This window comes from Impatiens glandulifera, chromosome 7, assembly GCF_907164915.1.
Source record: "Impatiens glandulifera chromosome 7, dImpGla2.1, whole genome shotgun sequence".
In the NCBI taxonomy this organism is placed as follows: Eukaryota; Viridiplantae; Streptophyta; class Magnoliopsida; order Ericales; family Balsaminaceae; genus Impatiens; species Impatiens glandulifera.
Window position 1 is genome coordinate 38,667,449 of NC_061868.1, and position 72,089 is coordinate 38,739,537.

Sequence of the window (72,089 nt, forward strand, 5' to 3'; positions counted from 1 at the left end):
CAAATCACAAAGTCCCAGAAAGGACAAACCTTTTACCCAGAAAAAATCGCCACTCAACACGTCTTTCTCACACAACCTTCATCTTTTATTCTCTTCTTTAATGCAGTTTTGTTTCTTTTTCTAAAAACCCATTTCCCCTGTTGTTGGGTTCAGTTCAGTTTAAGTAATTATATTTGATTTTCAGGTCTAGAGGAAAAGAGGGATGAGAAAGTTGGGGTTTTGGGTTTGCTTTTGGTTTCTCTTAAATGGGTCGTCATGCTTGGGAAAGTTTAATGTAGAGAAGAACAGTTTAAGGATAACCGCACCAAACTCTTTGAAAGATACGTATGAATGCGCAATTGGGAATTTTGGAATCCCTCAATATGGAGGAAGTATGATGGGTACTGTAGTTTACCCCTCGTCTAACCAGAATTCATGCAAGAACTTCGACGATTTTAGTATCTCATTCAAATCACAGCCTGGTAGCCAGCCAATCTTCATACTCGTCGATCGAGGAGGTTATTCACTTTCTTATTCTTCTTCTTTTGCTTCTAAATCATGACTCTAATAATAAACCATCTCTGATCGAGTATGTTTATATGCCATTACAGACTGTTTTTTCACTTTGAAGGCATGGAATGCACAAAACGCTGGAGCAGCAGCTATTCTTGTTGCAGACGATATATCAGAACCGTTAATCACTATGGATATCCCCGAAGAAGAAGGTGATTCTAGAAGCGATTATTTTCAGAACATAACGATTCCGTCTGCTCTTATCAACCAATCATTGGGTAATAGCATCAAGAAAGTGTTGTCTTCGAACAATGAGAGGGTTATCATAAGTCTTGATTGGAAGGAGGCTCTTCCCCATCCAGACGATCGAGTTGAGTATGAATTCTGGACTAACAGTAACGATGAATGTGGACCCAAATGTCTGAATCAGATTAACTTTGTCAAGAATTTCAAAGGAACTGCTCAGATTCTTGAACAGAAGGGATATACTCAGTTTACGCCTCGTTACATAACTTGGATTTGCCCTGAGGAGTTTCTTTTGACCAATCAATGCAAGTCTCAGTGTATCAACCATGGAAGGTATTGCGCACCTGATCCAGAACAGGATTTTACAAAAGGGTATGAGGGGAAGGATGTTGTTCTTCAGAATCTAAGACAAGCTTGTTTCTTTAAGATTTCTAATGAAACTGGGAAACCTTGGCTTTGGTGGGACTATGTTACTGATTTTTCTATTCGATGTTCCATGAAAGAACAGAAGTATACTACCGATTGCGCGAATGAAGTCATCAAATCGCTTTGTAAGTATATTCTTGTAGAGATTTCAAATAATAGGTGTGATGAATAATTACGTGGAATTGAAATTGGAAATGTCAGCTATGGATGTGAAGGAAATAGAGAAATGCATAGGGAATCCTGATGCAGATGAAGAAAACCAGGTTCTTAAGGCTGAACAAGAGGCACAGATTGGAAAAGGGTCTCGTGGGGATGTTACGATATTGCCAACACTTGTTATAAACAACGGACAGTATAGAGGTTGTTGTTGTTCCATGATTCTATCCAGATTGTTTGAGTTTTCCTTAATTACGCGTTCATTTCATATCCTTTCGCTTTTTATAGGTAAACTTGACAAGAGTGCAGTTCTGAAAGCTATCTGCGCTAGCTTTCAGGAAAGAACAGAGCCTGCTCTTTGTTTAAGCGAAGGTTTATCTTCTTCTTCTCAACTCTTTTATTTTGTCTGTAAGCTGATCAGAACATTTCTTTCCTTTGCAGATATTGAAACAAATGAATGCTTGCAAAACAATGGCGGTTGCTGGCAGGATAAGGCAGCTAACATCACTGCATGCCGGGTATGTATGTAGAGATATTCCTTATCGTGTTCTTCATCAATAATTAATTTCTTATTTATAAAACTTTGTAGGATACATTTCGAGGAAGAGTGTGTGAATGCCCTATTGTGCAGGGTGTAATGTTTGTGGGTGATGGATATACTCATTGTGAAGGTAATCTGAAGAATCAAGTGTTTATTTTAGTTAAGTTCATTGGATAGTTATCTAAAATCACTTCATAAGCTAAAAAATTGAAATGAATGACTTAAATTTGTAATATAGTAATAACTTACAAACAAAACAAATCCTAACATTTATATTTCAGATACTTAATTCTCAGTATTATGATTGTGAAAGTAATTAACTTGTTTATTAAAGTCATGGCATTCTAAAACAATCCCAATATAATCATTGTCGATTACAGTCTGGTCTGGTTATCTCTACGACTAGACGATTCTGCTGTTGATGTTTATTGACTCTTTTTTTGCAGCTTCGGGAGCATTACAGTGTGCGGTTAATAATGGGGGTTGTTGGAGGGAAACTCAGGAAGACAAGACGTATTCTGCTTGTCTTGTGAGTAGTCACAATAAAAACACCCTTACAATAGTTTTTACTATCATACAGTAATAATGTGAGTTTTTTTTGTGGATTTTTCAGGACAACAATTCAAAAGGATGCACATGTCCATTAGGATTCAAGGGTGATGGAGTCCACACATGCCAAGGTAAAAAAAACCAAAAAGATTAAACTTTTTTACCTCAATCTTTTCATAACTTCCATTAAAGATTTACTCTTTTCTGCTGCAGACATTGACGAATGCAAGGAGAAGACAGCTTGTACATGTTCAGGGTGTAAATGCAAGAACACTTGGGGTAGTTATGAATGCAGCTGTAGTGGCAATAATCTATTTTACCTGCGAGAACTCGATACATGCATAGGTAATAAAGATAGACCTGTTTGCTTTTTTTTTTGCTTTTTTTTCATCTTTGACACTTCAACTTTTGTTGCAGGCAAGGATGTTAAGACGGAGAGCTGGAGTACGATTTGGGTTGTTATTCTTGGATTGGCTGCTATTGGAATTGGTGGATATGCAATTTACAAATACAGGATTCGGGTAATCGAAAATTTTAGTTTTTGTTTGTCCAAAATTTCTCCATTTTTCTGTTCTTGAATTCTATATTTTCATTTGCAGAGCTTCATGGATTCAGAGATTCGCGTAATTATGGCACAGTACATGCCATTGGATAGTCAAGTTGAGGAACATCTTCTTTCTAGAGGAGGTGTTTGAGAAACACAGATTCGGGTCAGTCACGATTTCATCGAAATTTCATTTTTCTTCCACTTGTTTAAACTTGATAGTGTATTATATTAATGTAATTGGTCTGTTGCTTACATATTTAGATCAAAATATGGGTTGTAAGGACAGAATAGTCTTCTGTGATAACGTTGGAATCATGTTAGCATTTTACATTAAAAAAGATTGAGTTTTTGATCATCACGATGAAATAATACAAATGTCCACATTACCAAATAGTCTTTTAGTTTTATAATTCAAAATTTTGTTTTTTACCCCGATTTAATTCCAGGGTGGCTAGTATGACTCCCTTTTAATCGCGTTTTTAGCGTGAATCTAATACCAAATGAGATTTTGATTTTATTAATCTCATCTAAACCATCTACCAAACTCAAACAATCATTGGAACACATGTTATTAATTTTGACATAAGACATAGAGAAAGTCAGCTTGTTTCATAAATTGATGGAACAAAACAAAAACTATTAATAGTATGTAAATTGTAAAGTAAGAGATGACAAAGAACTACAAACAAAGATATGTAAATAAAACAAAAGGAAGAAGGTAAGAAGAAATATATTATTATTTTGAGGTTAAAAAAATAGTAGTTTTGTCACCATCCAAGTCTATTTAAATTTTGGCTTTTCTCAACTTGTCCTATCTTTTTCTTTTGACTATTGTATTTATTGGATACAACAAAATATTGTTAACGTTTATAAGAATATTTAAATTGATTTAAAAGAAATATCTAACAGTAAGATTGAATGCAACTACTTTAATATATATCATTATGAAACCTTAAAAGAAAAACAAACAAATTTGGCTGAAAATGTGTTTTTACCCATGTGAAAAACCTTGTTAACCTCCTAATTTTAAAAAAGAAAGAAAGAAAAAAAGCTTTAAGCAACAAAGATTTTTATTATTTAAAATAAAATAAAGTTATTGAATGAAAAAATAAATGATTTGAGTTTTAATTTTGTTAAATTAATTTAATGTTTTTTTTATATATTTTATAAAATAAAGTAATAATCAAAACAAGTTCGATTTAAAAGTGTAAGCGAGTTTTAGATAGTTTATACATTAAAATACATAATCAAACATTTAAAAACGGTATGAGAAATTATTATTAAATAATACAACTATATATCAAATGTTTTATAAAATTTATATCAACTATCTATAATAATTTAAAAAAGTTACAAATATTATACATATTTTTTCAATTTAAACCGTGATCGATCAGTTTTAGTCATTCGATCACCACTAAATTGAAGATCCAGACTGTTAAGATCAGTTCGATCATCTTCGCTTACACAGTTAATTTCGCTAATTATTTAAATGATTTTACTAAGGAAAATAAATAAAATGTAACTAATGAGTTTTTAGTAAAAAAAAAAAAAATCAACAAACTCAACATAAAATAAATTTGTATATATTTTTTTATTAACCAAAATAATAAATTATTTAAATTATTTATGAGATAGAACTCTTTAACCCACAATCAAACAATCATCTCCTTTATTTAATAAATTTCACTTTTCCACTGTTTTTGTTTGTAATTACTCTCTCCGCCCTTTGGTAATTTCCTGATGTACTTTTTAACTTTTTTATTTTATTTTAATATTTTTTTGTTACTGTTAATACGAAACCCCACTGGGACATGGGATATGGACCGCTTTAAACAGTAAAATTTTGTCGTTTTACTGTCTGTCTGTGAGCGTTGAAATTTGCCACTGTCCACTGCCCTATAGAATCTTTAAAATAAAACTAATTATTTAATAACTCTGACTTTTTCTTTCTTTTTTTTAAAAATTTTTCTTTAATAGTTCATTTTTAAAACATTGTAATAATATCTTATATTTAATTTTAAATATTAATATGATTGTTCATTTAACATTTCAATTATATAGTAAATTTAAATGTGTGACTGATAAATTATATATTTTGAGATTACAAATATAAATATTTGTAATTAGTTGAGATGAGACAAGGTGATTTGACATATTAAAAAATGTCAATACTTTAGTTAGGTTTGACCCGTTGATTTAACGTATTCTGTAAGGTACGAAACATGAGCATTAATGTCCTCACCACTTCCTTTGGTTTTCTCATTTTTTAACACTAGTTTAATATAATTGTTTAACTTTGGTAAGGTAACTTCTTTCATATCTCAATAAAAGTAAAATTTTATTCAACTTAATAAATTGTTTATAATAATTTTAATAAATAAATTATTATGGATAAATAAAATCAAACTTATATTCAGCATACATAAAACTGATATACTCAACATTAATAATTCAAATGAGTGAATTATTATACAATGTAATTGAATATTTAATAAATAAATTATAAATAAGTTGAATCAAACTAGCAAAAAAAATAAATAAATTTGAGATCTCAACCATTTTAACATCTTTTTATGAATTTTTTAGAAGATAACTTATAGGGAACAAGTTTATCAAAACATTATCAATCAAGTTGTCAATGATACAACGGACTTAAAAATCTAAAAATTGTAAAAAGTTATACTATAATCAATCTTAACTTCAACAGTCATCTAAGTCGTTGCAATTCAGGGAACTAGTGAACCATGATCTAAAAGACGACAACATCTCTTTTGACATTATAAGAGTCCTCGATATCAACTCAACAACTCTAGAGCCTCGTAAAACAACACCTACAAAATCTATATAGCTAGATTTAAATACAAACCACAAAATGTTCTAAATAAAAAAGAATACTAACCTTCTATTTCCAAATAGTTAAGTGAATCATACTTATGTGTCTCTTTTAGTTTGAGCTTCTTTGATGTTTGAGGATTTTTATTAAAAAAAATTGTTGATAGGAAAAATATGTATTTTAAGTTTGAATTGGTTAAATTAATATAATGTTTTTTTATTTAAAATTTAATTTTTATAAAATTAAAATAAATATATTTTAACATTTTAATTAATAAATATGCATTTAATAATTTAAAAGAAATAAAATGTAATGATTGAATTTGATTAATAATTTTAGAAAAGACACGCATCAAACTATACATAAGATATACAAGAACTTGTTAGAAAATTTTGTTTAATAAAAATAAGAATGTAAATTGCTTAAGATAAATTTTTAAAAAATGCATAAATCTAATAAAACATAGGAGGAGAATACTTAAATCAGCTTAAATGACAATGATTTGTTCGAATTTGAATTCGGGTAAATCCACCCTCTATATTTTAGTTGAAATTTACATATAATATGTTTTTTTAAAAGGTTATGTATATGAAAAACGATAAAAATGTTTAAGCACGCAACAACAAAATATAAATTTTAAAAAAACATTACTTAATAGGCTATCAACTCAATAGGCTATCAACTCATAAGTTATTAAGAATAACGATTAACTCATCGACCGACTTTACCGACTTTTCGGAACGAATTTAAAAAAAAATATCATAATAATAACATTATGAAAATACACATCGGACTAATATGATAATTAAAAGTTTGACAATTTCTCTTCAACTAAATAGTACATTAAAAAATAATTAGGATAATAACTGATCAAATAAGTAGGCTGACCATATTAGTTATATCAATTAAAACTTTCTATCAACTACTCAAAGAGTCAGACATTACTCAATGAATCTCAATAATACTTCACAAAAGAATCTAGATATTAAATACCATCGACAATGCAAAAATAAGTGAATTAACTATTCAACATCTTCGTGACACATACGACTAACCATAATATAACATTTTTTCATGCATATATCATCAATAAAAATTTCACCATGAATAACCCTCCAAACAAAAACGAGATATTTGATGTAATTTTTGACTCCCAAAGTTTTTCTAACAAACATTATATGAAATCATCTTAAAGGACAAATTCTAGCAATGTCCCACATGAAAACAATCAATGTATTGTCAACGCATAACGTCATGTTCAGACGGGAACACTTTCTCTCGTCCTGCCAAAAGTAAAAAACTCTATTATGAGATTAATCATCTTCAATGTTTAATCTCTTTCTATATCTAATTCGCTAGCGAAACCACTAGACCAATGATCAACCATGTCATTAACTATGTCATTTCTACATATAGTAATGAAAACAAGCTCATGATACGTCGTGGCTAGACTTTTGACACTACACCAAATGTCGTTCCAAAAACTAATTGAAAAATCATTCCCTACAATGAATCTAGACTACTCACGAAATCTTTTTCATATAGAATAAATTATCTTCCAAATACTATACCCCACTAGATAATTAGACATTTTGGTGAATCAACTAGACCAATAATGACCATACTTACATCTAATCATCGATACTCAAAGATTATTCGCCTCTGTTGCAAATCTATTAGACTATTTTGATAGAAGAGTTTTATTAAAGGAAACAAGATATTGAATATTCAGACCTCCTTAATCACATTTAACCTTATCTTAATTACTAAATGACAAAACAATGAGTTAGAATATTCTCATAGGAATTTACACATTATCTTTTTCCATTTTTACCGTCACACTCTTGGAAAGAATGGATAAAGACATCATATATGTGGATATAAATGACAATACACTCTTAATATGAATAACCCCTTTTGAGATTATTTTGTTTCTAATCTAGACAATTTACATTGTATTTTGAAGTTTAGTGATAATTTGATCATAAGAGACATTGGAACGTAATTTAGCACTAAATGTCATACCACGATATGTTGACGAAAGACCACCAATTCTGAATCCCAACATATATGCGAACATAATCCTTATTCTATTTGAAATAGAATTTTAGAAAAAGGTGTATGACTTATTAAAATTAACTCGAAGATCGAAACATGTACCGAATAACCATAAAATATCTCGAAGGTATTTTAATTTTTTGTATGTAGCCAAAACCATTTAGAGCGTATCATCATCAAAAAATAATGTGATCGATATGGTAAAAGAATATCTTATTGACTGTCACACAACTCAATCTACATATGAGTCCCGAGTTTTCTATGAAAACTATAATTTTTTAGAGGGATTCCATAACAATGACGAACAAGAAAATATAGTGAATCTCTTATCCCTCAAGAGCTCTCGAAAAATCTTTAAGAGCTCCCATTAACAATGATATAAAATTTATCCGTCGAGAGACAAAATCTAGTTTAACCAATCCATTTTGCACTCATTCTCATTTTGTCCATTACATTAAACAAAAACTCTAAATTGACGTGATCATAAATTTTTTCGATGTCTAACTTGGCAAAAGAGCACACATTTGTCACCTTTGAATTAGTGGAGTCAATGTATTAATTAACTATTAATACACCATCATAGATTTAACGACCTTTGATGAACGTTATCTGATTATTAGATATAATCGTCTCTAACACTCTCTGTAACCTTCTATCTAAACATTTTACGATAATTTTATAGAAAGACGAAACGAGGTTGATAAACCTAAATATCAAAATAGAGTTTCAACCTTTGTCATATGATGAGAAACAATAATAATGATTAATTTCTTTCATTATTCTATCTTAAAAAAAATGTCAAGCCTACCTAAAAAAAACTAATATATATCTTTAGTGCTAATAAATAATATATTTTTCTTTACATCCAAACAAAAATGAATTTATGATATTCCAATTAATAAATTTAATTATTTGATTATTAATTGAACCATATATATATTGATGTGATATAATTAGATGTTTTTTAAGGAAAAAACCTAAAATATCCTTAATCACCATTTTTTTTCTTTACATTTCTTTGTGATTTTCTATATAAAAAAATCCATTTTATTTTGTTATGCATCACTCCTATTTATTATTTTACCGTAAAATTAACAATTATATAAATTAATTATGATAAATAATTTCATTTAGTATAATTAAAAACGATAAAAGTGTTCATAATAGAAGAGAAAAAATAAATAAAATATTTTATTTTGGTAATATGTAACTAGGGCGGCAAATGAGCTGAGTCGAGCTCGAACTTGTTTGAGCTCAAGCTCGACTTGATTTAGTGTTTATTAGCTCGATTCAAACTCGAAAAAACTCGATTTAGTATATATTTATATTATCAGGCTCGAAAAAGTTCGACAAATCATTGAACAAGCATTATATGAGCTCGAGCTCGGCTCGAATGTTAAACGAGTCGGCTCAAGCTCTGCTCGATTTATTTGCAGCCCTATATATAACTATATAAATATATATATATATATATATATTATTTGATTTAATTAAAAATCAAATATCTTTTATTGCAAAATTAAAATAGCCAACACTCTATCACCAATATTGAAAACTAGACTGATAGTCTCATAAAAGTGTGGCATATAACCTATTCAATAATATAATTTGATTAGGATGAAATTGGAATTCAGGACCATAATCACATTATAATCACATTAGTTAAATAGAAAAAATAGGAATATTATAACCTTAATTTATTTAAATTAATTAAGCTCATGTTTAAACACTAAATTAACAATTTTAAAATTATAAGTGAATTCTTATGACTAATTTTTTATTTTATAAAATAGACCATATATCCTGAAAAAAAAATTAAGCATTGAGATGTAATTTAACACTATCCTTTCTCCATTTCTAACTATGGCAAGATTCAATAGTCAAGAGGGACTTACAAAACAAATTTATCAAACTGGGTAAAATAAAATATATAAAATAATTCCCCTTCTAATCTAGAGGTAATAGAAGTTGAATGTCTTTCGTCTTTTTAAAGTCCTAAGTTTGAACCGATCATGCGATAAATTCTACATATGGTTAAATGATTAAGTGTGTTTACGTATTATGTGTTTAACCCGACGTGAATTAGTCTCACTTTAAAAGGAGAAACAACCAACCTCATAGGACATGTGTACTCTATTTAATTCTTAATTTATACATTTTTGCAAATTAACCCAAGTATACAAAAGATATAATAAAAGTGTTTTTGATATTTTAGTTAATTATCAAAGTCATTTAATAAAAAGCAACCATGAACAATAAAAAAACTTTTTTTTTCTCAAAACTAAAATAAATAAATAAAATATTTGACCAAAAATATTTTAAATATATTTTATTAAACTTTAATTTAAAACTTTTAATTCTTTATCTTTTTGCCCAATAAAGTTCCATTAAATAATATTAAAAAACATATAAATTAGAAAAAGTTTAATCAAATCTACTTAAAATATAATATTTTTTAAAAAAGCATATGTATTTCATAAGAATGAACTTATAATAATAATATTTGGAATTTGATATATAATTTATAAATAAACTTAAAAAATGATACATTTTACTCTTACCAACAAGAAAATAATATAAAAATAGATTGAGCTGTAAACTATAAAGAGGAATTGGATTCTCGTTTGACCAAAAGCAAAATTGAAAATTTAATAAAAAAATCATTAAAGAGTATGAGGAGAGAGAGTGGCGGAATAAAGACGGCACACCTTTACGCGACCTCTCTTCTTTCTCCCGTTAACATAAAAATAAAACATGTCTCACCACTCCTCCACGCTTATCATCATTAATACCTCTGTAAACAAAAATCAAGAAGTAGAGAGAGAGAGAAAGAGTCACTCTTTTTTATATAGATGTGTTTCTTCTCTATCTATACAAGATTCAAAAATCCCACCTTTTCTCTCTAACCTAAGTTCATAAAGATTGCATCTTTCAACTCGTTAATGGCTTCCAAACCTTAATCAACAAGAAGAAGAAGATGCTGTTGAACATTTTCACTTACATTTTTCTCTTCTCTTCCACCTTCTTCTTTTCCTACCTTATAGCTTCTACTGACCCACCTTTCAACGACGACGTATTGGGTTTGATCGCTTTCAAAGCTGGACTTATAGACCCAGAATCAAAGCTATCGTCTTGGAATGAAGACGATGATGACCCTTTCAACTGGGTTGGTGTAAAATGCGACCCGGATACACGACGGGTTACTGAGTTGAATCTCGATGGGTTTACTTTGTCTGGTCATATTGGTAGAAGCCTACTCAGGGTTCAATTTCTTCAGGTTTTATCTCTTTCTGGAAACAACTTTAATGGAACTATAAACCCTATTTTATCTCAATTTGAAAACTTGTTGGTTCTTGATTTGAGTCATAATAGTTTATCTGGGTCAATCCCAGATGAGCTTTTTCGGCAATGTCGTTCGTTGAAAACTGTATCCCTCGGTGGAAACAATCTCACTGGTCCAATCCCAGATTCTTTGAATATGTGTTTGACGTTAGAACAGATTGATTTCAGTTCTAATCAGCTATCTGGGTCATTGGAATCAGGAATTTGGTCTATCAGTAAACTCCAATCTCTTGATTTATCAAATAACTTCTTTGTTGGAGAGATTCCAGTAGGAATTGGGAGTTTGAATGCTCTGAAAGCTGTCAATCTGAGTATGAACAATCTAAATGGAGAGCTACCAGCTGACATTGGTGATTGTCTGTCGTTGAAATCTATCGATTACAGTTGGAATTTTCTATCTGGTGACATTCCTGATTCCATAAAGAAACTGGGTTTCTGCCAAGTTCTATGTTTAAGTGGGAATTCATTCACTGGTGAAGTCCCGGAATGGATTGGGGAAATGACAAGTCTTGAAATTCTAGATCTTTCTGCAAATAACTTAACCGGACGAATTCCGAGTTCAATTGGCGAACTTCGGTTCTTGAAAGAAGTTAATTTGTCCATGAACATGCTTTCCGGTGGTCTGCCGGAGTCGATTAGAAGCTGTAATAACCTACTGTTGTTAGACGTTGGTCAGAATTTATTAACTGGAAACTTCCCTCCATGGATTTTTGGATCATCATTACAGACTGTTTCTCTTTCTGGAAACAAGCTTAGTGGAGAGATCAATTTTCCTTCATCTTTGTCTTCACCTGATCTTCAAATGTTGGATGTGTCTTCCAATTCACTGTCGGGTGAAGTTTCATATGGAGTTGGGAGATTCAGTAACTTGAAATTCTTGAATCTTTCAGGCAACTATTTCGTCGGTTCCATTCCGAGTTCTATCGGTGAATTGAACTTCACAGAGGTTATTGATTTCAGCTCTAATGAACTTCATGGAAGCATTCCTTCTGAAATTGGTAGTGCATATTCGCTTCAGAAGCTAAACCTTGGGAAGAACTTCCTTAGTGGGGATATCCCAATTCAGATTGGAAACTGTTTTCGACTAATTGCTCTGTAATTCTTCTTCCTTCTTCTTCATCTTCTACCTCTGGTTTACTAATATTATAATAATCTGTTCTTAACAAATTTCTTTTATGGGTTTTGCAGGATTTTGTCTGAAAATAATCTTACTGGTTCAATTCCTTTAGAGATCACAAACCTAACGGAGCTCGAACTTGTAGATTTATCTTTCAATGAACTTTCTGGAAGTTTACCCAAAGAACTAACAAACCTTTCTCACCTTCTTCAATTCAACATCTCCCATAACCGTTTTCAGGGCGAACTTCCGGTCGGAGGTTTCTTCAACACCATCCCACTTTCCTCCGTTTCCAACAATCCATCAATGTGCGGTTCAATCCTCAATAACTCGTGCCCTGCAGTCCACCCTAAACCCTTAGTCCTAAACCCAAATTCCTCGTCAGGCCCCAACAGTGGTCCTCTCTCAAGCAACTTCTCTCGCCGGAAAATTGGTCTCAGCATCTCTGCTTTCATCGCCATTGCTGCCGCCATATTTATCATCATGGGGGTTGTTATCATCACCGTACTTAATATTCATGCTCGTTCTTCGATAGCCCGTGCAGCCGCTGCTGCCTTTAAAGCTCCCCCATCCTCGAACGAGGACGATTGCAGTCGTTCGCCGGGGAACGACTCGAGTTGTGGAAAACTGGTTATGTTCTCCGGCGAGGCAGGGTTTGATTCAGGAGCTCAATCGCTGTTGAACAAGGATAGCGAGCTTGGGAGAGGTGGGTTTGGTTCTGTTTACAAGACCGTGTTAAACGATGGCCGATCAGTGGCGATCAAGAAGCTTAACATATCGAGTTTGATAAAATCGCAAGAGGAATTCGAAAGGGAGATTAAGATTCTGAGTGAGGTAAGACACAAGAATTTGGTGGCAGTGGAAGGTTATTATTGGACACCGTCGTTACAACTTGTGATGAACGAGTACGTTTCAAATGGAACTCTGTACAAGCATCTCCATGAATGTGGCAACGAGGAGGAAGGCCTCAATTGGCGGCAGAGATTGAAGGCGATATTGGGGATCGCAAAAGGGTTGTGTTTCTTGCACGAACAGAATTTGATACATTACAACATTAAATCAACAAACGTATTGATAGACGAAACAGGGGAGGCGAAAGTTGGGGATTACGGATTGGCAAGGCTACTACCAATGTTGGATCGTTATATATTGAGTTGTAAGATACAGAGTGCACTCGGGTATATGGCGCCCGAGTTTGCTTGTCGAACTGTGAAGATAACAGAGAAATGCGACGTTTATGGATTTGGAATTTTGGTTTTGGAAGTGGTTACGGGTAAGAGGCCGGTTGAATACATGGAGGATGATGTTGTTGTGCTTTGCGATTTGGTTCGAGGGGCGGTTGAGGAAGGGAGGGCAGAGGATTGCGTTGATTCGAAAATGAAGGGAGGATTTCAGGCTGAGGAAGTTATTCCGGTTATAAAACTAGGATTGATTTGTGCTTCTCAAGTGCCTTCGAATAGGCCGGATATGGAAGAAGTTGTTAAGATCTTGGAGCTCATTTGTTAGTTAAAACCGTTGTGGTCGTTGTTACCGGAGAAGATGAATCCACCACCGATGTTTTCGCATTAGATTGAAGAAACAAGAGAGAAATGAAATACCCTTTTTTTTGTTTTTGTTTTTGTTTTTGGTGTAATTTATGTTTTTGGTTACATTTTACATGATCAATGGATTCATCTTCACCGGCTATACTCTGCTATGGACATGGGTTTGTGTTGTTTAATGTTTATTGACAATATGGTTTAAATCAAAATAGGTCGAATTCATTCATTTATTAAGCACATAAAGTATTAAGAAGAGTTCACATGGAGGGGTCCGGTCCGACCGGTTCGGTCCTGTCCTTATTTGGAAGACTTAAAGCCTATCAACAACTACTATTCAAGTTTTAAATATGGATGGCGTGCACATCAATATCATCCTTCTTTCTTCTACCCCATTCCATTCTTGCTTTTAATGCTTTCCTCTTTTTTCAGACTAATTTCCAAAGAAATTAATTAAAAGTATATAATTTTAATTTCATATATATATACTATTTATTTCGATTATCTCTTTATAGAAATTTTACTTTATTTTGAATTTTTTAAAATTAAAATTATAATATTACTCAAATATATGACATTTATTTCAACTCAAAACGTTTTAAATAAAAATTAAATTTTGAACTTTAATCCATAAAAAATCACTCTTACTTAGCTATGTCGTTGTAATATTTATAATAGATTTTCATAATTTAAGAGGTTAAAGTTTGTTTACTTCTTAATTTGTAATGATATTTTTGGTTATTACTCCTATAATTTTATAGAAAATATATATATATTCTTGATTAAATGGTTAAACATAGAGACACATTTAAAAAAATAAAAAAAATTGTTCTTACAGTGACGAAGTGAATTCAATTTAGAGCTTATTATAGAACACGACCAATATTCAGTGAGTTATGTCGGAATTCATCGTTAGTTATTGGGAAGTGTGGATAGAGATCGTGAGTTCGGTTGGTATGAGTCGTTGGACCCTTATTCCATTTATTTTCCAGGTGGACCATTTAGTTTGAATTTTGAAATGAACCATAGAACGTTCAGTGATCGTTATCGAACGATACATTTAATTCACAATTCTATTATTATGACAACCGAAAAAGTATTGGTAAACCAGTTGAGGGGGAACTTATTGATCTTTTGAAAATCTTCGTGCTCGTTCAAATTTATTCTTTTTGTTTGATCATTGGTAACTATTTTGTATTGTATTTGTTTTAAATGTTTTTATTTCAATTTTATAATATTTTTGTCGTTAAACTTAAACGACTCTCAATTATATTATTTTGCATGTACCATTTCTAAAAAATAAAAATAAAAATTGAGTTGTCTTGACTCAACCCATTAGATTAATAATAACTCTTCTCTATTAAAAAATAAATAAATAACTCTCAATCTTAAATACTGAATTTTAAATAAATATTCATAAACTATAAAAATGAATTTATACTATTATATTTAGATGTAATTTGATTGGACAAGCCTGGTAACTATTATATCTTAACAATTCGTTTTTTAAAAATATTTTTAACTATTCATTACTTAACTGAATATAAAAAATACTTAACACACACATATATATATATATATATATATATATATATTATATTATGTATAATAACATAATTTAATTAATTTAAAAAAATTAATGCAAATATATTTATACATCATAATCCCAGTTAAGTTAATATGAATAGATTTGTGAATTAAACTCATTTCATTTTTAGTTTAAATAATTTGAGATTAATTTAAATAATTCTAAATAATGCGCCAACAATTTAATCAATGTTATTATGGTTTCACTAATTTGTCTCTTTATTATGATTTATAATTCCTAAATTTTATTTGTTGGTAGTTAGGAGCAAAATAGTGTTATAAAATTAATGTGGGTGAACCTTTTGTCAAATGAAAATGATTGTTTTTGTAACTTGAATAGGAAGGATAATAATTTATTTAATATACATCATCCGCATTAGAAATAATAATAATTAAAGTTGTAATTTGTGAGGGGAGAAGTCAAGTTGATATTAAGTGCATATAAGACTATGCATGACACAAAGCACAATAAACAAATTATATATATATTTTAATTCACTCTTTACCAAAAATAAATAATATGAAATGATAGGTTTAATGCTAATGTTGTTGCTTCAAACGTAGTCCCCACTCCACGCAACATGACACTATGATTACTAATTAATTTGTATTAGTTTAAGTTAGATGTAATTTGATTTAATTAATAATTTTTCAATTCATTATTTGTTTTTAAAGTAATGTTAGCTTATTATTTGTTTTATAAGTAAGGTTAGCTTAGGTGTATTTGCCGTTAAATCTTTTATTGTTTCTCATTAAGAGTTCGTTATATGATTTGTTTTTTTTTTAAAAAAAATTATCATTCTAACTATCAAATTATTCATTTTATTATTTCAAATAATAAAATATATTTAATCCATCTTTATTAAATTTAAATTTTAAATACAATTTTATTTTTAATAATTACACCAATTAAAAATCAAATAACATATTATTTTTTATCGAACAAGGTTTAACTTCCTGGATAAAATCCTCCAAAACCAAAGAAAAATCAAGAACAAATAAGCTCTAATTATTCATACATAGCACTAGTCATGTTAAAAAATAGAGTTTTCGATGATTCATATATATATTTTTTAATTTAAGAAACTAACTCTAGCCCCAAAGTCATGTCTTCCATTTGGATTAAGCGAGTTTTATAACAAACAAACAATTGTAATTAAACGAAACTAAACAAAAATGATAGATTAGTTTGAGTCAAATTCACAAGTTCATAGGGTATTTCATTTACAATTTTTTTTTAAAGAAACAAACACCAAACTAATAATAGGCGTGGCGAAGGATGCAAACACCATTCTTTAATCTCATATAACCAACTTTTTCGTAACCGAAACCCAATAAGATTATTTAAATAATTAATGTTTCTAACAATTGAAAACATATAAATGTATATGATATTGAAAAGCATGGTATATATAAATTTTATTGTGCTTTAAAAGCAGCATCAAATGTTAGTGGAAGTGGCACCCTTACTTTTTGAGACAAAATAATGAGTTACAAAAACACATAAAAAAAAAAGAGTGTAATATGATATGAATATGTTCTCTCAAAAAGCCTTATTATGTGGGGACAATTCAATCCTTTTCATTGCATCTTGAATAAGTAGGCTTTTTTTCTCCCCTCATGTGTGACAACATTATTAACTCACTTAACTTACAAGGGGATATATATTATTATTATATTTCTTCCACTACAAAGTTACATGCCATAATTACTTTAAAGAAATGTATACATAACTTTTGTACAGTTATACATGATTATTTTTGGTGTCACATGATAATGTTACAAAAAATTTGTGAATAAAATAAAAACAAAACAAAACATGATATATGTTTTGTATTTTTTATTTTCAACTTTGGGCTAATTTCTTGAATTTGTTTTTTACTACTTTCTATATATTCATATAGTAATTAGTGATTGGTTTGCACTTTGATGGTAAGATATTATTAATTTATATAGGATTAAACAATCAACTACATATTTCTTTTATATGGATAAATTAAAATTCAGATAAAAAATTGTCAAATTTATTTAAAAAAAAGAAAGAAATATAATTTAGATTTTCCAAAGTTTCTTTTATCTTTTGATTTAAAAATGTTATTTAGTAAATCTCTAACTCATTTAGTTTATAAATTAAAATATTTTTATTAAATTTAAATTTTAAATATAAAATAATATTTTTAAGAAATCATCTTAAATAAATCTTAAACAATCAATCTTCTTTTATCAAACTATTCTTTATTTATTATATATTTTATTTTCATTTCATACTTTTCTTTTATTTTTTTAAACCTTTTTAATTTATTTAAAATTAATCTTCATATGATAAATTCAAATTTATCCATAAAACATTATCTTAATTAATTTCTATTTTAACTTATTTTTATTAATTTCGATCAAAGTTTTATATAAAATAAATATATAACTAGTATTTTTATTATTTACGAATAAGTATTTCATCTTTCAAAATATAAAGATTATTATTATTATTATTTAAATATATTATATATTAATAAATAATTTATTACATAAAAAATGAGGAATAAATTTATTTAATTTTAAATATATAATATGAAAAGTTAATATATTTCAAATAAAAAAATTGATCGTTATTTTTAAGTTAAATTTTTTAAATAAATTTATATAATATATTTAAATAACAATGTGTATATTTTAGTGGTAATTAATAATAATAAAGTTAATTTGTAGTAATATTTTTTTTAGGTTACAAATTTTAATCAAAAACTTATTTTTTTTTTATAAAATATATACAAATAATAATATATATTTCAAATTTATATAATAAGAAAATATTTAATTTTTTTATGTTATAAATTTTAATTTTAATAAAAATATTAATTAATGATATATACTTAAAAATAATAATAAACCACTTACATAATCAATAATTCAATTATAACATTTTTGAGAAGGTCATCGATCGACTTACCAACTTACTCTCTATTTGGTGCAACTTATAAAAAAAATATATGCTATTTTTTGTCAAGATAAAAGTATAAAAGTTATATATTATTTTGAAATATAATTTTAATATGAGAAGTCTAATTATTTGTACAATTAATATATATCTTAATTTTATTTGTTCAATTTATTTTATTTTGATACTGTTACCTATTTTGTTAAACACTTAATTAATATATATATATATATTATATTTATATACATTTCATTAAAAACAATTAATAAAAATAAAAATCAGTAGTTATATATTGACTTACAACTATTTTTTGGTTCAAAATTGATGAAAAAAAGTTGAATACTGAAATTATTTTAAAATAATATTTTTAGGTTAATTTAATTTTAAACAGAAATTTTGTGCTCAAAGTTAACCCAAAATCAAATCAAAGAATTATTTTAAATAAATTAAGAAATTTGTAAAAAATAAGTAAAGGGTGAAATGAAAATAAAAAATTAAAAAAGAAATAAAAATGTAAATAAGATATTAAATATAAAGGTAGTCAAGGATTTCATAAAGCTTATAAAATCTTGTTTTGTAGGTGAGTTGTAAATTTGGCCAAATATAGAAATTTGTAAATATAATATTTAAGTGATTCATTAACCCACATTTTAAGGATATATTTTAAAAAAATCACAAAAGTAAAAATAAGACAATATAAATTAAAGTAAGACATGAATCATACTAATTTTTAAGTCACATATATACATATACTCAAAAATATATAATATAAAGACATAATAAGAACTCAAAATGAATAGCAAAGCCAACTTCATGTAATCTATTTAAGAATATCATTTCTGCTTTCTAGAAGCCCTCTTGAAAAACACTTATAGATAAAGGAGTAAATAAATTCTTAAGCTTTAGCAAAGACATAAAATAGCACAAATATTCTAAGTTTTGTGAGTTAGACAAAAGTCACAAAACAACTTTCATATTTGTATTTTTTTTATTAACCAAGCTAGTGAGCCTATTTGAAATATTTTATTGGATTTGGATTATGTTTAAAAAGAAAACATTTGACATATTTATAAATATATGTCTCAAAATATTATCTATTAGATTTAACCCAAATTAGATACTTCACAAAAAAAAGTATTTAAGAAAATTTTTCTACTATTTTTCATCACTCAAACTCAAATTTGGGACCCAAAAAATGTTTCAAGATCCAAATCATTTAAATTCCAAACTAGCTAGCTCTATGTGGTCAGTGGGTTATAACCATATGCATGCAATATTTTCTTTCATTTTTTCAAGCTTTTGTGTGCAATAAGCCCCCCCAAAAAAAGGTTTGATCAGCTTAATTGGAAGTCCAAGGAATCAAGAAAGAAATAATTTAATAGACATTGCCTTGTCATTTACTTATTCTCTTTGCCCGGCCCCATTATTGATCTCTTTTCTTAACTAGTTAATGTAGTTTGGGCATGCATACTTGCATTATGAAGGAAATGAAAGAAAATGAATTGATAGAATTGGAGATATTGAGCAAGTTTGGAGATGAGAAGAGCAATCTTGTAGACAGGTACGAGAGGCTCTCGTTTGAGATTCAGTTGAATCAGGCCATGTTAGCCCGTTGCCTCTCGGATTCTTATAATATTGTTAATAATAATCCCGGGCTGGCTCGCACTAAGTCAGTCGTGGTGCGGCCATCAAGGGAAGAACTAGCACCAAAAGAAGGATCGGCTTTTAAGAATGTTTTGAAGAAGATGTTGAAACCAATGGCTTTGTTGGGTCGTAGGACTAGAAGGCATAATAAGAATAGGCAGGATGATGATCATGATCTTGATGGAATATCAACTACTACTGATCATGACTTGAAGATCAAAAAGCATCCCTGGACCCGTTGGAATAAGTCATTTAGTAGATCCACACGCCTTAAGCTTTGATGGTGATCAAACCCTAACATTCTCTATGCAATAAGTTTTTAAAGGGTATATAGAGATAAGAGATGCAGTATATATTATTATAATTGTAATGTGTTTTTTATTGTCTTTGATGAGTGGGTTCATATTGAAGCTTGGTTTTGAGTTGACATTATTGAGTAATAACATTTGACGCATACTTTTGTTGTTCTATTGTATCATGGATGGGACAATTTTGATTGTTTTTAAAAAGTATAACCATTTCATTAATTTATTGGACAAATTATTATTTGAAGAACTTGAGTCGCTTTTATCAAATGAGTCTTGAACTTTGAATTGTGTCATTTATGGTTCCAACTATCACAATTTTAACAATTTTGAAGATTTTTCACAACTTTAACCTAATATTTTTCCTTTTTAATTAGTTTATCACATTTGAAAATTTAGAAAAAAAAAAAGCAATTCTTTATTTTCTCTTTCAATTTTTACAATTACTTCTACATATTACATATTTTTTAAAACCTTCAAACAATATTAGGCAGTTTTAAATGTGTATATTTAGAAAAAATACTCAATTTTAAATACAAATACGTCCAAATTGATAGACCGTACACAAAATTGTCGTTATGAATGTTTTTGGAAAATAAATCTATTTATATTCAAATTTTTCTTATATTACACATTTTTATAGTCATCTAAACCAATTTCGACAAATTAAAATAAATAAATAAAAAACTCAATTTTAAAAAATAATTTCTAAACGTATTCAAATATTATTTCATTCAAAAATGTGATAAATTAATTAGGGAAACAAAAATAATACAGACATTTTTTTCATTTGAAAAAAAACTCAAATGGTTAAAATTTTGATAGTTTGACCCTATATAAAACAATTCAAAGTTCGAGCCTTATTTAATAAAAACAGTTCAAATTCCGTAGCTAAAACGTGGCAAACTTTAACTACCTATAAAGCTTATGGGCTATGGTAGCCCAAAGAATTTCAATATCAACTAAAAACCTTATTAAACTTACTTTTAGGCCCAACAGAATATTTGATTTTTTATATATTTATAAACTTAAAAAAAACTATTATTTATACATATATATTTAAGTCGATAATACTAGCTAACAAATGATATACTAGCTAACAAATGATTTCAGTTTTGATCTATTTGGAAAAGAAACATCCAGCTTACATTTGATTTGTTTATAAAAGGTAGGAAAACATTTTTTCCTAAATGTGATCTTCATAATTAGGATATTTTTTTTTTCACTCAAATCTGTCCGTACATATGTCTTTGCTGCAAAATCATGGAATGTAGTCTTTTTGTAATAATTGTTGTCTGAAAAATTTTCAGTTTGACCCAATTGTATTTATGGAGACAATAAATGGGTTGGGTTATTCCTTTTTTTGAGTTTGGGACTTTTTAAATCATTTATTCATGGTTAGAATATTGCAAACTATATGTCTAACTAAGTAGTTTGTGTTTTCTTTCTTAGAATAATTTGTCTTTTATAGTCATGAATTTATCATTTTAATTCTGAGCTTCCTAGTTAAGATGGATTTAGTACTTGATTTATTTACGCAAAAAAATCACAATTATATATCAAAATCACAATCAAAACTTCAATGATCGAACCGTGAAGAAATTTATTAGAAAAGTGAATAAAAAAAACTTTAGAGAAAAACAAACTTGAATAAAAAACAAAACTTAAGAAAATAATGATATGATTACCACTTATATAAAGTTAAACAAAACTTAGATATTTAAATAAGAGACTTAAGGAGTCTTATTTATTAGAGATAATTCCAAGAACTTGGATAATTCAAAAGACTATTGAATAACAAAAAAGACACGTTTATTATTATTATTATTATTACTTTAATTTCTCACACTCTCACTTAAATTGATGTCCGATGAACTAGTCTCAACTTAGATCGTAGATCTTCGAAATAACCTTTAGGAAGTGATTTTTGTGAAAATATCATCAACATTGTCTTCACTCCTTACTGCAACCATCTATTTTTTCACGAATAAAGTGATGCTCCAACTCAATGTGTTTTGTCATCGCATGAAACACATGATTTGAAGTCAATTTAATAACACTCAAGTTATATCCATGGATAGGAACTGACTGATCAAACTTGACATGAAGATCCTCCAAGAGTCTACGAAGCCATATGCACTCTTGTGTTGCGTGAACTGATGCTTTGTATTCCGCCTTTGTCTTAGACAAGGATACTGATCCTTATTTTTGCTACTCCAAGATATGCTAGTGTTTCCACAAAGAAAAACAAACCAAGATGTGGACCTTCGATCGTCTCGATCTCTAGAAAAGTCAGCATCCGCAAATCCTTACAAGACAAATTTTGCATATTTCTCGTAGAGTAGACCTATATCTAGTGAGGTATTAATATACTTTAAAATTTTCTTCGCTTCCTCGAGGTGTGGTTTTCTTGGCTCTTGCATGTATCGACTCACCACTCCAACTACATAAGCAATGTCAGACTTTGTTATAGTCAGATAAATCAGACTTCCCAAAAGAGCACGATACGAACGAGAATCTGGTAACATGTTCCATCGTCTCTACTGAGTCTGGGATTTACGTCGAGAGGAGTATAACTCTTTTTTCCATCTGTCATACCAAATTTATCTACCAACTTCTTTGCGTAGTTGATCTACGATACAAACAAACATTTCTCGAAATTTTCGATTCGTAAACCAAGGAAAGTTCCAAGTTCACCAAACTTCTTCATCTCAAAACGAAGTGAGAGCTCATCTTATAGCTAAGAAACCTCATCATAGTTAATGCCCGTCAAGATTATGTCATACACATATAAAAGTACCACCATCATCTGTCATTGATGCTTCTTTATAAATAGACTCGAGTCGGATTTTGAAGCTTTGTACCCACAAAACTGAAGATATTCTGTAATTTTTCCATATCAAGCACGCATGACTTGCTTTAATCCATATAATGTCTTCTTAAGTCTACATACTAACTGGTGACCATCCTTCTTCTTGAATCCATGTGGTTGTTCCATATATATTGGGCGATTAAGTTCTCCATAGAGAAATGCATTCTTGACATCCAATTTCCACAACTTCCATCGAGAACTTGCTGCTAAGGCCAACACAATGCGAATTGATGTCATCTTCACAACTGGATTGAATGTCTCCTCGTAATCTTCTCCATATTTCTACGGAATCTTCGAGCGACCAATCTAGGTTTATATTGATTTATGCTTCCATCAGCCTTTTGATTGATTCAATACACCCACTTATATGTGACTGCTTGAGTACTAGGAGGCTTTGGAACGACGTTCCATGTCTCATTCTTCTTGAGAGCGTGAATTTCCTCCTCCATTGCTGCCACCCATTCCTTGACTTTCTTTGCTTCATTATAAGAAGCGGGTTCCTCGTCGTCTATTGCGTTTGCCAAGAAACAAGAGAATGTTGTTACTAAATTATCATCCCTAAATCGATAGGGCCTTAGAATGTTCCTTTTTGATTGATATTCCCCATTCGGTTGTTGACTAATTCTTTCTGATGTGGATTTCCTAGTAAACTTTTTCTTTTAGCTCTTTCATCGACTGAAATATCTTGAGTTAAGTTAGGGCTCCCCTGTCATTATTATCACTACTAGAGGAGCTTCCCGTATGCGTGAGTATGGGAAGGTTAGTCTGAACAACTTCCTCAACATCCTTGATGTAGTACGAAGAGATTTCATCGAAAACCACACTCTCAACACAGTGCATTTGTGGGTTGATGAAACCATACACCGCCACCATTTTCTTCTCTCGTCATAACCAACGAACACGTACTTGACTTCCTTTGCATGTAATTTACTCCTTATCTTGTCTAGAATATGGACATAACAAGTACATCCAAAAACTCGAAAATGCTTAACACTTGGCTTAAAACCATAAAGTATCTCGAATGGAGATTTGAACTAATTTGGGCAAATTAGAGCTTGATTGATGACATGGGCAACACAACTCATACCTTCCGCCCATAATTACTTTGGTATATTCTTCATATGCAGCCACGACTTACAAGTCTATATAAGGTGTCGAATCTTTCTTTCGACAATTCCATTCTATTGTGGGGTCTCTAGATAGGAGAGTTCTCTTTTTATGCCATTTTACCTACAAAACAATCCAAACTCTTTTGAGCAAAATTCTCTACCATTGTTTGTCCGCAATACTCAACTTTTCCTATCTTGTTCTCCTTCTATCTTTTCATTGAACTCGAGAAATATAGAGAACACTTCGGAATTATCTTTCATGAAGAACACCCAAGTGAACCGGGAAAATCATCAAACAACAACATATATTTTTTTCCCGAGTATGAGGCAGTCTGAGTTGGTCTCATCAAGTCACTATGAACTCGATCCAAAGGACCCTTGCTTCTCGATACAGAGTTGTTGAATGGAAGTTGATGAGCTTTCTAATATTGACATTCTTCACACACACTACCCTCCTCGATTCTCAGATCGTTTGGTAGACTTTCGACAAGTTTCTTTCAATACATAACGCTAAGCTTAGTCATATTGAGATGTCCAAGCCTTGCATGCCATAGAAAGAATGTGCTTTTTTCGTTCACATTTTCGATGTACAAAGTTGATGCTGAAAGGATAAAAAGATCATTTACCTGAGTTCTATTGTGAACCACATCCATCTTGATCTCTTTCACGTTTCCTTAAAAACTCTAAATCATGTGGATCGAACAACACAAGATTTCCAGCATCTACAACATTTTCTACTAAGAAAAGTTCTTTCTGAATTTCTAGAACATGGTAGACATTCTTCAAAGTAATAGGTTCTCCCTTGCCGCTATTAATGACAACTGACCCTTCTTTTTTTAACTTTATGAACCAAATTATCTGCCGTGACAATGCCACCGCCCCATTATGAATTCGACTTGATGAGAATATGGAATCACCTTTAGTAACGTAATGTCTGCACCATAAATCAACGATCCACCTTTAATCGATCTCATGTTTACCATGAGACGCCTCTGTTTACTTTTCCTTCGAAATCATCACATCGACATGAAAAGCCTTATCCCAGTCCTCCACAACATGATGGTCAGACTTTTCTTTGAGATTAGAACTAGCAAAATTCATATCAGGGTTTGCCCCTGAGCCGGCCTGTGCTTAATCAACATAACATAAGTGTTTTTAAGGACGATACAATTATCGTAGTTAAACTTTTAATTACGGAATTTTTTACCACAGGAGATATCATTTATTTACGATAAAATATGGTGATTTTGTATAATAATTATGATATTTTCGGTGGTTAAATTTTTATTTATTATTGAGTCATTAGTGGTAAAAAAAAGTTAGTTTTTTTATTTATTGTCGAGTCATTAGTTGTAAAAAAAGTTAATACTCAATATTATAAAATATATAGTCACTAATAAATAAAAAGACGTTTTATAGCAATCCAAACATAATATTGATCATCTATAACTTATATAAGGTACAAATAATTTATGACAAGTAACCAAAAAAATATGGTCGTTGTTAATATATTAATTATAACACTTGCGCCACAAAAGTACAGCTTTTGCTTTTATTTTTGTTTATATGTATGATTTTTTTGTATTCTCTATACATCTAAAATTCTATACAAACTCAATAATACACAAAGTTTTGACATTCTCAAAAGTTATAAAAACTTATAATAATCTAAAATTTCATTCCATAAAAAATATTAACAAAAATTTAAAGCTACTGGAAAAAATAATTCTTATATATACTTTAGTTATACTTAGGAAAAATATTAGCGTTAAAGTCTATTTGCCCGTTTCAAAATGGTAGTATACATTATTATTAAAACTATATAAGAAAACTTTGTATCTAAAAAGGATTGTGACAATTTTATACCATATCATAAGCTTATACTAAAATTAAAAACATGCTAAACACTATTTTTAGCATATAACTTGTATTATCCGCAACAATATGATAGGTTTTTTTTGTACTTGCTACCTAACAAACTGCAGTGGTTCAAAAGTATTTATCTAAGCTTTTATAATAAAAAATTAGTGACATTCAAAGTTTTAAAAAGTCAAACTTTACTTTATAATATATTCCATTCAATACATTTAATAAATATAAAAATAAGTAAATACATTTTTTTTTGTGGAAATCAAATATGAGATTTTAATATATTAGATAGTCTCATACAAATATTTTTGTACCACTTAATTATTAACACATTATCCAAACAATGAATACAATCTGTGCTGCTTTATATCTTGGTTATAGTAAATAAGTAACATATATAAGCATATTTGTTCTTCAATTTTTTTATTCAAGAATAATTGAGATCTTTGTGATTCATTTGCAATGAACTTAACCATTTTTTGTATGGCATTATAATATGTATTTATTATACATTTATATATTTTGAAAATATTTGATGGAGTTTAACTTGAGTTTAAACAAGAAAACGCTCATATATTAAGTATTAGTTTTTGTTAAGTATTTCATATGAATATTAATTTATATGAGATAATGTTCTTCAACATAATAATGTAATTAAACATATATTTATAAATTTATTAATATTTGTTAGTCCCAATAACATGTTAAGAAAGTGTTTATGGACTAATGATAATTGATTCTCATTTTGATTAAAGCACTCACATATTTGGTTTTGAGAATGACAAGAATATAATAAAATATTAAATGAAATATGATTAGTGTGATACTTTGATTGAATGCTTGTGAGTTACAACTGATTTGTACATTAGCCTACAAAGAATATTAATTAATAGGTAACAAGTTTACTAACATCTATTAAAAATTATACTTTAAAGAAAAATTATATAAATAATAAGTTAAAATATTTTTATAAATGATCTAAAATATGAAAATCCAAAATTATTAGGTGATACTTGTTCGTTATAAATAAATGAAAAAAAGTTATAAATATTATAAAATGAACCATTATAGGAACAACGAAATTGAGAACAAAAGTAAGACCACGAATCTAACGTGACGGATTCTTATGAGAGATAAATAAAAAAAAAAAAATCATAAACATGGTCATTTACCCAAAATAAATAATATTCTCTCTAGCATATGACCATGTTCGTGAAACAAATCTCATAAACATTTTTCCGAACATTTTATCTTCCCTGCACATGGGCATGTTGGGGAGAAAAATCTCTCAAACATTACCATTTTCCTAATTTTTTTTCTGTCTCTCATGTAAATGTGACAGATCACGTCAGATTCGTGGTATTGTTTTCAGTACCTAAATCATTTCCATTCTAAAATATAAGCATAATAATGTAGAAAAACAAAATTTAAGTTGTGTTCGAAAGAACTTGCATGTGATAATTTAAATCACGTTTCAATATTTGATCGTTTAAAATAAAATATCCTCAAATATTGAAGTCTGTCAAAGTAAATTCCAAAATTTTGGGATACACATTTATGATAATTTGGCATGATCTCAAATTAAAAATATAAATTTGCAGCCTAAAGAATTTTAAATTAATGTTGGAAGTCATACCAACCTAAGAGTAGTTTAAGTGTTAAATTATTTTACTTAAAAAAACCATAAATTTCAAATTCTATTCACAATTAAATAGTCATGAGATTATTATAGTCATCTTGGAATAAACCATATCAAAGAAAAAAACAAAATTGGGATCATGTTAAGTTATTATTAACTAACTAATATAAATATATATATATATATATATATATATATATATAACAGTTTTTCTTTAAAAGGCTTCATCATAAAATATAATAAGCATAAACCAACCGTTTTATATTATATGATAAATGATTTACTATTTTTTGTTAAGCAATTAACAAGATTTATTACATTTGTAGTTGGACTTTCCCTTTAAATGAGAACGTCATCATGTCACAAACATGACGTCAGCAAAGCATTTGCAGTTGAATCCATATATAAAGATAATCAAATCAACGGTGTTGATGATCCTGCATTCTATCTGGTATGTAGAACCGGGAGTAGAGTGAAAAATCTCTCACCGAAATAAATAAGAATTTTGAGGATATTTCAGGTATTTCAATTCTTAAGCATGCCGAGGGATAAAAAAGCAAAAATTGGTGGCGCACTTTCAAATATGTAAGATGTCGTTTTTTTTTTAATTTTTATAAAAAATAATTTATCATTTTTTTTAAACAATCAAATCTTAAATAACCTAACATATTCACATTAAAGATAGCATAAAACAAAAATGAGACGTAATATCATCTAAATTAATTAACCCATTCTTCTTAATTAATTATCTTCCCACAAAATATTACTTAAAATAATTATCTCTTAATTAATACTTATTAGTGACTTATAGTTTCAAATTCTTATTTTGGATATAATCTAAATATCGGGGACAGATCACATATCTATGTAGAGACTCAACATATCCTAAAAAAACATTTTTTTAGGGTGCTAATGTAACATATCACTTAATTTCTTAATTTTTAAAAATTTAATACAATTTTTTAATCTAACTTTTTTTTTAAAAAGGACAAAAACTTATTTTTATTCCCCATGTTTTATTCACAATTTTTTTAGTTAGGTTTTTAAGGCATTCTAAATTCTTTTCAAACCGTTCCAACCGGATTCTCATCTCCTTCCTTACCTTTAAATAAAGTATTTATTATAATTAAAGAAAAGATTATAAACACATAGAAAACTTGTCTTTCTCAAAACACCCATGTTCATTTTTGTTTAAAGTAATGATTTTTAAATTTTTTTACAATAATATATTATAAATTTGAAAATTTATATTTTTAAATAATTTAAAATTGGTATGTAAGTACATTTTTAGCCGTTTCCTATGTTTTCTAGAATTTTATTTTGGAAGAAAAAAAAGGTCAAGTGTGAAGATGAAAGGTGGGAGAGAGATCGCTGAACCTTGAAGCGTTCGTGCATGCATACTTCTTCTCTCTATTTCGTTTGCTTCACTTCAAAATACAGCTTCTTTTGCAGTATTCCCCGGTCGTCGGTCGTCGGTCGTCGGTCGCCGGTCGCCGGTCACCGATCGCCCCTTTTACCACTAATGATCACCCAGTTCCAATATATGAAGATTAACGAGTAGACAGCCGCCATCCATCCTGTTTCAAACGTAGAGCTTCTTCTTCTTCTTCAATAACTTTGATAAGTAAGACACTTGTCACTTACTCGTACTATTTTCTTCGTTTGAAGCTGTTCTTTCATCTCCAGTTGACCAGTTAATTTGAGATAGTTCTTTTCTGCTTACTAATTTATCGAGATATTTGGGCAAATTTGAATTGGGTTTCTAATTTTGCAGTTCTGGGTTCGTCTATGGCATCAAAAACTTGTACAAATGGATTGTGCGGGACAACATCATCTCCTGAATGGAAAAAGGGTTGGCCTTTACGGTCTGGGGAGTTCTCCAATCTGTGCGACAAGTGCGGGTAATACTCAGATCGCAAACAATTAAGATCCACTCCTCTGAGATTTCTGTATCATTTCATCCTAATTATGTTTTGAACTTTGAGTTGAAGAATTTAGAGGAGAGAATCGTGATTGAAATTCTTTCAACTGTGTTTTTGGCTTCTGGATCTGTTATATATGCTTCTTTTTTTTGTCATTTGTTTTGTGCTTCTGATTGCAGATCTTCTTATGAACAACTAATATTTTGTGAAACATTTCACTCAAATGATTCTGGTTGGAGAGAATGCAGTTTCTGTGGTAAGGTATGTTCTTTATTCTAGCAAATTAACATGTTTTAGCTGCTGCATTTCCTAATTTCCTATTAATTTGGCAGCGTCTTCATTGTGGATGTATTGCATCGAGTTCATTACTAGAGTTAATGGATGGTGGTGGAGTAATCTGTATTGGATGTACCAAAGACACCAGACATCATTCTGTAAGAAAAGTCTTCTTTTTGCACATTCGTTATAAAGAACAACTCGTTGTTGCTAACTTTCGATATGATCTTGTATTGTTACAGTTCCCAAATGGTGAAGAGCCCAAAGTGGGAATTAGCCTGAAAGAATTGCTTCCATATTGTAATAAGGATACACGTGATGATGGTCAAGTGAAAGAGGAAGTTCTTCTGCCTCCAACAAGCATGAGCTTATCAGTTGGTTCTTCTCGAATTGCCAAAGTTAATTTTGGGATAAAAGAGATTTATGAATCTCTGGCTCACACAAGCTTGACCATTGCCTTGGCTTCTCCTTCAACTAATCCTAATCCTAATCCTAATCCTAGTTCCTTTCATGGTTTAGTTGAAGAAAGGGTAGCCGAGAAAACAAGTTCTTCCCTTCAACAAGTCCCAAAATCTCGTCATATTTTTCCCAGACTGCCCAAGTCAATTCTTTCCGCAGAATTGGAGGCTAATGCTGGTATGGCTCAGCCTATACGCGTGGCTAGGCCACCTGCTGAAGGAAGGGTTAAGAATCAGTTGCTTCCACGTTATTGGCCCAGAATTACAGATCAAGAATTGCAGGAGATATCTGGAGAGTATCCATGTTTTTTTTCCTCTTATTAATATTTTTATTTCTTTCTTGGTTGTTGTTATCTTTATGATTTTTGATAAATTAATGCAAGTTTAGTTGCCCCATTCCCTTAACTCACTAGTGCTAAGCTCAAATTCAACAATCGTGCCACTGTTCGAGAAGGTTCTTAGTGCTAGTGATGCTGGTCGAATTGGTCGATTGGTTCTTCCTAAAGCTTGTGCTGAAGTGAGTTTCTCAACATATAGTATACCATTGAAGTTGTGTTTTCATCACAATATCCTCGTTTTTCTAATTTTGGGTGAATATTTGTCTTTCAATGATTTTCCAGGCGTATTTTCCGCCTATCTCTCAACCTGAGGGACTTCCATTGAGGATTCAAGATGTGAAAGGAAAAGAATGGGTATTTCAGTTCAGATTTTGGCCAAATAATAACAGCAGAATGTATGTTTTGGAGGGCGTAACCCCCTGCATACAGTCCATGCAATTACAAGCTGGAGATACAGGTAATCATGTCTTTACAAAGTGTCTTTACCTTTGAAAGTACGTTATGGCTGAAATCCTTTGAACTTTTATGATAATTTGGTGTGAATTTCTTTTCTCTTGCAGTAACATTCAGCCGCATGGATCCAGATGGGAAGCTTCTTATGGGGTTCAGAAGAGCATCGAATTCTACAGCTTTACAGGTAGTGATAAAACTGGGGATCGATGTTCTTTCTTCATTAATTGAAATCTTGTAGGAAGTTGCAAAAGATTATTGATTTGATGGGTGTTTGCAGACAACGAAAGAGAGCTCTGACCCGCATATAAACACATATCCAAAACAGTTGAATTCTGGTGCTGGGGATTTCAGCTGGCTGGTAATGGAGAAGCATGGGACTGATATCAGAGAAGGTTTGATGTCGTCTTTAATGCATGTTCCAGAAAGGAAAAGAAGCCGGAATCTCGGGCCAAAGAGTAAAAGGTTGCTTATTGATAGCATAGATGCTCTTGAGCTGAAACTAACGTGGGAAGAAGCGCAGGATATTCTTCAACCACCAAACAGCTTAAAGCCAACTGTTGTCACTATTGATGACAATGAATTTGAAGAATATGATGAACCTCCAGTTTTTGGAAAAACAAGCATTTTTACTGCATCTATGTCGGGGTAAGGATTTATTTTTTTAATCTTCACATTTCTCTATATTTTAACTGGCATCGATGATGCAGTGAACAATGTCAGTGGACACAATGCGATGTTTGCTCGAAGTGGAGAAGGGTGTCTGCTGATATTCTTCTTCCTCCCAAATGGACTTGTCTCGAAAACGTTTGGGATCAAAGCAGGTCTGTTTTTTCATTTAAAAAAAAAAACTTCGAACAAGTTGGTAAAAACTTCTTTAATTCACAGGTCCTCATGCTCCGCTCCTGATGAACTGGGTCCAAAAGAACTCGAAATTCTTCTCAGACAGTACAAAGGTACTAAAACTTTCTATTTCTAGATGAATCATTATGAGACACATATTAACTTTAAACAACTCTCAGAGTTCAAGAAACGGAGAATCGCGATCAGCCATCGGTTAATGCAGGAACAAGGTTCACCAGGAGATCCCTCGGCAGTTATAGGTGACGAATCGAGCGAACCAGGAACCACATTGGTAGCAACAACCACAAAGCATCCCCGACACAGGCCAGGCTGTTCATGCATAGTCTGCATTCAACCTCCAAGTGGGAAAGGAAAGCACAAACCAACATGCACGTGCAACGTTTGCATGACAGTCAAACGTCGTTTCAACACATTAATGATGAGAAAAAAGAAACGCCAATCTGATCGCGAAGCAGAGATTGCCCAAAGAAATCAGTATGATCCCGAAATAGAAAGTCGTCAGTTAAATCTACCTCCACCTAACCGAGAAGACCAATCAGAGGCGGCGGCAGCAGCAGCAGCGGGTGAGAGTAGTGGAAAGGGACGATTAGATTTGAATTCAAAACCAGAAAGAGACAGGCAGGTGGTGAGTATGAGGAGTCTTCTTGAAGCTGCAAACCAACCTTTGGAGAATTACTTAAGGCAGAATGGTCTTTCCAGTTTGGTTTCAGATCAGCAGCAGCAGCAACAACCGAGTTCAGGATCATCACGGTCTGTGCAAGAAGCAATGGGGGACGATGAATGTGTTGTTGGATCGACTGTGGCGATTGGCGAAGAACAAGAGAGCGTTGATAACGATGATCTTGATCGAGCTCGCAGTGATCCTAATTGGTGCAACCTTCCATAGTATGGTTTTTTTTTATATACATGACAATTATTAGTATTATGATGACTTGAAATTTGAATATCTTTGTGATACAAGTATGGATTTTTATTTATTTATGACTAGCATGGTATATAATATAAATAAAAACAAATGTAAATATTTGTACAGAAAATGGGCAATATTTATACAGGCTCATCTCTCTCACGTGAACTGATCATCATCATCATCACCTCCGGCCGGGCAACCAACGGCTGCCGACAATTGGGACATGATGAATTGGTCAAAAGCCATCTATCTATACATTTCATATGAAACTCGTGATTACAACCGGGCAAGATTCGAATTCTCTCACCATCAACGAACTCTCCTAAACAGATTGGACAATCAGTGGCCGGAAAACTCACTTCTTTTCCGTAAACCGCCACAGGAATCTGTCTCAACACCCGTTTCTTGATTCCGGCAATACCCCTTTGCTCCTGCGCCGCCGTCTGTCCAGCCAGCCTGCGACGGCATCGGAGTGTGCACCGGACGATGGAGTTTAATCCCAGAGCGAATATCAATGAACAGAGTAAGGCCGATAGGATTATTACCATGTTGGTATCGAAGTTCGCCTCAGACTCCGCCGTGTACGACTGCGGCGACGACGACGACGACTCTGTTTGTAGAAGTCGGCGATGGGTATTCATTCCCATTTAAGATGGCAGACCCAGATTACAGCTCCGATGAAGTCAAATTTGAAGAGACCCAGATTAGAGATTTGATGAACTGAAATTTGAAAGAGAGTGGCCGGCCAATTGGGTGTTGGAATGAATGATTACAGTTTACGAGGATTGAGGGGGCGTTTTTCGATCGGCGTGCAAGATGGTCCTTAATGTGATTATTTAGAAAAATGTAGTCTTTATATGTATATAATATATTCAATCGACGGCGGAAGGTTCTTGATTTTCCGGCGAAACATTTAGCAACTAAGAATGAAGTTTGTTTGGGGCTTTGCTTCTAAATGGTAGACTATATATTTATATATATAGATAGAGAAAGAGAGGGTTAGTTTGATTCAATGTATTATTAATTTATTACTAACTTAATTTGATTCAATGTGATGGTTAATTTAAAAGATGTGTAATGGGTAAAGTAGGATGGTTCAATGTATAGTTTATTTATTGTGTTTTTTTTTCATACAAACATAGTAAAACTTATTCAAAACCTTTATTAAGATTATATTTTTTTTTAAAAATAGTAATGATAAAAATCGATTTAAGCAAACGGTAAAACATGATATAATAAAATCATAAAACATAAAAATAAGAAAAGAAAAAAAAACGTTACCCAACATATTATTAAGTTTGTATTTTTTAAGAAAAAACGATTAACTTATCAGACCGAACACCACCGTCTATTCAAAACAAATATCAGAAAACGATATTATGAATGATATAATTGGATGACTACGATCATTTAAAAATTCGACAATTTATCGTACATCAAATAATGTACCAGAAAACAATAAAAATGATGACCCAAATACATAATAACAATTTTTTGTCCATAAAAAAAATAATTCATAAGTATTAAACATTCTTTAGTCAATCAATTCAAATAAATTTATCTAATAAAATATTATTTATCTCCTTAAAAAGGTATTAATTCTTAAAAAAAAGGTTTATTATATTAAAAAATGAAAAAAAAAATTGTTTAAGCAAAACGAAAAAACATAATATGAAAAAGAATTTTTTTTATAGAAAAAATGGTACTTAATAAATTATCAAGCTCGTAAATTCTCGAATAGAACAATTAACTCACCGACAGACTATTTTGAACTAATTTCAGAAAATATCATAATGATAGTATTATAAATGATAAGCATCGAACGACTACGATTATTGAAAGTTCGACGATATTCACAAACTAGATAATCCATCAAAAAATAATTGGGATGATAACCTAAATATGTAGGTCTGACATATCAGCCGCATCAATTCAAATTTCTTAACAACTATCCAAAGACTCGGGCTTCACCCAATGAATCTTAGTAACTCCACAAAAGACTCCAAATACTAGTCACTCATCGACAATGCAAAAATAAGCGAGTTGTCGATTCAACCTAATTGTGACACATATGACTAGTCATAATACAACATTTTTCATGCACATATCATCCGTTATAATTCTACCATGAATAATGCTTCATTTAAATAACGAGATCTTAGATGAATATTTTGACTCCCAAAGTTTTTCTCAACAAAAATTAATAATCTTATCGAACAACTTGTAGCAATGTTCCAATGGAAACTATCCATATATTATTAATGCATAACGTTTTGTTTAGATGGTTACACTTGTTTGCGTCATACCAAAAATACTCTATTATGGGACGAAATCTCCATAATATTTAACCTCCCTCTAAATATTAATATTTTTTTTTAAATGAGACACAATTATTTAAATAATTCACATTATCTTTCACAACCAAAATTATTTAAATAACCAAAATGAAAAAGAGGGCGTTAAGAGACTTTTTAACATTAGTCAAAATTAATGATTTAGCTTATTCATAATAATTTTATTGTTCAAAATAATGTAGTAGTATTTTTTTCATAAAATGATGACTTATTTGCAAAGAATATATTGAATCAAACAACATGCATAAAAAAAGAAAAGAAATGATTGTCTATAATAATCTTTAGCAGGTTTGTATCTGGCCAACTAATCAAAGATCAAACCACCCTTTGTCTTTGGCTTTGGCTTTGACGTGATTTAACCGATATTCCATCATAAATTATTATTTTTCATTCAAATATTTAAATAACTCAAATTAGTTAAATATATATGTACTTTTAGGCTCAGTTTGATTGCACAACATTAAGTGTTAAGGCTAAGGAAACAATTTGTTTCTGGTGCTCGGTCTAGCTTGCAATAGTCGAATCAAACTGATCCTTAGTACCCTTATCAACTCAAACTGCTCCTTAAATTTTGGTCTTATCATATAATATCAACCCTAAACCTAATCTAGATCCTTATAAAATGTAATTTCAATAATTGAAGGATATATATTATATATACATATATAATAGTGGAAACTATTTGTTGCTGGTAACATTTTATTGAACTGGATTATAAAATTATGTAATGACTAATAAAATGGGTGTCACTCTCATTGCAATAATATTAAAAAAAAAAACAAATTTATGTCCTATTTCACTAGCCTAACTACTAATTAGTGGCTAAGTATATCTTTATAGCTAGTGTGCTTGGTTCACTTTTTTACCTAATGAAATAATTAATGATGCCTAAACAAAGAGACAAGAATACCTATCATCCAATTCCTTGTCTTATGGAGTAGGATTGATTTTACTTTATTTGAAAATACTTTTGTTTCAATTTATTTACCAAATGTTTGGATAATGTTATTTAAACAACTTTGTTTGATTCTTGGTTATAAAAATATAAAGTGTTATGGTTTTATAAATTGGTTGATAAAGAGATACACCAAATTAGTATAGATGCTTATGCATTTTGATGATGTAACTAATTTTGTATTATAAAATTATTGGAACTTGTATTTTCAAATGAAAGCACACTCTATATAGAAGAAAAATAAATGTGCATTGAATTACTTTTAGTTAGTTAGTTGGAGCAACCAACATCATGTAGAACTTGTTTACTTTTTCTTTGGAGAAAAAAAAGGTAAAGTTCACATTGATTAGTTTTAAACATTACAACATTTTAAGGAGGCATTTAATAAATGGTAATAACAAATTTTTCTTACTTATCTTATAATTTTTTTTTTTTTATGAATTCTTTATTATTTAAAAATTTATACACAAAATTCTAACACACCAATGTAGCACAATGATAATAGTTGACTTAAAAAATAAAAATGTCATGAATTCAATTTTATCGGTAAACACTTTGAGTTAAAGATGTGGTGTTATATTAGTTCTCATTAATTAAAAAAATTATTTACCCAAAATTCATCCTATTTTCTTCAACCATAAAACCACTAAACTAAAACATTATAAGAAATGATTGGGAGAGAAAAAGATGTATCACAATCTAGAAATGATTGGGAGAGAAAAAGACGTATCACAATCTGATTGACCAAAAAAACAATAAAATTTCTCTACCTTCACCCTTTATTTTTTTTTTCTAACCAGTGATACAGTGACATATCATTCCCTCTCCTCAGTAATTAAACCAAACAAAAATTCAAATAACCTATTTTTCATCAAACAATAATTAAAAAGAAACAAATAATCAAACATCAAATAAGCCCTTGAGTATGAATTACCAATGAAAATAGCATTAAATGCACCATTTGTTACAAGGAATAGTTACATATCCTATGATATCTCAATAAGGTATCCTTTTTTAATCCTTTCTAAAGCCTATTTCACAATCTCCTCTTTTGTCTAAACAGCAAATGATATCTGCTTACATGATGAAATACTTAACTTTGGCGTTTCACAAAAAAACAAACAAAGAAGCTACGATTTCTTGACACAAACCGGGCGAAACATTTGCAACAGTTCATTGGTCATTCGACCTTAGCTAATTCTCCGCTTGACATACTGCTTTGTATCACGGTCTCCTGCACAAACCTGGCATACAATAGATGATGAAGTTATCAGGCTGGCAATTCTGAATGTTTAATAATAGTATTGTAATTATTTACAACATATAATTGCTGTAAATGCTAACAAAGCACCTCGAAAATTTATCTCTAGAAGACTGCAAGACGTAGATGGATAGAATTAAAGTCATCATAAGCCCTGTTCACAGCCACCACAAAATATTAGAAAGCAGAAATACCAAATACAACGAGCCTTAAACTTATATGATAAATTGACCTAAACTTTGTTGATGAATTCCAACTAACTCAAATTTCAGCAATACCATTCCCTTGAATTTTATATGAAACTCAGATAGATGGATGTTGCATGTGTTTTATGTGAAGTTATGCCCAAAGCTGATATCTATTAAGACGGCCAGAACCGAACAACAAGCAAAAAAAATAAAAAATGAAAAGAGTGGGATTTAGCTTAAACACAGTCATTTCACAGCTTTTGCCCACTAACTTCAATTGATAAATTCCTCCCACCTATGCAAATATAGAAAAAAGGAGAAATGTTGTGTTCAAAGGACTACGATACCTGATCCAAACAGAACATAAAATCCAGAAACCACATCTATCTCGGATTGCTCATCCCTGTCATGAATCAAAGTATAAGGAGCTTAAATTCTTTATCATACAACAACAAATAAAATGCCCATATCAAAGATTTACATGTATAACTGACCATGTGTATCTAGCAAGAACGTGTTTTGGCCAATGTTCTTGATCCCAGAATTGTTTTCGAATGTCTGGGTGCATTTCAACATCTGCATTATTAAGATTTGTGCTAATATTATACATGCATTGAAACACAAGTCACATGTGTGGTCTATCAATTCCGAAAAATAAGCGTGGCAAAGGATATAAAGGAAGTAGGCATAGCCTTTCATAACAAGAGAACTGGACTGTGCTAATCATATTCAGAAATTGTGAGATTGGATTCTGAGATTAACTTCTAGACTAATCAAGGTTTAAATCCTTCACATAATAGATAAAAAAAAGACCTTTATCTGCTTTAAATTGATACTTGCAAATTCATTGAAGAACAATCTACTCAACTACAATAAGTGGCGGTTATATAATATTTTCCATTTCTGGATTTCTGTCTCAAACAGAAGAAAATGCAAAATAAACATGATATTATTATCCCAAACCATGACTGACTTCTTCAAAACAAATTCTAAGATATTCCATACTAATCAACATTCTTTCCCTAGTTCTCACCACTAAGAAGATATCACTAAAACATTACTCATCCATTAAGAAGACAGTATTTGGAAGGCATCAACTTGAAGACTTTTTCCCCAACTTGAAAACTCAACTAAGAAAACGTTGAAAACCCAGTTTTTTTGTAAGAATATACGAGTACAACAGACAACTTTGATGTCATAGGTGTGTACATTTGCAAGACTCTGAATTATGCGAAAACTATAAGTCTCGTGTAAGTCTTCAATAATTACGCAGTATACATTTATTCTCTCCTCAGTTAAGCATGATAATGAAACAAGACCGCAGATGGATCCCATTCTAGCAAAAACAAATGAAGTACACAATTGTCCACATTGACAGTTTGGTAAACATCTGCGCAATCAATGAAGAAATAAGAAATGGTCTACATACACTTGTGTGGCATGTCCACAACTTTGGCAGTGATGCCTAGCAAATCACCCCCAGCATATCTCTGCAATAAATTTCTTCACATTTGAATAAAAACAGTTCTTATAAAGCTTAATTGCATCCAAAATTGTTGTTTCGACTCTTACCAAATGAAAATCAATCATTGGAACCTCCGAACTCTTCCTATTGATTACTAAAAGCCATGGAACCAAAAACTTCTCTTTTCCAACTTGAAATGATCTGCACCACATAGATATGTAATCTATGAGAAGCAATCACATTCAAAAATGAAAGGATTTTAATGAGGAACATCATTCCTCATAAAAAAAGAAAATCAACATTATGATCCTAACACAATAGAACCAGTGAATTCTAAAGAATGGTCTCACATTTTGTAAGGATCAGCACCAGTGAAACCCGTTGGCTTTGGTATTGGTATCAAAACCTACAAATTCGGAGAAAAGAATTAGAAAAGAAAGAACCCTAATCTTTTTCTTCAAAATATAAACCAACAGAAGGGTTACCTCTCGATTCACGGAAAATATAGGGCAGTGACGGCCAATCATGTCATGCCAGACTGTTCTTGACTGATAGCAAATAGAAGAAACAGATCAGGTCATATAAACAAGCGGAAAGCATTCAAAGAAGGGTATAGAAAGATGAAATGGGATTTTGAGAATAGTACGAACAGAATGGTATTGACCCATCTTGCTCATTGGAATGATATCACCGGGTCTGTAGGCGAGAGAAGGGTAAGCCGTAATCGCAAATAGAAGTATTGAGCTGTAGATTCTTATGCCGATGGTGGTAATTCTGCCATTTCTAGCCATAACCAACCAAGAAGAGATTTAAGTGTTATACTTTTCCGGCAATTTCACTCCGATGATGATCAGATCTGATCAAAGGAATCAAATGGCCGTCAACGGCGGAGCTTAGGCTTTGTCTGTTCGACCGTGTTGGATTCAATCTCACTTCAGAGTATTTTTATTTTCTTTAAAATTAAAAAATAAGTAAATGTAAATTTTTATTGAGATAATATTATAAATCATATTTTAGCCTAGATGTTTAAGTATCTTTTTAATAGCTATATATATTTTTAAAAGAATACCTTTTGAGATTAATCCTATGTTTGTGCATAAGTTGTAGGCTCCCCTTTTTTTAGTTTATTTGGATAATAGCTCAAGAATTTCATTATAATTGTATCATGAATAGAAAATTTTATTCAATTTGTGATTCAATTTGTGGGTAATGTCATCCTCAATATTCGGTTATTGAAAACTTTGTATAAAAACAAACAAAAATTACTAGTTCTGTTGAATTGAGTTAATGAATTTTATTTTGATTATCTTTTAATATATCATTTAGTTTGAAATGAATTATAGGAAGGGATCGTAATCGATCGATACGTTTACTCTACAACGTTATTATTATAATTGGGAATCGCATCGAAAAAATTAATGAATATGGTTAGTGAACTAATTGATCTCTTGAAGATTACCGAGTTCGTTAACGTTAGTTTTTTTTATTTGTTGATATAAACATGTTTGTTATATTTTTTATAATTAACAAAATAAAGGGTGTGTAAGGGCCAGTCTATGTACACGTGTCAAGAGACACGTGGCAATATGGAGAGACTATCGCGAGGAAACTCGAGGTTCGATGCGATTCAACCTTGGTTTGCGTGTCAGAAATATTTTAAAATGAAACATTTAGTTTTTAAATTTTTTTGAAAATACCTGAAGGCTGAAGCGGTAAAAAATTAATTATGTAAAAATAATTAATCATTTGTTCAAATTTGATATAATATGGGTGACTAAATAACAATTTAACCTGAACCCGATTTAAATTAATTAAACACAATCAATTTAAAGATTATTTATTTGAAAATCAGAGTCGTCAAGAGATTTTATGAAAATCAATAAAATGATACGTGTACAAACGTATTTATACTAGAGTTTCTAAAAAAATGGTGGTTCGTTGTCTATTTACGCTCGGAAAAGGGCTTTTGTACTATGTCCTTCGCGCCTGCCTAAGGTTGGTTTTCAAAATTCTTCTAAAATAAACAAAGTCTAGCTTTCATTAATCTAATTATAACATTCCTTATCTTTAATTAGTAGTCTAGGGGTCCTAAATGAGGATAGACATTTAAATAATTGTACAAAATTATTTAAAGAATGGGTGTGTACCTGTTGCATCGACGTTCAGATTTAATAAAACCTGAAAATATCATAGAAGAATGTCAGAATTTAAAAATAAATTCTACTCGGGTTCTTATCCAAAACATTGGTTTAGGAAATATCCCGAAAATATAAAAAATCTCTTTTTATGACCTTTTGAGATTATTTAAAAATGGGTTCGGGTTCCAAAATTACAAAATAACTTTAGATTTTGAAAAGTAGAAGCAAACAGGCCTTAGGACTGGAGTCCTAGGGTCTGGATTCGGTTTGGCCGATCTAAGCTCGGTCGGGCTTGGTCACGGCTGGTGTGGTTCGGACCATGGTTTGGTCGCAAGGGTTAAAGGACCGAAGGGCACAGTCCTAGGCTCGGGAGGCTTAGTCCCGAACTCGGGTAACTTGGTCGAAGATCAGGGAGGCTTGATCCCGGGTCAAGACTACCGGTGTAGGTGCTCGGTCCTAGGGCTAGGGTTAGGGTCAAGTTGACTAATCCTAGGTCAAGTGAGGGCTCGGTCCTAGGGTTAGGTTTATTGGTTCTAGTCTAAGTGAGGGCTTGATCCTAGGGTTAGGTTTATCGGTCCTAGACTAAGTGATGGCTTCGTCCTAGGGTTAGAAAGCTCGGTCCTAGTCCTCGGTCCAAGGGTTAGAAAGCTCGGTCCTAGTCCTCGGTCCTAGTTGAAGAACACCGGTCTTGCTCCATGGTTCTAGCAGAAAATCGTCGGTCCTACTCCACGGTCCTGGCTGAAGAACATCGGTCATGGTAGAAAATCGTCGGTCTTGCTCTACGGTCCTCACAAAATATCATCGGTCTTTCAGAAGTTCATAACTTTTGATTGATGAAATCATGATCCGTAAGCTATAGTAAGTTTATATGATCATGAAGAACAAAAGCCCTAACATAAATCACGATTTTGAAGCCCTTACAAGGATCAATTTTAAAGCACCATTTATAAGTCAAATTTTGAGATATTTCAAATTATGTCATTTCAAGGCTTGATTTTTGTTCCATTAGCTTTAAAACGATAAATATAGTTGATCTAAACCAAAACAAGAACATCATAACATCATTAGAACATTTTTTGAAGATTGAATCAAAATCTAAAATTTTTCAAAAACTCAATTTGATCAAACATGATCAAAGTGATGAAACAGTTGCTTGAAATTCATCCTAACATGTTAACAAACATGTATAACAACTAATTGGATCAACAAATCCAGATTAAAAAGTAAGAACATAAAATTTCAAAATTCAAAATTTTCAAGCTTTTTTTTTTCAAATATTCAGTTTTATTAAACATGATTACAGTTATTTAGAAATCATTCAAAATTGTTTACAAACATATATAACAACTATCTAGATAAAAAAAATATTTAAACCAAGTACACAAAGATTCGAAAAATCAATTTTCAAGCTTTGATTTTTAAATTTTTTGATTCAGGTTGATTTGATCGATTCTTTTTCAACAGAAAACTCATATATGATATATATAATGATTCCCAACAAAGAAATCACACAATCAAACATAAGAACACGATAAAACTGAACAAACAAGAAAGTTTGAAAAAATTGAAAATTTTCAATTACAAATCTAAATTTTCAATTACAAATCAAAATTCAAGACTTCTAGATTCATACCAACAAATGGAGAACACTCCTATGAGGTGTTGGAAGCTATCCAGAAGCCTGGATCGAAGCTTGAATCACCGGAGAAAATTTTGACAAAAACTTTTCTTGACCGGAATCTTCAAATCTTCGTTCAAGGTGAATTGATGTGTAATTCTTGGATATTGTTTAATGGATTGGTCTACAGACCTTGGGGGAGTATTTATAGGGTGGATAAGTCGATCGAGGAGGGTTAATTTGGGACGAATTTAACCTCCGATGAGCTTATCTCTAAAACCCTATCCGGCAGCTGACAACCTTATCTACAACAGAATAAGGCTGGAGGATAAGGGGGAAACGTAGACGCTGACGAGAGGGTCACGTGGCCGAAAAAATCAAGGAATTTGATCGCATGTGGAGGAAGCTAGAGCTTCTAGAAGGTTGGACGTCGGCGATGTCGCAATTCTAGCGAAGAAGACGAGCAAAACAACGTCGTTTCGTGTAACGGGACGCCGAGTTCCATCTAGTTCTGTTCGGCGTCTGCGGTCAGCCTGGTTGTCTAACAGGGTTAGTCTATCCCGTTAGTTGATTCAGTGCGGGCGCGCGCGCTTGACTCCTTTACATCCGGCTGCGTGAGAGCTTTTAGGTTGTTGGATGAGAACTGGACGCTCATCTGATGGTCCAGAATCCTACTAGAGAGATTGGACATAATTTCAGCTACACAGGATTATTAAATTTTATTTTTATTTAAAAGGTTATTAAAAATCGATTTTTAATTCTTTTAAATTCATTTCTTTACCAAAACTTTCACAAAAAATATTTCTGGAATCATAATAACAATTATGATCATTTTTTTTTGGAGAATTTTGAGGTATTTTATTTAATTGGTTTAAGTCATGAATGAAACATAAATCATGAATAAATCATAGTTAAATATTTTTAACCCCTTCCTTGGTCTAATTTGGGTAAAATAAATACAATATTTTATCCACAAATTAATTTTGAAATTTTTGAAAATTTCCTTAATTAGGGTTTAATTATCACAATAATTAACCTTTAATTAGGTTTTAATTATTTCTTTAAATTATTTTGAATATAAAAATCCAAAATATTATTTTAATATTATTAAATATAATAATATTATTTGAAAATAAGGTAAGTCAAATCTTCATAATACTTAATTGACTTGATTATTACTAGGGATGGCAACGGGTACCCTACCCGACGGGTAGTGAAGTACCCATCCCCGAACCCGATTTTCATTTCACTACCCGACCCCGACCCCGACCCCGAACCCGACGGGTATCTCTACTTCTATACCCATTCCCGATTTGTCGGGTACCCGATCCCCGACGGGTACCCCATTACCCGATTAAATTACTTATAAGATTATAAAGTTTGAAAAAAAAGAAACACAACTTTAATAAATAATTTTAACATTAATAATATCAAAATATTAAAAATAAAAATAAACCATTACTTATCTACCTCATAATTTTGTAAATCTTGAAGAAGATAAACTAGAGTGGAAAAAAAGTAGAATGAACATTGAAAAAAAACTAGAGATTGAATATAAAGAATTATGAGAGAGAGTAATATTTTGTTATTAAAATAAAAATTGAAGTTATGTAGAGAAATATTGTTTTGGAAATATAAAATAATTAAAGTTGGAGTGTAGTGTATTTATGATTATGGTTGGTGTGAAGTGTGAATAAGATCAAATTAAATGATGCATATTTATGATACATTTGCAATGATGAAGCATTTTTGAAAAGTCACACATTAAACTTTAATAAAAAAAAATCAATAATATTAATATAACCGGGTATCGGATATCGGGTTTGGGTTTCGCACACTCCCCATCCCCGACCCCGTACCCGACCGGGTACCTTCTCCCTCTCCCCATGCCCGACCTCGACCCCGAACCCGATTTAAAATACTCGAACCTGACTATCGGGTACCCACGGGTATCGAACATACGGGTACCCATTGTCATCTCTAATTATTACTAAGAAGAAAAGCATATGATCTCACATTATTAATTTCATTGTATAAGTATGTTTGATGTCAATTTAGGCATTCATATTTTTTATTTCGTTATACGGAAAAAGATTTTTTTTATATCATAATATATATATATATATATATATATATATATATATATATATATATATATATATATATATATATATATATATATATATATTTCAACGGATGTAGATGAAAGAGTATCAATCATTTCTTTATGTTGATGGAGTCCTCTTTAGATCTTACCATCCAGCTGACCTTCCGTTTCAAAATATTTTCCAATTTAACGGAATGGTAGTTTTCAATCTCATTTGACCAATTTTGGATTATGAGCACTTTTAATTCATACTCTATTGACTTTGTCAATTTCAACTTAATTTATGTCTCGTCCTTGCAAGTTTCTTCTGACTATTTTTTTCTGACAAAACTTCTTGCAACAGGAATAAAATTGATCTTCATCCAATTGGATAATAAACTTATATTATTTATATAAAATATTTTTATAATTTTGTTTAAACATTTTTTATAATCAATTTTTTTTTTAAAACCTAACCACTCATCTACTTATCATTTATATTATAATATCAATCAAGTGATTTTATAAGCATAAAATACAATGTCCCACATTTTGTTTTTGTTAATTTTTATAAGAAAAATTTAATGTTAAAGGATGAAGTTTATTTTTAATATGAATGGTGATATTGAAAAGATAATAAAAATGTATTTGTTATTTTTGTTTTAAAGATGACATGATTTGTGGCTTTATTAAATTCAAGTTTTCTCCTCTTTTAACCTAATGATAACAAAATGTGGATATTCCTAACCTCCTCGAGGTCGTGGGTTCGAGAATGTGAGGCGACAAGTTTCGTTCGCCTGACTAATTAATTAAGTATATTTGCGAGCTATATGTTTAACTCGTAGCGATTAATATACTGGTGGAGAAGTGAAACCTAGCGTTCTAAGAAAAATCAAGTTAAGACATACGGATAATATTAATGAAAATGAATAAGTACTTGTGATAAAATATTTTTTTGATTTTTTTTAATGTAAGTTGAGTGATTTATTTTGAATTATTATTTATATCAATTATATATTAATACATAAAATTATAAATATAAAGTGATCTAATTATTAAAATGTTCATAATATATACATAATATAATAAACATTAATGCTTGAATCCCGCTATATACAAATTTAAAATAATGATATTATTTATATAAATTGTGAATGAGAGATTTGTTTTAGGTTCTCTACAAGGATAATATCATATTTATGTATAATGATAATATTTATATTAAATTTATAAAGAATTAGGTAAGGATTTTGGATGCCACGAATGTGAGTAATCCATAAATGTACTATTTGTTTAAGTTTTTCTACAATTTGAAATTCGATCTTGCATTTTTTTTTTATTATGTGCACACAATTAGGTACATCCAAAAATAATTTTAATTCATTTTTACTCCATATTTTGTTTGATAATTTTTTATCGTATTAGGTGTTTACATATTTTTATTAGAACTTCTAGTATGTTTATTTAAACTAAAAATTAAATATAACTCATATGCACTTCATTATTATGTATAAATATTTTAGTGACTTTTTAATATGAGTTGTGATTAGGTTTTTTAACAATGGAATTAGATCTATCATTTTCTTTATTATGTGCACACAGTATATCCAAGAATAAAGTTAATTCATTTTTACTCCATGATTTTGTTTGCTAGTTTTTATCAGTATTAACATGTGTTTACATATTTTTATTAGATTTTCTAGCATATTTATTTAAATTAAAAAATAAATATAACTCATCTACACTTCATGGTTTTGTATAAATATTTTTTTTGGTGCTATAATGTGTTATCATCTTCTTACTTCTAGCATACTAATGTAAATTGTGTACTTTTATATTATTAGAAGAATGTATGTAACTTAATTTTTGACCTATATTTATTTTTATTCATATTGATGATTTAGCTGTTATTATTTCATTTTGCAAGTTTTCATTAGATATTTTCTACCGGACAAGCCCGTTAACAAAAACAAAAAATTCTCTAAAGTGTAATCTATAATTTTTGTTCATTGTTTTTATAGTCGAGACTTTAAGAGGATGTTGATGCTATCTCACAATGATGATAATTTATGATCTATAGTAGTTTACATCATTATGAGTTTCTATTGAGAATCATTTCATCACACTTTCCTAATATTTTCAAGAGTTTAACTCACAGTTCAATAAATATGCAAAAAAATTTCACATACTTCAGTTTATAATTTTAAAATAATATTTTTTAATTTTTATATTAAAAAAAATCCAAAAAAGAGATCAAAATTAAATTAAGATTAGTTAGTGTGATAATTAAATCTTAATTAAAAAAATTAATTAAAAATTAAAAATAATTTGGGACTAAAATATTGTAATTATTTTATCTAAATTAAACCCCAAAAGGGATTGAAATAATTTAATTATAATTTTATACATAAATTAGGTGTAATTTATAGCCTAAAAGTAATTAAATAGATACCCCAAATAAAAAAATAAAATAAATAAACATAATTTTTATAATGTTGTCAAAAATATTTTTGTGTATTTTTGGTGATTAAAAATAAAAGAAAAGAGTTAAAATTCTATTTCAAATAACCTTCTTATTAAAAATGAAAACTGATGATCTAATGTGGTCGAAAATAAGGGAATCGACTGCAGCAAGATTTGTATCCATCGGATCGGCGCTGGATTTTTATCCAGCGCCCAGAAAGAAGCCACGCATCCGATTGTAGTCAAGCGGGTGCGTGCCCGAGTCCACACTTGATCAGCTAACGGGACGCTAACCCCGTTAGCCCAAATGCTCCAGCGACCGACGAAACGCCAACGGAACGTAGCACCACGTTTTATTCAAACAAAATGATGTCATTTTGTTCATCTTCTTTGCGAGACCGGAGAAACGCGCTCGACGTCGACGACCTTCTAGAAGCCTTATCTCCGCCATCTTCTACCCTTATCCTTTGAGATTTCACCCACGAACACGTCTCTCCCTCGCCATCATTTTCCCTAGAGTTTGAAGTCAAATCCTACCCTAGAACTAGGCTGGCGAGGACAAAATAGAAATCAAAGGATAAGGTTTCAGAAGCCAAATTCGATATGAATTCGACTTCGAAACCGACTTAGATCGAGTATAAACACTCCATAAGTGTTCTTTTTCCAATCTATCGAACTGAACCCGCTAATTACAGCCTTCTTAAAGAATTTCAAAGAAGCTTCGACGATTGGTTTTTGAAGAAACTTCTTTGGCATTCTGAACTTCGATTCAAAGCTTGGCAAAGCTTCCTACAGATCTTAGGAGTGTTCTCCGATCACTAGTAAGCTTCCAATTCATCTGTAATTCAAGTTAGGATTCAAAATTAGAATTTTCTAAGTTCGATCAGGTTGATCTTATTTAGGGCTCAATTTTATTCTTTTTAGAGTCAAAATCTATCCATAGATGATGTCCAAGCTTTCTGTTGAAAATGATTTCATCAATTCAATCCCAATAAAAAAAACCTAAATTTGTTTTGAAATTTTAGAAATTTTGAATTTTGTGTTCTTAAGCTTTTCAGCATGAATTTTGATTCAAATATTTGCCTAACATGTTTTTAAACATGTTAGGATGATTTTCAAATGATAAAAACATCCCAATCATGTTTGATCGAACTGAAAATTTTAAAATAAAAAGTTTAAATTTCAGTTTTGAATTATGTTACAGAGTTTGATTGATATTCTTATTTTTGGTCGTGTTCGATTGTAAACATCATTTAAAAGTGGTTGGAACAAGAATTAGGCAATGAGATGGCCTAAATCAAAGTTCCCAAATCTTGCTCTAGAAATCGGGTTGATAAATCGATCGTGTTAGGGCTCGATTGATCGGTTCTAGGATTAAGGGTTATGATCCCTACATCTATTCGAGTTCATAGCAGCTTATAGATCATGTTTTCATGATCTGTATCGAAAGTTATGAACTTGTAATCAAAGACCAAATCAAGACCACTTAATGTTCTTGGGTCTTGAGTTAGGACCGAGAATCCTCGGTCCTCATCAAAATCTAGGACCGAGAAAACTAACCCAGGTTCAAAGTCCGGACCGAGAAAAATTAACCTAGGACTAAGGAAATTATACCGATTTTTCTAGCCTAGGACCGGTGTTCTTGACCTAGGACCGATGACATCCAACCGATTTTTCTAACCTAGGACTGAGTACTCCCTTTAGCCTAGGACCAATTTTTCTAGCCTAGGACCGAGCACCCTTTTGACCTAAGACCGGTAAAATTTAGCCTAGGACTAACGATCTAGGACCGAAAAAACCTAACATAGGACAGGGAAAAACTAACATAGGACCGATAAACCCAGCCTAGGATCGAGGACTCCTTTTCCTAGGACCTATGGCCCTAGCTCCGAGACAACCTAGGATCTATGACCCTAGCCCCGAGTCAACCTAGGACCTATAACCCCGAGCTAACATAGGACCAATGGACCTATGCACCCGAATTGACCAACCTAGCCCTGAACCAAACCCGGACCCATAGGTTTCTACACCTAAACCAATAATCTATATATATATAATGATGCTTAATTTTTAAAGTGTCCGGATTGCCGGGTCGAGAGCTGTGGTTAATTTGGATATTTGGATCGGATTGTGGGTTGACCCGTTTTTAAATTTAAAACGGTTAAAAATAAAATTAAAAATGCTAGAGGTATGTTTCGAACTTGCAACCTAACAAAACAAGTACAACTCTTTAACCAACTAGGCTACAAAGATTTTATATTTTAAATTCAACACCAAATTTGATAAATGCGGGACGTTTTAATATTAATATAAGTTCAACTTTTTAATTAACTAATCTATATATATATATAATGATGCTTAATTTTTAAAGTGTCCGGATTGCCGGGTCGAGAGCTGTGGTTAATTTGGATACTTGGGTCGGATTGTGGGTTGACCCGTTTTTAAATTTAAAACGGTTAAAAATAAAATTAAAAATGCTAGAGGTATGTTTCGAACTTGCAACCTATCAAAACAAGTACAACTCTTTAACCAACTAGGCTACAAAGATTTTATATTTTAAATTCAACACCAAATTTGATAAACGCGGGACGTTTTAATATTAATATAAGTTCAACTTTTTAACTAACTAATCTATATATATATAATGATGCTTAATTTTTAAAGTGTCCGGATTGCCGGGTCGAGAGCTGTGGTTAATTTGGATATTTGGATCGGATTGTGGGTTGACCCGTTTTTAAATTTAAAACGGTTAAAAATAAAATTAAAAATGCTAGAGGTATGTTTCGAACTTGCAACCTATCAAAACAAGTACAACTCTTTAACCAACTAGGCTACAAAGATTTTATATTTTAAATTCAACACCAAATTTGATAAACGCGGGACGTTTTAATATTAATATAAGTTCAACTTTTTAACTAACTAATCTATATATATATATATAATGATGCTTAATTTTTAAAGTGTCCGGATTGCCGGGTCGAGAGCTGTGGTTAATTTGGATACTTGGGTCGGATTGTGGGTTGACCCGTTTTTAAATTTAAAACGGTTAAAAATAAAATTAAAAATGCTAGAGGTATGTTTCGAACTTGCAACCTATCAAAACAAGTACAACTCTTTAACCAACTAGGCTACAAAGATTTTATATTTTAAATTCAACACCAAATTTGATAAACGCGGGACGTTTTAATATTAATATAAGTTCAACTTTTTAACTAACTAATCTATATATATATAATGATGCTTAATTTTTAAAGTGTCCGGATTGCCGGGTCGAGAGCTGTGGTTAATTTGGATACTTGGGTCGGATTGTGGGTTGACCCGTTTTTAAATTTAAAACGGTTAAAAATAAAATTAAAAATGCTAGAGGTATGTTTCGAACTTGCAACCTATCAAAACAAGTACAACTCTTTAACCAACTAGGCTACAAAGATTTTATATTTTAAATTCAACACCAAATTTGATAAACGCGGGACGTTTTAATATTAATATAAGTTCAACTTTTTAACTAACTAATCTATATATATATATAATAATGCTTAATTTTTAAAGTGTCCGGATTGCCGGGTCGAGAGCTGTGGTTAATTTGGATACTTGGGTCGGATTGTGGGTTGACCCGTTTTTAAATTTAAAACGGTTAAAAATAAAATTAAAAATGCTAGAAGTATGTTTCGAACTTGCAACCTAACAAAAACAAGTACAACTCTTTAACTTTATATTTTAAATTCAACACCAAATTTGATAAATGCGGGACGTTTTAATATTAATATAAGTTTAACTTTTTAACTAACTAATATATAATGATGTTGAATAAATGGATACTTGGGTCGGATTGTGGGTTGACCCACCCATAAATTTAAAACGGTTAAAAATAAAATTAAAAATGTTATCCATAATTTTTTTTCACGTTTTTATATATTATTATTCGTGCAAATGCACGGGCTAAATGCTAGTTTTAACTAAAGACCAAGAATCTTTGACACCCTGACCTTGAGATCTCAGACCTCCTACCGAATATCCCAAACCCTAATCGAGAGTTCCATTGGTCTAGACCAAGTCTCTCTGGTCCCCGACCAACAAAAATAGATCCAACCTTTAGGACTCGAGGATGATTTGGTTCCATTTTTCAAACCCAAAATTATTTTAATAACTTTGGTCCCAGAGGTCATAATATAATTTCGAAATATTTTCGGGATATTTTTCAAACAAATATTTTGACTAAGACTTCGGTTGGAATTTATTTTCTAACATCCTTTTATGATATATTTCAAGATTCTACTCAATCTTTTATCAACGCAATCACATATATGCACTTCTAAATAATTTTGTACAATTATTTACGTAATCTAAACTTATCCTTATTTAGGACCCCTGAACTACTAATTAAAAAAATAAATGTTATAATTAAATCTTTTGATAGTTAGACTTTTAAAAAATAAAACCGTTTTCAACGGGCGTAGGGGACATAGCGCGAAGACCTTTTCTGAGCATAACCAAATAACGAATCCCTTATGGAAACTCTAGTATAAAATACGTTTATACATGTACATTTTATTGATTTATCTAAAATCATTTGGCGACTCTATTTTAAATAAATAATATTTTTTTAAATTGATTACGCTTAACTAATTTAAAACTGGATTTCAAATAAATCGTCATTTGATTACAACAAATCCCCTATTTTATTAAAATTTGAATAAAATCAATTATTTTTACATGATTAATTTTAAAAACTTCTAGATACTATAAAAATCTTTAAAAATAATGTTTTATTTTACAAATATGTCTAGCACACAAACTAATGTTGAAATCATCGTCTCGAGTCACTCTAGGACCCACCCTCGTATTGCCACGTATCCACCAAGACACGTGCTAAGCTACGACGGGCCAAAATGGACCTTTCCGGGGTTACACCTATATATATATATATTTATATATATTTATAAACACTCATTTTTGCTTCCCACTTTATATATTTAAAATAATACCGAACTTATAATTTTTTAAAATCATATATAGGCTAATTGCACAAAAGTTTGAAAAACAAATAATTAATTTAAAAACGTATATCTCAAAATAATTAAATTACGGACAATTTTCAAAATATATATATATTATAAGTAAAATAAATAAGTTGAATAAAATAAATATATATTAATGTTGGTTTATTTGAGTAAATAAATAGACAAAATAAAAACCAAGTCATCCAAAAACACCTTTAAAACCCAAAACTCAATTTTTGGCTACAAATTGTTTTGAACAAATGGATCATCATCCAAGTCGATTGATTCATTGGGATAATGATCTAAATTTTCATAGACTAGGCCCTTGGATCGAGGAATCCAAGCCTCAATCAAAATTGTAAAACCTGCAATTTTAATGTTCTCGAGGACATGTAAGTCCGACCGAGGCTGGTTAGCTATGACCGAGATGTCTAACCGATGTTCTTCAGCTATGACCGATTACATTCGACCGATAAGTCAGACGTAGGACCGAGAACTTCTGAACCTATGACCAATGACCTCCACCTAAGACTAATAAGTCCGAATGAGATGTTGAACCTAAGACCGAGAAATCTTGACCTCGACCGAGAAATCTTGACCTCGACCGAGAATTCTCAAACCTAGGACCGATGAACTTAACACAGAGCTAACACAAGATTGGTGGTTTTTACACCCCAACCAATAAATCTCAGCCAAGGACTAAGAGTACTTAGCACCTCGACCGAGGCTTCTTAGCCCGGACCAATGAGTCTGACCGAGGGTCCTGGACCCCGACCGATGAAAATTAACCCAAGGCCTAGGACACCGGTTCTAAGGCCTGTTTGGTTCTCATTTTCAAAATCCAAAATTATTTTTGTAATTTTAAAACCTTAAATCATTTTCTAAAAATCACGAAAAATTAGAAAATGTTTTCAAAATATTTTGGGATGTTCCCATAAAAATATATTTTGATAAAGGTATGTTTGGGATTTATGTTTAAACTTTAATGCCTTTAAATGACAGATGTTCTTCAAATACTCTTCTCCTTAAGTTATTATCAACAACAAGTACCAACATTTAAATAATTATTTTTATAATTTTTTAAATAACACAGAAACCTTATGCATGTTTAGGACCGGAAGAATAATCAGTAAAAATAAAACGTTATACAACAAATTTTCAAAAGCCAAATTTATAAATAGAGACCATTTTTAAAACAGGTACGGAGGATGAAGCGCGAAAGCCTTTTCTCGAGTATCACCAAATTTTGAAGTAAAATAAAACTCTAGCTAAATACATTTGTACATATATGTCACTTTTATTAATTTTTAAAAATCAATTGGCGACTCTATTTTTAATTAAATAATCTTTTAAATTAGTTATGTTTAATTAATTTAAACAACGGGTTTCTAAAAAATATCAAATTGTAATTTGATTTTGGCGAATTTCTCAATCACTTTAAAACTTAACATATTAGTCAAATACTCAAACTAATCAAGTTGAAGTAGATGATACTAAGGTTGATGCAAATGATACTAAGGTTGATGTAGAGAATACTAAAGTTGATACTGAAGGAATCAAAGGAAATAATCCTGAAATTCAACCTAAACATATTGAAGAGATAGTTGAGGAATTGCAATCAAATCAAGTTGAAGTGGTTGCCAATGAAAACAGAGAGGAAGATACTCAGGTTAATCAAGAGGAAGAAGATAATTCCAAAGTTGATATAGAGGAATTCAAATTTGTTGAGGATTTCAAAGCTGAAGCTGAAAAAAATGAAGATAATGATCTTGAAATTCAAGTTGAGAACATCAAGGTGAAGAACCCGGAAATCCTAAAGATCTATCAAATCAAAACGGGTTCATATAAAGAAAGAAATCATAATGAGAATAGACAGTATTCATCAACCTCTTTAGTTCATCCCTTTTTTATTGCAAGAGAAAGCGGAAGGGGAAGAGGAAGGATAAGGGGAAGAGGAAGACAACCGGTTGAAACAATAGATTGATATGGAAATAAAAATCCTGAATGGGATAATTAAGATTTGATATAGTTTGTAATCTCTTTTTCTTGTATGTTTTGATTGTTACTAATCAGGTTTTTTAGGATCGCTTGATTGTCATCCTTTAATCATGGCTGAGATTTGTCTAGCTTTGATTCTTGACCCTCTCACTTTTGAGATTTTAATTAAATGGTTTTAACCGTTTTCCAAAAAAAAAATTAATTTTTTCTTCTAATTTTAGTACTTTTTAAAATATACCTAGGAACATTATAAATTAAAATAATAAATATTTATTATATTTTATAGATTATATATATATAAATAATTAATAATTTTAATACTAAAAAAGTAAAAAATAATGTATTATTAAAATCTCTACCTCTTCATATATATTATCTAAATTAAAAAATAATTATCACAGATTAAATAGTATTATTATTTATATTAATAAGTTTATATAATAAAAATATTAATTATAAAAGAGAAATTAATAATTATGATAGAAATGATAAATGAGTAATTATGATATACGATAAATAGAGAATTTGGGATTATTATGTATATTATAAATATTTATATATAAAATTAAATAAAAATTTAATATATAAATATAAAATTATTAATAAGATAATATATATTTCATATAATTTGTGTGAAAAAATATATTATATAAAATTAATAAAGAAAAATAATATATTTATAAAAATATGTTAGGTAATATTATATATTTTAATATAAAAATTATTGATAAATAAATATAATCATTATATAATTATTATTATTATGGATACAGATCTACGGTAGGTTCAGGAGCCCACCTGAAAAAAAATTGTTAAAATTAGATAATAGTTACTAATTTTTTTTATAAATTTCAATATAATTTATTGTTTATTTATTTATTAAAAAAATGATAAAATTTATATTTATTCACTCATTTAATTCAGAATTTTTTCGTTATTTTTCTTAAGTTTACCCAAGTTTTTTCAAATTCATCCCAACCTTAAATCCTGAGTATGTCCTTATTCGATAAATAAATAACCTCGTCTAATGAATAAATTTCTTTGGTCTCAACTTGGTCTAATGAATTTAACAAATAATCTCGTTTAATGCATTAACGAATAAATACAAATGAAGTTTTTATAGAACCTATATAAATATAAAGAAGTAATCACTATATTTCAAATAATATAATTTTATTATATATATCAAGAATACATTTCATCCAATGACTAATTTTCAAACACATTAATAAAATACTTTTTTCGAAAAATACCTTCATAGTTGATTGTTTCTTTCATCACCAAAATGCTTCTAATCCTTAATTTTGTGTAAAGCATGCACCACTTCTAGAATATTTTGATCATGTTGCACCATGTAATATATATATATATAATGATGCTTAATTTTTAAAGGGTCCGGATTGCCGGGTCGAGAGTTGTGGTTAATTTAGATATATGTGAGAATAAATGGATACTTGGGTCGGATTGTGGGTTGACCCGCCCATAAACTTAAAACGGTTAAAAATAAAATTAAAAATGCTATAGGTATGGTTCGAACTTGCAACATAACAAAATAAATACAACCTTTTAACCAACTAGGCTAATAACATTTGATATTTTAAATTCAACCCAAAATTTGATAAACGCGTGACATTTTAACAATATAAGTTCAACTTTTTAACTAACTAATCTATATATAGAATGATGCTTAATTTTTAAAGTGTCGGATTGCCGGGTCAAGAGCTGTGGTTAATTTGGATATATGTGAGAGTAAATGGATATTTGGGTCGGCTTGTGGGTTGACCCGCCCATAAACTTAAAACGGTTAAAAATAAAATTAAAAATGCTATAAGTATGGTTCAAACTTGCAACCTAACAAAACAAGTACAATATTTTAACCAACTAGGCTAATAACACTTTATATTTTAAATTCAACCCAAAATTTGATAAACGCGTGACATTTAAGTTCAACTTTTTAACTAACTAATATATATATATATATATAATGATGCTTAATTTTTAAAGTGTCCGAATTGTCGGGTCGAGAGCTGTGGTTAATTTGGATATATGTGAGAGTAATGGATACTTGAGTCGGATTGTGGGTTGACCTGCCCATAAATTTTTTACCGTAATATTGTTTTCAAGGTTTTTTATATTATTACTCGTGCAAATGCACGGGATATATGCTAGTTTTGTATAGTGACAATAGCTTCAAAAGTTTCTCTTGAGGACACTTGAAAAAGTCTAAAAATATAATCTAAATGATTTGTTATTCATTTATTGATAAATAAATATTATATTTCGTTAAGCGATAAATAAATAATCTCGTCAAATGAATATTTATTTTGTCAAAAAGATATTCGTTTATCGAGGTTCTAGGATATTAATAAGTTTATATAAAATTAATGTAAAGAATAAATATATATATATATATATATATATATATATATATATATATATATATATATATATATATATATATATATATGCGAGATAAAATAAAATATATATATTAGTAAAGAGAAATTAGTAATTATGGTAAAAATAAATAAATTAGTAATTATGATAAAAGAGAATTTGGAGATTATTATTATGTAATTATAAATATTTATATATATAAATAAATAAATATTAAATATATAAACATAAAATTATCAATAAAATAATATATATTTTATATAATTTTTGTGAAAAAATATATATTTATATAAAATTAATGAAGAAAAAGAATATATTTATATGAGAGATAAAATAAAATAAAAAATAATTAAAAAAATAAATTAATAATTATGATAAAAGAGATGATTATAGATAGCCTCAAAATCTCATATTAAGTATTATATATATATATATATATATATATATATATATAATTAAAAATAAGAGAAAGAAGTAATCTATATATATAATGATGCTTAATTTTTAAAATGTCTGGATTGCCGGGTCGAGAGTTATGGTTAATTTGGATATATGTGAGAGTAAATGGATACTTGTGTCGTATTGTGGGTTGACCCGCCCATAAATTTAAAACAGTTAAAAATAAAATTAAAAATGCTATAGGTATTGTTCAAACTTGCAACCTAACAAAAACAAGTACAACCTTTTAACCAACTAGGCTAATAACACTTTATATTTTAAATTCAACCTAAATTTTGATAAACGCGTGACATTTTAATAAGTTCAATTTTTTAACTAACTAATATATATATATATATATAATATATAATGATGCTTAATTTTTAAAGTTTTCGGATTGCCGAGCTGTGGTTAATTTGGATATATGTGAGAGTAAATGGATACTTAGGTCGGATTGTGGGTTGGCCCGTTCATAAAAATTTTACCATAATATTTTTTTACAGTTTTTTATATTATTACTCGTGCAAATGTACGGGATACATGCTAATTATGATAAGAGAGAATATGATTTTTTTGTAAAAGGTGGTGGTGTAGTGGTGTGGTGAGAGCGTAGATCTCTCCCTCACTAAGTTATATTAAGCAACATTTTTTTAAGATATATATATATATATATATATATATATATATATATATATATATATATATATATATATATCAAAACATAACTTATTAAAATTAACTCACATCCAATATAATCACAAAATTTTCTTAACATTTATAAACTAGGATAACAATTTATTTTGTTTCTTGAAAGAGTCGTTGACTATAATAATAAATATATTAAGTTTGATTCTCACGTTTTAAGTTAACATGAAATCGTAGTAATTTCATAAATAAATAAAAATTATTTTGTTTCTTCAAATTATATAATACATATTTATATAACTTTTAAAATGGATCGAATTATTTAAAGGTGAAAGTCCTTGTCTTGTTTTTGCTACTTGATTTGGCCCAATGTGTGGAAAATATGAAATCATAGTTAGTGGTATTCCATGCAAGAAGATTATGACTTGGCAAAATTATACTTATCTCTAATATAAGTTTGTCTCTTCAAATTATATAACACATATTTATATAATTTTTAAAATGGATCAAATTATTTAAAATTGAAAGTTCTTGTCTTGTTTTTGCTACTTGATTTGGCCCAATGTGTGGAAAATATGAAATCATAATTAGCGATCTTCCTTGTAAGAAGACTTTGTCTTGGCAAAATTATACTTGTCTCGATTATTGGTTTGTTTCTTCAAATTATATAACACACATATTATATATAATTTTTAAAATGGATCAAATTATTTAAAGGTGAAAGTACTTATCTTGTTTTTGTTATTTGATTTGGCCCAATGTGTGGAAAATATGAAATCATAATTAGTGGTATTCCTTGCAAGAAGACTTTGATTTGACAAAATTATACTTGTCTTTAATATAGGTTTGTTTCTTCAAATTATATAACACATATTTATATAGTTTTTAAAATGGATCAAATTATTTAAAGGTGAGTACTTGTTGTTTTTGCTACTTGATTTGGCCCAATGTGTGGAAAATATGAAATCATAATTATTGGTCTTCCTTGCAAGAAGACATTGACTTGGCAAAATTATACTTGTCTCTAATATAGGTTTGTTTCTTCAAATTATATAACACATATTTATATAATTTTTAAAATGGATCAAATTATTTAGAGGTGAAAGTACTTGTCTTGTTTTTGCTACTTGATTTGGCCCCATGTGTGGAAAATATGAAATCATAATATGAGTGCTCTTCCTTGCAAAAAGACTTTGACTTGACAATTTTTTTCTTTTTTAAATTATGATTTATTTTTAGAAAAGAAAAAGTTAATACCATTAGTGTTACAATATATAGTTATTTAATATCGGCCCATATCTATATGAACACTTTAAAACTGTTTTTTTAGGGTATTTTTTTAAGGGTATTTTAATGTTTTAGTACGTAGCCTATACTTTTAACCCTATTACATACACCACATTAATTTTGATACAAATTCAAAGTATAGGAAATAGATGTTCAGAAACATTTTTTTTAATTGCTCAATCATTATGAATTAGTCAATCTATCCTATTTGATGTTGCAAGGTAAAGAATTTTCTAATTAAAGTGGATTACTTTAAGACTTGTTTGTAAGAGTGTGATTTTGATATGGGTACAAAAGTTGAATTTGGATTTACATCAAACATTGTGAATATGTTTTATTCGCAATCTATAACAAAGTACTATTGCGAAGTCGTCAAGTGTTTTAAATATAAAACATATCATTTTCTACTTAGAAAATTACATGTTTAAAAGACGTTATTAAAAAATACATATGATTAACCTATTTTTTTTATCTTTTGTTGTAAAAATTGTAAACGTTTGTATGCAATCATTTATGTCTAATCGCTTTTTCTCATAATATTAGTGACGTGTTTAAACTTATTTAACGACATGTATCATTATAATAATTTATAATATTAATTTTGTAATTAGAGATTTTACTCAAATATATTCAAATTAATCGAGTTTTTAATTTTTATTTTAAAACAATTTAGTTTGTTCTCAACAACTTATTTAGTGCTTACTTATAAGCAATTTTTTGTTATTAGTTATTAATCGCTGTGTTATCTAAAGTTTTTAACCTTACAACGATTCAATTATAAATTATTTGTATTCTCACACTCAAAATAGAAGTGAATTGGGATAGTTGTTTCCTTCATTCTAAACTTGTATTCCTACCTTATTAAGAACATAATTCACTTCGTAAAAGTCTTTGTACCCTCACCCAATTCAAAGAAAAAACATTACCAACATGAGCATGTGAATTTAAGTTAATTGATGCATATTTGGAACACAATTCTAATTTCAATTCTATCTTGTACCAAATATATTCAAAATACTCTATTAATTTTTTTGGACAACTTTAGGTACAATTTTTTAACAAAATGTCTGTATTTCAAAAGATATTAAGATCTCTTTTATATTAAATTACAATATCAAAACATAACTTACTAAGATTAACTATCATCCAACATTATCACAATTTTTTCCCAACATTTATAAACTAGGATAACAATTTATTTTGTTTCTTGAAAGACTTTGACTACAATAATAAATATATTAAGTTTGATTCTCATTTAGATATTTGAAGTTTGAAATCGTACTAATTTTATAAATAAATAAAAATTATTTTGTTTCTAATATAGTTTTGTTTCTCACATTATATAACACATATTCATATAATTTTTAAAATGTATCAAATTATTTAAAGGAGAAAGTACTTGTCTTTTTTTTAGGACTTACTTGACGTGTGGAAAATATGAAATCATAATTAGTGGTCTTTCTTGCAAGAAGACTTTTGACTTGACACATTTTTTTTTTTTTAAATTATGATTTTTTTTTTGAAAAAAAAAAAGAATACAATTAAGACTACTCATCTAGCATTAGACTATATTGTTATTTAATATGAACTCATATCTACATGAACAATTCAAATTGCTATTTTTGTGTTATTTGTAATGTTTTAATAGGTAACCTATACATTTTGACCCTATTACATACATCACATTAATTTTGATACAAATTCAAGTGTAAGAAATAGATGTTTAGAAATATTATTTTTAGTTTCCCAATCACTAGTTTTTCAAATGAAAATGTATATTGTGATCAAGACTAGTGTTGTCAACTCACCGAACAACCAAACTATGAATTACTCCATAAAAGTCTTCGTACCCTCGCCCAATTCAAAGAAAAAATAATACTAACATGAACATGTGAATATAAGTTATCTGCGCAACATATTTAGAATACAATCTAATTTCAATTCTATCTTGTACCAAACATATTCAAAATATTTTATCAAATTTATTGGACAACTTTAGGTATAATTTTCAACAAAATGTATATATGTATTTCAAAAGATATTAACACTTCTTTTAAATTAAATTACAATATCAAAATATAATTTACTACGATTAACTCTCGTGTAACATAATCACAAAATTTTCCCAACATTTATAAACTATGATAGCAATTTATTTTGTTTCTTGAAAGAGTCTTTGACTACAATAATAAATATATTAAGTTTGATTCTAAGACGTTTTAAGTTAGAGTGATATTGTACTAATTTCATAAATAAATAAATAATATTTTGTTTCTAATATAGTTTGGTTTCTTCAAATTATATAACTCATATTTATATAATTTTTAAAATATGTCAAATTATTTAAAATTGAAAGTTATTGTCTTTGTTTGCTACTTGATTTGGCCGAATGTGAGGAAAATATGAAATTATAATTAGTGGTCTTCCTTGCAAGAAAAGACTTTTGACTATAATTTAAATTTTGGAAAAAAAGAAGTTAATATGATTAAGACTCCTCGTCTAGTTGGAATATATCGTTATTTAAATGGGCCCATATATATATATATAAACAATTTCAAACTACTTTTTATTTTTATTTATAATATTTTAATAGGTTGCCTATACAAATTGACCATATTACATACACCACATTAATTTTGATACAAATTCAAGTGTAGGAAATAGATGTTTAGAAATATTTTTTAGTCATCACTAGTTTTTTCAAATGAAAAATGTATATTGTACGTGATCAATACTAGTGTTGTCCATTCAACGAACAACTAAGCTATGAATTAACCAATCTAACTTATTCGATGTTACATATTATTGAAGACAAATGTTACATGTAAAAGGTTTTCTAATTAAAGTACATGATTTTAAAGTTTGTTTGCAAAAAAAAAATAGATTTAAATTTGCATCAAACCTGGTAAGAAGATTTGTTTTGACAATCTCTTGTTCTAGTACGAAATTGTCAAATGTGTTAAATAAAGAGCTTATCATTTTCTACTTGGAAAAAATGCATGTTTAAGATCTTAATTAAAAAATATATCCCCAAAATATGGTTAGTTTAGAAACTCATCATTTTTATTAGAACAGACTGACAAAACCATTAATTAAATGTCAAGATCATTTCCTTTTGCTTATGTCAATTAATTGAGCACTCAAGCTTCGTTTAATTATTTCATTATGCCTGATTTGATTATACTTCATTTATTTTACTAACTTTCCTGAACGAATATTAGAAAAGCGTCATAATAATAGTATTATAAATGATATGCATAATAATAGTATTATGAATGATAATTTCTCTCCAACTAGATAGTCCACCAAAAAATTAATAATTGGAATAGTAACTCAAATATGTAGGTTTGTCATATCAACCAAATCAATCCAAACTTTTCAGCAATTACCTAAAAACTCGTGCATCACCCAGTTAATCATAATAATACTTCACAAAAGATTTCAAATACTAGTCATCTTTCGATAATACAAAAGTAAGTGAGTTGTCGATTCAACTTTTTCTTAACACATACTCATAATACAACATTTTTGCATGTACATATCATTGATTAGAATTCCACTATAAATAACGGTACATCCAAAAAATGAGATATTTGATGTAATATATTTAAGTAAGTAAGTTAACATTTTGAACCGATACATATTTTTAATTTAATAAATAAATTAATATGTTAACCAGTATTTTATTTTATTTTATTTTAATTTAATATTTAATATTTTCAACAAATAATTTTTTAATTTATAATGTTAACATGTTCTAATTAATTTTTTTTTTTAGTTTATAAAGTTAATAAGTCGACATCTAATTAACATCCCACTAACCAAAGTTGTAGTACCGTTAAGGGGATGTTCTAAGATTATCCTTGGGTCCTACATTCCAAAAGAGAAGAAGTTTGCAATATATATATATATAGCTAGTTAAGGGCTTAAGCTTTATATGTTAAGAAAATGTCTTTATATGAATGTCTGAATGAGTGTTCGAAAAATACTACGACCCCAATTGACTTTGAGAAGTATAGTAGATGTCGGGAGGATTGCCAGCAGAAAATGTACGAGGCTCCCATGTTATGGGTAGGTCTTTACATAGCAGGTGCTTCTCTAGTATGCACGATAGCCTTCATAATCGACCTCTTCAACGGTTTCCGTTCCAAGAAGCTTTGGTTTCCTTGCAAGTTCTTCTCCCTCAACGCCGCCATATCTGCCGTCCTCGCCATAGCCTTGAAGATTCCCTCCGATTTAACTACCCCCATGCCCGCTAAAAGCGAGCAGTTCGTGAAACTCTGCGGTACCACCTTCATGTCCGTATCATTGGCAAACTTCATGCCCTCTCTTGCCTCCATGTCAAATAAAGAGCTCCTTTCCAACTTACTGGCCCTCGCCCTCTTAATCATCCCCCTTATTGCAAATATTTTTATCCAGATCTCAACCGGATTGATTAAAGAAGTTCTCGCAATACTACATGTCATCGTCATATCCTTCATTCTCCTCCAGTTTTCCTTGCTCTTTCGGAAACTTCAGCGACCCTTATAAAACATGTTGTTTCATCAGAGCCCATATCTTGATCTATCATACTACTCATTGAGAATTACCATCTTAATGGTTATTTATTCTCATGTCGATCACTTTAGATAAGTCCCATTATTTCAGTAGAGTCTACGTCTTGATCTTTCATACAGATCTTCGAGAATGATCATCTTAATGATGGTTTCTGCTCTAACCGACAATTTCAGCAACCTAATAAAACATGTTATTTCAGTAGAGCCTACATCTCGATCTTCTAGGATGGTCATCTCAGTGGTTATTTATACTCTTGTCGACAACATCAGCGGCCCCCCACGTTGTTTCAGTAGAGCATGCATCTTGATCTGCCACATTATCTTCTCCTCTAGAATAAAAATCTCAACGGTTGTTCTGCTCCTACCGATAACTTCAGCAACCTCATAAGCCCTATTATTTATTAGACCCCATATCTTGATTTGCCACATTATCTTCTCCTCCAGAATGACAATCTCAACGGTTGTTCTACTACTACCGATAACTTCAGCAACCCCATAAGCCCTATCATTTTAGTAGAGCCTGCATTTTAATCTGTCACATTATCTTCTCCTCTAGAATGACAATCTCAACGATTGTTCTGCTCCTACCGATAACTTTAACAACCCCATAAGCCATATTGTTTCAGCAAAGCCCACATTTTGATTTTCCACATTGCATTCTCCTCCAGAACTTGTCGTCTTAATGCTTACTACTGCCATCTCAATTGAAAGAACAAACAATCGAATAACTTGAAGCTCTAATACCATTGATGGAGGGCTCAAATAAATCTTTACTATCTCTCTCCATTTCTTCTTCTTCCTCCTCCTCTTTGCTATTCTCCTTTGAGTCGTCCACTACCTCATCTTTTTTGCCGTTTGGTTCATCATTTCCTATGTATTCTTCAAACCCTAACCTAGTGTCATCCTCTTCCGCTAGTTTCTTTGGTTTTGGAGCAAGTGGTGCATTTGCCTTCGGATTTGGAACAACTAGTGCCCCGGCTTTAACCGCTTCCACACATTCCTTTGGAACAACTGGTGTCTCGGCTTCAACCTCTTCCACACCTTCCTTTGGATTTGGCCCAACTAGAGCCTCTACTCCTTTCGGATCTAGATTAACCAACACAACTGTTGGTTATCTTATCTCATAAAAATTACACGTAAATGATATATGAAAATAATACAATGATAATAAAACAATACAACAGATTATTTAAGAAATGAAGAAAAATCTTCTCGTTTGCTCCGAGGCCTGTGGAATCACAGTTCCCTTAAAACAGTTTCACCGTCTCCCGTTTGTGCTGGAGAGTTTCGTCGGTGGCTGCTTCCTAGGGTACAACGGAACCTGCAATGATTTAGCACAGAAAAACCACTACAACAGCGAACTAAACAAAAGTACCTGAATCACAATCACCGGGTTTCGCACAGAAATGATCGAGTCAAGAAACTCGAAGAACGCTCACAAGAACACTCACAAGAATACTCACAAGAACAAGGAAAGACTTTAGAATTCTAGAGAGAGAAGTGATAAGATAATGTGTGGAGAGGAATACAATGTGAAGGGATATTTATAGTTGAAAATTAAACTCATAATCAATTCTTTAATCCAACGGTCACTAATCCATCATCCATTCATCCAACGGTTATCGTTGCTTGCCTTTTCATCATCTTTGCAAGTTACATCCTACAATAAATATTTTGTAGTTACAATGGCAATTAACATCATTTGTTAATTGCCTCATTAAAGACATTTATGTTAATTGTAACAATTAACAAATTTAATTCACAATGAATTTGATGTGAATTTCATTTGGATGAAATTTCACCTTAATTTACATTTGAATTTCATGTGAATTTCATTTGGATTAATTTCACTTTAATTCACATTTGAATTTCATGTGAATTTCATTTGGATTAATTTCACTTGAATTCACATTTGAATTTCATGTGAATTTCATTTGGATTAATTTCACTTTAATTCACATTTGAATTTGGTGTGAATTTAATTAGCCCAAATATCATTTCCATTTAATTAATGGAATTAGTTTAACTAGCAAAAAGTTCGTGCGTTTGCACGCGAGCTAAATTAACACATATATTAATTTAAAAAATATGTAAAAAAAATGAAAATTAAAAAAAAATTACATTTTTTGTTTTTTTCCGTCTTAATAAATTATCGTGTTCGTCGAACGACCACTAAATACTTGTAGTTGTCCACGCTAATTAAATCTACCATTCAAATGGATTCCTTTGTGTTATTTTTTGAGATTCTAATATCAATAGATATTATAATAGTTAGTCTAAGTTATAAACATAAAAAAAAAAATATAAGATGAAATAATAAGTGGAATGAATATCGATAATTGGACAATTATTACTACATTTTTTTAAGGTTGTAAGGATCGTAATTAGACACAACACGAGAAATAAGAAGTTTTAATTTCTCAAAATTTATGACTATAAATATCAATTAAAAGTCCTACCAATTTGAGACTATAAATATCAAACAAAACTCTTATTCATAGTGTCGATTCAATCAAAATTTATCCAAATTAAATTACATAGAACAATAAATACGATTGAAATTATCATGCATCTGATAAGGATTTAGTGGTTTTACACATTCAAACAATAAAATTGATGTTCGAAATTTCTCTTTTTATGTTCTTGTAGATAATTTCATTTTAAATGAAATAGATGAAAAAGTAGTAAAGAATGAAAAATATAATATCAAAAGGCTAGGAGTTTAGTAACATTTTCAATAAACATTTTATTATTTCAATTTTAAATCACCAAAATATAGAATATAGACAAGAAAAATAAATAAATTTATTACCAAATGGAAAGACAAATACATATATAAATACCAAAATAAAGTAGATACTGAACATCCAGCAATATAACATTAAAGTTAAAATATGACAAAAAAAAATAATAATAAAATTAATAATAATAAAAAAAATAAAGTATCCATTGTTTATGGATTTATTTGTACCACCTAAATAATTTGTCTAAAATTTTGTAAAATGAAACTCATTTTTTTTGGTGTTGAAATTCTTATAATTCAATTTCCACAATATTTACATTAATTAGTTATGAATTATGGCTGAAATAAACTGAAGGGGTTTGTTTTGTTTGATGTTAATTATTTGGATAAATTATTAATATATATGAATGAAATGTTATTTATTATCAGTTAATTTTATTTTCATTAATTAGTTATAAATTAGAATTAAATTAAATAATTTATTTTATGTATGTGAGGTTATAATAATATTTATTATCTGTAAAGTATATTTTTTTATAATTTAAATTTCTTAAATAATTTTTATAATTAATATTATTATTTAATACAAATCTCAATAATTATAGATGACTTTTTAGATGAGAATGGTTTATTTTAGTTGAATTTATTTATAAATAATCAAATTATTTAGATGAAATATTTAATAAAAAAATAATAATATATATGGATGGTATGTTATATTTATTAAGTTTATTTTTATTAACATTTTTTCTTTAAAAATAGGAGTATAAAAAACAAAAGTATTACCATAAAAATAAAAGTTGCACAATAAAATTAAATTTATAAAACAGATTATTATTTCAATAAAAATAGGAGTATTAAACAAAATACTTGATTTTAATTATTCCAAGTTAGTTTATACATATGAATATATAAATCTAGAGCTAAACACAATTATCTTAAAATTGAAGTATTTTAAGTGAACAAACATTTAGAAGTACAATACCTTGCATCCAAAAGTATAATGGCTTACAATGACTTAAGTACCTAAAACAAACCAAATAAAATTAGAAATAATGCAATAAAAAAACCAAAATATCTTTTTATAAACTAATTTTATGATAAAATGATCAAAATTTCACTAACTAATAATTTTTTATAATTAATATATGATAGCTAAAACTCTTATTATTCTTTCAGTTTTTTATAATTAATATATATAATATTTTAGATGAGAATTATTAAGTTTACTTTTAAAATAATTAATAAAAAATATTTATATATATATAAGTATATATATATATATATATATAAAAGTAACCGACATAGAATAATTAATGATGATATATATATATATATATATATATATATATATATATATATAATATTTTATTAGACTGTGTTATGAAATAATAAAAATAAATAATTAAATTAAAAATAATAATTTTTAATTTTTTTTCTAAATTCACATAGACAGAATTTTCGGCTTTTTCTTGATTTCAAATCCTTGTCTTCCATATTTCTTGTGGGCATTTGAAATCCTCTTTACAGATTTTCCTATACATAGCCATCACGTTATATGATTAATATATATGATAACTGAAACTCTTATTATTTTTTTCAGTTTTTTATAATTAATATATATAATATTTTAGATGAGAATTATTAGGTTTTCTATTAAAATAATTAATAAAAAAATATTAATATATATATAAAAAAAGTAACCGACATAGAATAATTAATGATGAAATTTTGTTAAAAATTAATGAATATATATATATATATATATATATATATATATATGAAAATATATATATATATAAATAAAAGAAAGAGAAAATACATATGATTATTAAGATCATTTTGGAGAGAGCTTGATGTACATTTCCAACATTTATATATATATAATTAAAATATTAATATTATTTATTAAAATACAATTTTACTTATAATTTATTATAAAATATCTTATTAGACTGTGTTATGAAATAATATAAATAAATAATTAAATAAAAAATAATAATTTTTAATTTTTTTTTTCTAAATTCACGGAGGCAAAGAATTTTTGGCTTTCTCTTGATTTCAAATCCTTGTCTTTTTTCGCTTCCCATTTTTCTTGCGGGCATTTAAAATCCCCTTTACAGATTTTCCTATACATAGCCATCACGTTATCATCTTAAAACAGTAGGTATCTAGCGAGAAGAACAAATAGGATAACACCGCATGACCAAATAATAAATGATGATAGAATTAACAACCTGATATGATTAAATTCAGACTAAATCACATTATTATTAATATAATAGGAATATATTAAATAGGATAATCAAGACAAATATTATACAAATGAGAATAATAAATTAATTAATTAAACAAATATTATAAAATAATGTGAATAATAAATAAATTAATTAAATGTTATAATAAATAATAATAATATTTCAAAAAAAATTGGAAAATAGTAAAAACTATTAGGCTAAGAATATAGAGATCATATGCATTTAATTTTTTATTTTATTTTATTAATTAGTCATAAAATTTAATCATTACTCATATTTGACTATATCGGATTCAAAAGAAGATCAATAAAATACGTATGATGTTATTGCAGCTGCTTGAAACGATCGGATTCAAAAGAAGATCGATGAAATGTGTATGACATTGTTGCAGGTGCCTGAAACGATCAAATTCCTAATAAAAATTTCAAAATAGTGAACAGTAGATTGTTGAAACATAACCTAATACAAATTCAATTATTGAAAACATTATATTAATAGAGAAATTGAGAAGATTACGAGTCGATACAGAGATAACATGCTTGGAGACCGATGATGTTGTTGTAGCTGCCTGAAATGATCAAATTCCTAGAAAAAAATGCAAAATAGTGAACAACGAATTGTTGAAACATAACATAATGCAAATTCAATTATTGAAAGCATGATATTGATAGAAAAATTGAGAATATTATGAGTCGATATGACTATTCTCTCTTCAATTGAACCTTGTTGATCTAACATTATTTATAAGAGAAAATATTTGGGTATAAGAGAAAATATTTGGGTGGAGAGGAAGATGAAAAGTCGGGTTGAAATTAATAGATAATTATAATATGATAACTGGAAGTTTTTTTATTCTTGTATATTTTTATATTTAATATGTAATGTTAAATTGAATTAATATAAATATTTTTTTATAATTAATATAATATATTAACTAAAACTCTTATTCTTTTTGCAGTTTTTTTTTATAAAAATTCAATTAATATATATAATATTTTACGGGATAATTATTAGATTTACTTTTAAAATAATTAATAAAAAAATATTAATATATATATATATATATATAAATATAAATATAAAGGAGTAACCGACCTAAAATAATTAATGATTAATAAAATTCATGAAAAACAATTCATAAATGAAGAGAGAGAAATATGAAAAAATACCTTATGATATGAGAATCATTTTGGAGAGAGCGTGATATACACCCTTAACATTTCAAATTAAGCGTTATTAGATATATATAGATTCCAACAATCCCCCACATTAATGGAAATTGAAAGAGTAACCCGGTGAAAGGTTCAACAGTTGAATTTTACATAGGATAGGTAGGTGTAACCCTTTGAACCTTCCCTTATGAAAGTATATAACTTTACTAGCCGATTAGTAGACTCGATGTCCTTGAACTATTCTGCCTTTTGTGTAAACGATTACACACTTTCACATAAAATTCTTCCTGATACATGTCAGTTCTCATGATTGTGTTCGTTTTGGCCATGAACACTCGCCTGGTTCAGTGAGAGGGTCTAGAATTGAGCCGTGCAATTCTTTCGAAGCGGCCCCACTTCTCTCTCACATAGGTGATCTCTTTATTCATAAAGAATCATTAAAAGCCTGTGTGCTTATCCTTTCCCGAAATGCTATTTTATCGTAGGATTTTTACCCATAGCAATCTACCAAGTTTAGTACAATTAGGTTGTCCCATTGAACCTAGTTCTTGGGATCTCCAGTCATCATAGGTTGGGTTTCCCTTCATACTAACTTATTGTAGGCTTAAGTCCCATTCCTTGTGAGGACTTTAACACCAACTCTCTATTTAACCCTTTGGTTAGCGGATCCGCAATATTATCTTTTGATTTTACGTAATCAATTGAGATAATTCCAGTAGAGAGTAATTGTCTAATGGTATTATGTCTACGACGTATATGTCTGGACTTACCATTATACATATGACTCTTAGCTCGTCCAATCGCAGATTGACTATCACAATGAATAGAAATTGTTGGTACGGGCTTAGACCATATTGGAATATCTTCTAAGAATAGACGTAGCCATTCAGCTTCTTCACCACATTTGTCAAGAGCTATAAATTCAGATTCCATCGTGGATCTAGCAATAACAGTTTGTTTAGAAGATTTCCAAGATATAGCTGCACCTCCAAGTGTAAATACATATCCACTTGTTGACTTAGAGTCTTTCATATCTGAAATCCAATTAGCATCAGTGTACCCTTCGATAACATCAGGATGTCTCGTGTAGTGCAGACCATAATCACGAGTATTTCTTAAATACCTAAGTAATCGTACAATGGCTTTCCAATGATTATTACCCGGATTACTCGTGTATCTACTTAGTTTGCTTACTGCATAGGCTATATCTGGTCTTGTACAACTCATTAAGTACATTAGACTCCCAATTATTCGAGAATATTCTAATTGAGAAATACTCTCTCCGCGATTTTTAGATAGATGTTGACTCGTATCTATCGGAGTCTTAGCCAATGCAGAATCATCATTGTTAAATTTTTCGAGGATTTTATCCACATAATGTGATTGACTTAGAACTATCCCTTCCGATGTTCTAATCACTTTGATTCCAAGAATCACATCAGCCAATCCCATATCTTTCATGTCAAATTTTGAATTTAACATATCTTTAGTGGATTTAACCATTTTATCATCACTTCCAATGATAAGTATGTCATCTACATAAAGACATAAAATGACGTAACCATTTTTTGTGTCTTTAATATAAATACATTTATCACATTAATTGATCTTAAATCCACTGGAGATCATAGCATGATCAAAATTTCTCATGCCATTGTTTTGGAGCTTGTTTTAAGCCATACAATGACTTAACTAATTTACAAACTTTATTTTCTTGCCCTTGAGAAGAAAACCCCTGAGGTTGATCTATGTAAATTTCTTCTTCCAAGTCTCCATTTAAGAAAGCTGTTTTTACGTCCATTTGATGAACTTCTAGATTGCGCAAAGAAGCAATCGCAAGAATCAATCGAATAGAAGTTATTCTCGTAACTGGAGAATATGTATCAAAATAATCAAGACCTTCTCGTTGGCGATATCCTTTTACCACCAGTCTTGCCTTATATTTATCAATTGATCCATCAGCTTTCATTTTCCTTTTGAAAATCCATCGGCAACCTAGTGGTTTATTTCCCGGAGGCAGATCCACTAGTTCCCATGTATG

The 72,089-nt window shown here is 29.6% G+C and overlaps 5 protein-coding genes across 6 annotated transcripts in view; 3 read left to right on the forward strand and 2 right to left on the reverse strand.

Moving 5' to 3' along the window:
* The window catches only part of LOC124945305 (vacuolar-sorting receptor 1-like), a 3,402-nt gene extending 91 nt beyond the window's left edge, over positions 1–3,311 (forward strand). The window contains exons 1-11 of one of the 2 annotated variants that reach the window (XM_047485711.1): positions 1–497; positions 591–1,289; positions 1,366–1,524; positions 1,609–1,692; positions 1,762–1,838; positions 1,910–1,991; positions 2,308–2,390; positions 2,475–2,541; positions 2,624–2,755; positions 2,828–2,931; positions 3,010–3,311. The exon at positions 1–497 is cut by the window's left edge and continues 88 nt beyond it. In XM_047485711.1, the coding sequence (XP_047341667.1) occupies positions 203–497; positions 591–1,289; positions 1,366–1,524; positions 1,609–1,692; positions 1,762–1,838; positions 1,910–1,991; positions 2,308–2,390; positions 2,475–2,541; positions 2,624–2,755; positions 2,828–2,931; positions 3,010–3,105 (1,878 nt within the window). In that variant the 5' untranslated portion in view covers positions 1–202 and the 3' untranslated portion in view covers positions 3,106–3,311. Of the gene's footprint in view, positions 498–590; positions 1,290–1,365; positions 1,525–1,608; positions 1,693–1,761; positions 1,839–1,909; positions 1,992–2,307; positions 2,391–2,474; positions 2,542–2,623; positions 2,932–3,009 lie in introns of both variants that reach the window. The other variant, XM_047485710.1, reaches the window with a different exon arrangement.
* Positions 3,312–10,633: 7,322 nt separating this feature from the next.
* LOC124944768 (leucine-rich repeat receptor-like protein kinase PXC2) lies at positions 10,634–14,030 on the forward strand. The gene is made up of 2 exons (XM_047485106.1): positions 10,634–12,288; positions 12,382–14,030. The coding sequence occupies exons 1-2, from the start codon at positions 10,829–10,831 to the stop codon at positions 13,814–13,816; spliced, it is 2,895 nt and encodes a 964-aa protein (XP_047341062.1). The 5' UTR covers positions 10,634–10,828; the 3' UTR covers positions 13,817–14,030.
* Positions 14,031–29,138: 15,108 nt separating this feature from the next.
* Positions 29,139–33,171, forward strand: LOC124945044 (B3 domain-containing protein Os07g0679700-like). Its single transcript, XM_047485411.1, has 12 exons — positions 29,139–29,432; positions 29,583–29,709; positions 29,910–29,991; positions 30,063–30,164; positions 30,249–30,760; positions 30,885–30,981; positions 31,085–31,259; positions 31,363–31,439; positions 31,533–31,900; positions 31,963–32,076; positions 32,141–32,208; positions 32,275–33,171. The coding sequence occupies exons 2-12, from the start codon at positions 29,597–29,599 to the stop codon at positions 33,000–33,002; spliced, it is 2,436 nt and encodes an 811-aa protein (XP_047341367.1). The 5' UTR covers positions 29,139–29,432; positions 29,583–29,596; the 3' UTR covers positions 33,003–33,171.
* Positions 33,164–33,673, reverse strand: LOC124945045 (RING-H2 finger protein ATL74-like). The gene has a single exon (XM_047485413.1). The coding sequence runs from the start codon at positions 33,671–33,673 to the stop codon at positions 33,164–33,166; it is 510 nt and encodes a 169-aa protein (XP_047341369.1).
* A 3,569-nt stretch (positions 33,674–37,242) lies between these two features.
* Positions 37,243–40,186, reverse strand: LOC124945193. The gene is made up of 9 exons (XM_047485584.1): positions 39,900–40,186; positions 39,735–39,797; positions 39,600–39,655; positions 39,357–39,450; positions 39,214–39,274; positions 38,279–38,360; positions 38,132–38,187; positions 37,687–37,750; positions 37,243–37,579 (listed from the first exon to the last, which is right to left on the reverse strand). Exons 1-9 carry the CDS (start codon positions 40,038–40,040, stop codon positions 37,516–37,518), a joined length of 681 nt encoding a protein of 226 aa, XP_047341540.1. The 5' UTR covers positions 40,041–40,186; the 3' UTR covers positions 37,243–37,515.
* Positions 40,187–72,089: the final 31,903 nt, after the last annotated feature.

What these genes read in the sequence shown, in the direction of transcription:
- LOC124944768 (XM_047485106.1), top strand. Translation starts at nt 10,829, where the DNA reads ATGCTGTTGAACATTTTCACTTACATTTTTCTCTTCTCTTCCACCTTC. An exon ending in TGTTTTCGACTAATTGCTCT is followed by an intron (nt 12,289 to 12,381) that starts GTAATTCTTCTT and finishes TGGGTTTTGCAG; the next exon opens with GATTTTGTCTGAAAATAATC.
- LOC124945044 (XM_047485411.1), top strand. Translation starts at nt 29,597, where the DNA reads ATGGCATCAAAAACTTGTACAAATGGATTGTGCGGGACAACATCATCT. An exon ending in TTGCAGGAGATATCTGGAGA is followed by an intron (nt 30,761 to 30,884) that starts GTATCCATGTTT and finishes ACTAGTGCTAAG; the next exon opens with CTCAAATTCAACAATCGTGC. An exon ending in TTTACTGCATCTATGTCGGG is followed by an intron (nt 31,901 to 31,962) that starts GTAAGGATTTAT and finishes TCGATGATGCAG; the next exon opens with TGAACAATGTCAGTGGACAC.
- LOC124945045 (XM_047485413.1), bottom strand. Translation starts at nt 33,673, where the DNA reads ATGGGAATGAATACCCATCGCCGACTTCTACAAACAGAGTCGTCGTCG.
- LOC124945193 (XM_047485584.1), bottom strand. Translation starts at nt 40,040, where the DNA reads ATGGCTAGAAATGGCAGAATTACCACCATCGGCATAAGAATCTACAGC. An exon ending in TATTTTCCGTGAATCGAGAG is followed by an intron (nt 39,656 to 39,734) that starts GTAACCCTTCTG and finishes CCGAATTTGTAG; the next exon opens with GTTTTGATACCAATACCAAA. An exon ending in TTATGTTCTGTTTGGATCAG is followed by an intron (nt 37,751 to 38,131) that starts GTATCGTAGTCC and finishes GGCTGTGAACAG; the next exon opens with GGCTTATGATGACTTTAATT.